We start from the raw sequence: 72089 nt of genomic DNA on the forward strand, positions 1-72089 counted from the left end.
AATCACAAGACAGTTTGCTCAGGCTTGCAAGCATCCCTGGCATTACATAGGTGTTGTATCTTTCACCCAGGGCTTCAGCTGAATGCTTTCAGAGGGTTGTATAATGGTACAACCCAGGAAAATAGTTCCCAAACCATAACCATGCATTAATACCACACATTTTTTTACAATGTGTATGTTTTTACAATGGATACTATTACAACACATTATTTATTCATTTAAAAACAATAAAGCTATATATTTGTTGGGGGGAGACCTCACAACTTAACCTTAAATGTGTGGTAAAGGCATCCGATGTAAAAACATACATGCTGTAAAAAATGTGTGCTTATCAATGCGTGGCAATGTCCCAACATGTTTAAAACCTCATTGTAAAGATTGTTTTCCTTCCAGAGGTATTCCTTTGTTGATTTTCAGTACAAGACCATTGGATGCCCCTCATTACTCCTCATCTAGGAATACTGAATGGCAGCCGACCAAAGGAAAGCCTCCAATATATGCCAATGGAGAATTCTTGATCCCAAGGCATCACCTTGCCCACCAAATATCCTTTAACTCCTTTACTGCTTCGAACGTTCTGCGCCAGTGCGGAACATTTAAAGAAACGGGTGCGGCTGCGACGGCCTACGGTCGTTCGCAGCACCAGCCAGGTAGTGCTCCCGTCGTGTTAATGTGTACATTGTCTAGGTTGCCTCTTAGAAAGCCAAAACCTCTGCTACCAAGGAATTTCAACAAGCAAGCCGGCATGCAATAAGTAGGCTAAGTGTGGGATGGTGTAGGGGTAAAAATTGCGTTTCTAACACCAGTGAGTGCAACAGTAGGGTAAGTTTCGGATAGTGTAAGGGTACTATGCGTTGTATTGGTATGCGCTGTAATTACTTGCGATGTAATGCCTGCATTGTAGTGACATGCATTGTAATGACATATGTTGTACTGACATGCAATGTAAAGGATGTTGTGATGTAATGACTGCTATGTAAAGGTAGTGCGATGTAATGACTGTGTTGTAAAGGTTGTTTCCCACGAGAGAGTATTTAGGTCCATCTTTGTGTATTTAGCTAGTATTGCATGGTAAGGCACCCCTGTGCCATACCCAATAATACTTCCACCTTGCAACACAGTGTACAAATATAAATCCAAAATAATGTCCCCTGAAGTAAAACACTGACATTAATACCACCACCAAAAAGGTATAGAGAAGTAAGACCCCCATCCATTGCATTTACACTTTAAAATATAAGCATGCAAAAGGCAATTTTAGAAAAACAGACAGTCCAAGAATTGGTTCTATGAAATGGTAAATGCCATACATCCTGCAATTTTTCCATTAAACAATTTAGGTGAAATGGTTTCTTAGTAATCATATTCCATGAAATCATTTATCTGTGACATCACATGCATCCAGCCTTACATTGCCACTCCGCCATGAGCTGGGACAAATAATCAACAATATTCTCTCATCTGAACCCTCACCTAAAACATCCAATAAAAGATTATGCAAGTGTTTCCAGGTACAATAGCATTTTTAAACAACCATTGGCTAAGCCAACAATTCTGGTGCTGACTGTCAGCATTTTGGCTTTGTCAATGCTAGTTTTGTTTTTTCATGGGTTTTGCAAAGCTTCAGTGTTGGGGAAGCTGCTGAGCCCTCACCAACCAAAAAATATATATATATATATGTAAAATCAAACATACTTTTTGGTCTCACATTGCACACATTGTCATAGTAATCCCTGTCCTTGAAGGGAAGTAATTGTGTGTGAAGATGCCCCTTGTGTAAGGGCAGAATGCCACCACTCACAGTGAAGTTAGTAAATGCCTGAAGTGGACTGACTCATTGCCCCATGCTGTATGTCGTAATGGGCGGAAGAAAAAAGTAAGTGACACAATAATTCACCAATGGGTGAAGAGAACTGGCTGAAAGTCCCTATAGGTAATCATACCATACATACAATTTCTGTAAAAACACAAAGTCTTGGCTAATGTCAGACCTAAAAATTGGACATTTGGGCAGAAAAAAATTATTTAGGTTTGTGGTTCCCTTACCTTACATGGGTTGCTGAACTTTGCATAATAGTGCAGAAGAAAGGGACTACACAATTTATCAATAATGTACGTGCCAGTCAAAAAAACCTTCTTGACTGACAAGTACATGGTGAAACACAATCTTGTTGGGAAGGATTCTTGGTGTACGAGTTCAAAACTCACCTGTTGTCATTGGCCTAGGGCATAAATTACAAATGTTATCCTAATGCAGAAAAATATACGGCTGCATTAACTTTTTTTTTTAAAGACAGATAGATAGATCTTTATTGTTTGATTAATTAAAATCTTTACAAAAAGCAGAATTCATAAAATACACCATTATTTACATTTAAGATAGCAGTAAATCCCTAAAATTATGCATCCTTAGTACAAAATGTTTATAATAAAATTCATATATTTAAGACTTTAAAAGAAAAGTAATCATTCTTAGTTTACGGTTTCATGCTGTTCTAATTTTTCCCATACTTTTGTTAAAAATGTTGTCAAAGCAGAGTTGATGAGTATATCATCTGGACAGAGACATCGAATCAATGCCTGTCTGCATGTCCTTATCCCTCTTTCGTTAAATAGTCTTTTTAATATATTTAGTCTTTCTTTTTCTAGTTCAGGACAGAGACACAAGAGATGGATAATAGCTGCATTAACTTGGTTGTGGTATCTGAGGACATGGCATGAGCCACTTAAATCCCGTTCTGATAGCTCAGAGAAGAGCGCTTTTTTATGGAAAAGATATTACGCTAGAACAAGATTAAGATTAAGATAAGCAACATATAGGTGCACATGGCTTTTCGTTTCCCATGGCGTTTTCTGTAGTGCCTGCAGATGATTTAGGTAATATTGCTGGTTGAACCTAGTGCTAAACACAATGTACAAGAGAGTCAAAGCACTCTGGAAGTAGAAAAATCCAGCGCAGCCACAACCACACCAACCACATTCACCCCAAAAAATGTATGGGCACCGCATAAAATCGGCTAGTGTTTCCCATGACACTGCTTCCACAGCAGAACACAGCATGGTGTCTCAGACATCACTGATAACTTCAACGAACTGTAACTCTAATCCCACCAGACTAGAGCTGCATTTGCGGAAGAATACCTGTCGCCTCACACTACTTTGTGTTACTGGGATAGGCCAGTTTATTTTACCAATAAGCACTGGTCAGTTGATTGACCACATCATATAAATATTAGCGGTGATTCTCCCAAAGATCCAAGTCTGACATCTTTGTAGACATAGAAAAACCAAAGGTGGTGATGGACGGAGCGTTGACAATACAAACACTCACCCCCAGTCAACTGATCTGGGTTTAATCCATCACCGTTCTTTAGCTCACTGCGCCACCCCAGTTCAGACATGGCCATATGCAAATGAGTCTGACCCTGTGCCTCATGGGAACAGTCCAGCCCAAACTGCCAAGCCATGTCTTCCCTGGACCGGAATCAAGCTTCCCAGGACCGGTTTCTGGAATTACAGCCGTCTTCAGCCTGGCTTGCTTGGCTCCAGTGGCAAAGTGAGCAAGGGACTCACGTCTGAGCATACCCTGCCAACTTAGGGCGAACAAAGAAAAACCAAAGGTGGTGATGGACGTAGCGTTGACAATACAAACACTCTGCCCCAGTTTCCGGTCCAGGGAAAGCATTGCTTGGCAGTTCGGGCTGGACTTTTCCCATGAGGCACAGGGTCGGTGATGGATTAAACCCAGATCTTTTGACTGGGTGTGAGTGTTTGATTGGTTCAGATGCTCCGTCCATCACCACCCCCTTTTGTACCGCTTTGTTCGCCATAACTGTGGCAGGGTATGCTCAGACGTGAGTCCCTTGCTCACTTTGCCACTGGATTCAAGCAAGCCGGGCTGAAGACAGTTGTAATGCCAGAAACCGGTCCTCGGAAGCTTGTTTCCGGTCCAGGGAAGGCATTGCTTGGCAGTTCGGGCTGGACTGTTCCCATGAGGCACTGGGTCAGACTGATTTGCATATGGCCATGTCTGAACTGGGGTGGCAGAGTGGGCTAAAGAACGGTGATGGATTAAACCCAGATCTTTTGACTGGGTGTGAGTGTTTGATTGGTTCAGATGCTCCGTCCATCCCCACCCCGTTTTGTACCACTTTGTTTGCCATAACTGTGGCAGGGTATGCTCAGACGTGAGTCCCTTGCTCACTTTGCCACTGGATTCAAGCAAGTCGGGCTGAAGACGGCTGTAATGTCAGAAACCGGTCCTCGGAAGCTTTTTTACGGTCCAGGGAAGGCATTGCTTGGCAGTTCGGGCTAGACTGTTCCCATGAGGCACAGGGTCAGACTGATTTGCATATGGCCATGTCTGAACTGGGGTGGCAGAGTGGGCTAAAGAACGGTGATGGATTAAACCCAGATCTTTTGACTGGGTGTGAGTGTTTGATTGGTTCAGATGCTCCGTCCATCACCACCCCCTTTTGTACCGCTTTGTTCGCCATAACTGTGGCAGAGTATGCTCAGACGTGAGTTCCTTGCTCACTTTGCCACTGGATTCAAGCAAGCCGGGCTGAAGATGGCTGTAATGCCAGAAACTGGTCCTCGGAAGCTTGTTTCTGGTCTTGGGAAGGCATTGCTTGGCATTTCGGGCTGGACTGTTCTCATGAGGCACAGGGTCGGACTGATTTGCATATGGCCATGTCTGAACTGGGGTGGCAGAGTGGGCTAAAGAACGGTGATGGATTAAACCCAGATCTTTTGTCTGGGTGTGAGTGTTTGATTGGTTCAGATGCTCCGTCCATCACCACCCCCTTTTGTACCGCTTTGTTCCCCATAAATGTGGCAGGGTATGCTCTGACGTGAGTCCCTTGCTCACTTTGTCACTGGATTCATGCTAGGGCTGAAGACGGCTGAAATGCCAGAAACCGGTCCTCGGAAGCTTGTTTCCGGTCCAGGGAAGGCATTCCTTGGCAGTTCGGGCTGGACTGTTCCCATGAGGCACAGGGTCAGACTGATTTGCTTATGGTCATGTCTGAACTGGGGTGGCAGAGTGGACTAAAGAGCGGTGATGGATTAAACACAGATCTCTTGACTGGGTTTGAGTGTTTGATTGGTTCAGATGCTATGTCCATCACCACCCCCTTTTGTACCACTTTGTTAGCCATAAGTTGGCAGGGTATGCTCAGACGTGGGTCCCTTGCTCACTTTGCCACTGGATTCAAGCAAGCCGGGCTGAAGACGGCTGAAATGCCAGAAGCCGGTCCTCGGAAGCTTGTTTCCGGTCCAGGGAAGGTATGGCTTGGCAGTTCGGGCTGGACTGTTCCCATGAGGCACAGGGTCAGACTGATTTGCATATGGCCATGTCTGAACTGGAGTGGCAGAGTGGGCTAAAGAACGGTGATGGATTAAACCCAGATCTCTTGAGTGGTTGTGAGTGTCTGATTGGTTCAGATGCTCCGTCCATCACCACCCCCTTTTGTACCGCTTTGTTCGCCTTAAGTTGGCAGGGTATGCTCGGACGTGAGTCCCTTGCTCACTTTGCCACTGGATTCACCAAACCGGGCTGAAGACAGTTGAAATGCCAGAAACCGGTCCTCGGAAGCTTGTTTCTGGTCCAGGGAAGGCATGGCTTGGCAGTTCGGGCTGGACTGTTCCCATGAGGCACTGGGTCAGACTGATTTGAATATGGCCATGTCTGAACTGGGGTGGCAGAGTAGGCTAAAGAACAGTGATGGATTAAACCCAGATCTTTTGACTGGGTGTGAGTGTTTGATTGGTTCAGATGCTCCGTCCATCACCACCCCCTTTTGTACCGCTATGTTCGCCATGACTGTGGCAGGGTATGCTCAGACGTGAGTCCCTTGCTCACTTAGCCATTGGATTCAAGCAAGCCGGGCTGAAGACGGCTGTAATGCCAGAAACCGGTCCTCTGAAGTTTGTTTCCGGTCCAGGGAAGGCATTGCTTGGCAGTTTGGGCTGGACTGTTCCCATGAGGCACTGGGTCAGACTGATTTGAATATGGCCAGGTCTGAACTGGGGTGGCAGAGTGGGATAAAGAACGGTGATGGATTAAGCCCAGATTTTTTGACTGGGTGAGAGTGTTTGATTGGTTCAGATGCTCCGTCCATCACCACCCCCTTTTGTACATCTTTGTAGACATCACAGACCAAACACAATTTCCATTCTACAGGAAGTTTGATAAATAGTAGCCGCCATTTTAGTTAAGCTATGTAAGCCTGTCATAAAACTATTTAAGAACATAACATGGGAGTTAATGGCAAACGTTGCCAGGATCGGATGTACAGAAGCTTTGCTAAATAAAATATCTAAATGGGACTGAAATTAATTCAGTTGGACAGAGTAGTAGGGTAGAGAGCTGATGGTACTGTCTGTTTTGTGAACATGTAAAAATTGTTTGGTTGACAGGATTATGGCCATAACCAATAAATTACGTCATCCAACGGAACTGGAGGACTTTACCGCTTATATTGCCAAATAAAATTGTGTAGGACCAAAACTAAACTGATCATAACACTGGAATTTCTCTTTTAGAGCATCTGACGAGAATATGTACTTACAATAAAATCAAATGATTTAAGAGAAGGTAGAAGAAGAAGAAACGACAGAGAAGCCACTATAACACTGGGAGGTAAAAAAAATTCAGTTTGCTTCAATGTGCACTATGACTAATGCATCATTTACTCACAGATTGCCCCTTTGACTGCTGTTGGGGTAATCAACACAGCCAGCGCTTTAAATGGGCAGGTACTCTCCGGTGCTGAGTACCTGCTCTTATTTAATTTGAATAAGAGAGTACCTGCACTTCTCAGCACTGCTACATTAGGTACTCTAAAGAGCGTGTACCTGCACTTCTATATTTCTATTTAAAGCGCTCAACACAGCAATTATCAGCCTTGAATGGGCCAATGCACCTCCTGCCCCAACGGTAGCTACGCCCCTGCTTACTCAAATCCAGCATAATTTACAACAAGGGGTGGTGATGGACAGAGTCTCTAAATTAAGCAGAAAACTCTCACCCAGTCAAGAGATCAGGGCTAGATCCAACACCGTTTTTTAGCTCACTGCATCATCCCAGTTTCAGAACCTGGCTGTATGCAAATTAGTCTGTTCCTGTCCCAGTGCATGATGGGAACAGGGCAAACCAAACTACAAAGCCAATTCTTACACTGGAAAGGAAACAAGCTACCGGGGACCGGTTTCTGGCATAGCAGCCTCTTCGGCCCGGCTTGCTTGAATCCTGATGGTGCAGTGAGCAAGGGACTCATGTCTGAGCATACCCTTCCACGCTTAGGGTGGACAAAATAATTTACAACAAGGGGTGGTGATGGACAGACTAATTTGCATACAGCCAGGTTCTGAAACTGGGATGGTGCAATGAGCTAAAAAACGGTGTTGGATCTAGCCCTGATCTCTTGACTGGGTGAGAGTACTCTGCTTAATTCAGAGACTCTGTCCATCACCACCCCTTGTTGTTAATAATTTTGTCCACCCTAAGCGTGGAAGGGTATACTCAGATGTGAGTCCCTTGCTCATTGCACCATCAGGATTCAAGCAAGCCGGGCCGAAGACGGCTGAAATGCCAGAAACCGGTCCCCGGAAGCTTGTTTCCTTCCCAGTGTAAGAATTGGCTTTTGTAGTCTGGTCTGCCCTGTTCCCATGATGCACTGGGCCAGGGACAGACTAATTTGCATACAGCCAGGTTCTGAAACTGGGATGGTGCAATGAGCTAAAAAACGGTGTTGGATCTAGCCCTGATCTCTTGACTGGGTGAGAGTACTCTGCTTAATTCAGAGACTCTGTCCATCACCACCCCTTGTTGTTAATAATTTTGTCCACCCTAAGCGTGGAAGGGTATACTCAGATGTGAGTCCCTTGCTCATTGCACCATCAGGATTCAAGCAAGCCGGGCCGAAGACGGCTGAAATGCCAGAAACCGGTCCCCGGAAGCTTGTTTCCTTCCCAGTGTAAGAATTGGATTTTGTAGTCTGGTCTGCCCTGTTCCCATGATGCACTGGGCCAGGGACAGACTAATTTGCATACAGCCAGGTTCTGAAACTGGGATGGTGCAATGAGCTAAAAAACGGTGTTGGATCTAGCCCTGATCTCTTGACTGGGTGAGAGTACTCTGCTTAATTCAGAGACTCTGTCCATCACCACCCCTTGTTGTTAATAATTTTGTCCACCCTAAGCGTGGAAGGGTATACTCAGATGTGAGTCCCTTGCTCATTGCACCATCAGGATTCAAGCAAGCCGGGCCGAAGACGGCTGAAATGCCAGAAACCGGTCCCCGGAAGCTTGTTTCCTTCCCAGTGTAAGAATTGGCTTTTGTAGTCTGGTCTGCCCTGTTCCCATGATGCACTGGGCCAGGGACAGACTAATTTGCATACAGCCAGGTTCTGAAACTGGGATGGTGCAATGAGCTAAAAAACGGTGTTGGATCTAGCCCTGATCTCTTGACTGGGTGAGAGTACTCTGCTTAATTCAGAGACTCTGTCCATCACCACCCCTTGTTGTTAATAATTTTGTCCACCCTAAGCGTGGAAGGGTATACTCAGATGTGAGTCCCTTGCTCATTGCACCATCAGGATTCAAGCAAGCCGGGCCGAAGACGGCTGAAATGCCAGAAACCGGTCCCCGGAAGCTTGTTTCCTTCCCAGTGTAAGAATTGGCTTTTGTAGTCTGGTCTGCCCTGTTCCCATGATGCACTGGGCCAGGGACAGACTAATTTGCATACAGCCAGGTTCTGAAACTGGGATGGTGCAATGAGCTAAAAAACGGTGTTGGATCTAGCCCTGATCTCTTGACTGGGTGAGGGTACTCTGCTTAATTCAGAGACTCTGTCCATCACCACCCCCTGTTGTTAATAATTTTGTCCACCCTAAGCGTGGAAGGGTATACTCAGATGTGAGTCCCTTGCTCATTGCACCATCAGGATTCAAGCAAGCCGGGCCGAAGACGGCTGAAATGCCAGAAACCGGTCCCCGGAAGCTTGTTTCCTTCCCAGTGTAAGAATTGGCTTTTGTAGTCTGGTCTGCCCTGTTCCCATGATGCACTGGGCCAGGGACAGACTAATTTGCATACAGCCAGGTTCTGAAACTGGGATGGTGCAATGAGCTAAAAAACGGTGTTGGATCTAGCCCTGATCTCTTGACTGGGTGAGAGTACTCTGCTTAATTCAGAGACTCTGTCCATCACCACCCCTTGTTGTTAATACTCAAATCCAGCGGCAGCCGGCACAGGTAAGCACAGTGAGGCTGGGCTTGACACAGCAGGGGGGAAGCCAACAAACAACGGAATAGGTATTATTTATTTAGTTATACGTATCCCGTTGTCTGTTGACTCACTCCCTCCCATACCGCAGTGCCCACGGCCCTACTGAGTTTATCTGTGCCGGCCGCCGCTGCTCAAATCAATGGGCAAACCCATTAACCTTACTTATGACCTGCGCTATTCAAAACACCCAAGATTACACTAATCAGGCTTTAAAACTCATGTCCTCGTGAGAACACAAAAAGGAAAGTGTACTCAAAATCTTTGCTGTACCACAGACATTCCATCAGTAGTATTGAGGTCAAATGTATGCCCAGAAAGTATTAATGTGTGTAGAAATGACCAAATAGTAAAATAATACTTCTCAAGTATTTTAAGCATCATACCTAATAATTTTGTTTTTTCTTACCACATAATTATATCAACTCTGCCATATAATTTGGCCGTACGTTACCACATAATTTCAATAGCCCTGAATATAATGCACATCACTAAATGCAAGGCGCTGCAAAGTTGAGCAATAGTTATTACTGAGTGACAGGATTGTGTACTGGGTTCTCTGTAACCACCTCAGACTTGAAATATAATATTACCTATATTCATCCAATCCATTACTGGCGACGAATAAGAAAAGAAATACATTTTTAATAAAGAAAATGGTGGAATGCTGTGTGTTATTTTCATAGTCTTCTAAGAGCTTGGAAAAACGCGATCCAAGATTCTCAGAGGTTTTTCAATCTTTGGACACAGCTGGAAAGTTTCCAAAATTCTCTAGTTCACGAGCAAGAAGCGTTTATACTGCTGTGTTCTTGCCACGTTGCTGCGGTTTTTCATTTTGTTCAAAATTGCAGCGGCCGCATAAATCATGCAGACCTACAAGCACCGCCATCCCCTCTTCCCTCCCCTTTCCCTTTCCCCCATTAGTTGATAGTGAAATAATTTTAATTATATCCAATTTGTAGGAGCATTGATCTTTAATACTGTAGCACAGACAGGCCAGATAGTAATCTTTAGGTCCATTCAAACCGTGTGCACTTGTAGAAATCTTTTAATAAGGCTTACGGACTGGAAACATGGCTATAATGATTTTTTTGTCCGAGAACTATAATGGCTTTACGCATATTTGATCTTTATACCATAAAACCCTAATGAACCCTTTAAACAGAAGAGATGTAGCCCTTGTTATAGGACCAAGATAATAAGCATGGATTTCTGGAAACCTCTGTTGTAACGTGTGCTTGGATCCTCAGCTCATTCTTGGGCGTGACTGTGAATAAAATGCCTGCAATTGCAGGAAAAATAAAATTTGCTGTGGCTAGCATAAGAGTGGACGCAGCGATGGGCTTCAGCCAAAGCAAGCACTGGCAACGCAGAGCAGTCCAGCTTTGCGAAATCTCTCTGGTAGGCGCTGTTGGCTTTGTCAATACTTTCAGAATTGACATAGCCAAACCCAATGGCAGCGATAAGCCACTGTGAAAATGTATTTTTTATACTCACAAGATGGCTGCCACATTGCATTACGTAACATGGCATGACGCAGAGTGGTAGCTATCTTGAATATTTAAGATGGTGACATTGTAGCCATCTTGAAAGTATCGAACACAAATTGTTTTATACTTTCCAGATGGCTGCGACATTGCAACACACACGGTTGCTTCACATAACATGCCAACTGTAGGGGAGTATGGGGGTAACAATATGCAAGGGAGTCACCATTCACGAGGGAGCATGCAGAAATAATAGAGGCAACACACTGTGGACACTGGGATGGACCGGAAGCCACGAGCAGCCTCCCTCCGTTTATATATAGCCTCCTGGCCACGCCTGGCCAGAAGGTGTTCCAATGTGTGGGGGTGTTTTCGGGTCCCAGCCGAGACCCGCGAAACACTAGAGCGTCACATCCCTTCCCAACTTGGTATTTTAAATCAAACCTCAATAACAGTCAAAATGCAAAGTCTGCCAGCCTTTGGCTTGGCCGAGGGTTCGGCCTGATGTTGTGATGACTCCGTCCTCTGGCTATGATGGGCTCAGGTTCTCTTCGTGCCGGAGAAGGTGGCACGATGGCAGAGTCATTTTCTGATGCTTGGCCAGTTGCCTCGTCAGGCTGATTAGCAACTCCGACTGTTGACTCGTCAACAGCCACCGGGTTTTCGGGCACTGACGGGATGCGCTTGAACCACGATATATTCCGGGTTACTTCTTCTCCATTCCGTTGTGCCGTCACAGCAGTGCCCTTTGTCGTTTTGATTGTCCATGGTTCTGCTTCATATGGAGTACGGAATTTTCCTCCAGGTCGTCACACCCGAATCAGTACTGCATCTCCTGGGGCTAGCGCCCTCTCTCGTGCCCGCCTCTTCCGGCAGGCCCTCTCATTGGTCTTCATCCTTCTCTCCTGGGTAGCTGCGGGTATGTACGGGTCAGGCGTCCAGTTATCGGCAATGGGTAGCAGATCTCGTCGGGGTCCCGCAAACATCAATGACCACGGGGATCTTTGGGTGGCACTGTGGGGTGTACTGCGATATTCCCTCAGGAAGTGTTGTAGGGCTCCTTCCGGGTCTGCGCCCTCTACCATGGCTATTCTCAGGGTCTTATTCACTGTCCTCATAAATCTTTCAGCCTCGCCATTAGCCTGAGGCCACTGAGGTGTGATCTGATGGTGTTTCACTCCCAGAGCTTGTAAAAATTCTTTAAATTCACTTCCTTGAAACGGTGGCCCATTATCCGTCTTAATCATTTGGGGGATGCCAAACATTGCAAAGGTTTTGCTGAAGATCGGCTGTACATTTGCGAAACTGGTGGAGGGGGCCACTTCGACCACTGGGTATTTTGTGTAACTGTCTATCATTACCACTGTCACTCTCCCATCAGGAAAACTGCCAAAATCCAGACTGACCCAGGCCCAGGGTGATGGACCAGGCTCTTCTGTAATGACCGGTGCTGGGGTCTCCGGCAAACTGGTCAGCTGGCATGCTCGGCAGTTCCGGACGACATTGTCCACTTTGTCTTCCATGTTGGGAAACCACACCTTTTCCCTCATTCTGGCCTTCATCCTTCTCGTTCCTTGATGCCCCTCATGAGCTAGTATGGTTGCTTGATCTTGAAGAGTCACAGGAATTACCACTCGGGACCCTCGAAGTATGAGACCATTGTCCGCTCTGCGAAGTTCATTGTGTACTTTCCAGAATTGCGCTAGTCGCCCACGATCTGCCTCATTCCATCCACTGACATTGCACAGGAAATTCTCCCAAGATCCCGCTTCTATCGATTCCCTGACCCTTTTCATCACGGCATCGTTATCATACTGGTCTACAATATATTTTGCTGCTAGCGCTTGGGGACAGGATAGCTGGGACATCATGTTCACAAACTATTCTGTCTGCATTTCCTGATCTAGTGCTGCATTTTCCTCCATGTCGTGACAAGAAATCCGCCGGGTTCTTTGCTCCTGGTCTCTATACTAGATCCATTTGGTAGTGCTGGATCTGGATGGCCCATCTTTCAATCCGAGGCGGTGGATGTGGTGCGGTGCCTTTAAATAAGGGTATCAACGGCTGATGATCCGTCACCATCCGGAATGGGTGACCAGTAATGTAGAGGTGAAAGTGATTGCAGGCCCATTTCACCGCTAATGCCTCTCTCTCTATCTGCGAATACATCGCTTCCGTCGCTGTAAGGGCCTTGCTTGCGAAGGCTAGGGGAACCCACACTCCTGGCTCTGCTTCCTGTGTGAGTAGTGCGCCTAGACCAACCGGACTGGCATCTACCAATATCTCCGTCTGTCGTGCGGTGTCAAAGGTGTGCAGTCATAATATCGAGTCTTTTATTTCGACTGGACAGAATATCGAGTAAAAAATATAGAATGGACATAATATCGACTAGACATAATATAGACAACAAAAATATCGACTAGAGAAAATTAATATCGAATAGAATGGACATAATATCGAATCAAAAATATAGAATGGACATAATATCGACTAGACATAATATAGACAACAAAAATATCGAATTTAAGGTAAGTTAATAATAATTTTTATTTTTTGTGTAATATAAGTCTGTAGCGGGTTGTGGGTTTATAGGGGAATAGTGTGGGAAGTAATTTAATTCTAATTAATTAAATATGTTAATTTATTTATTTAGAATTAATTGTTAATTAATTATTAATTGGTAATTAATTAAAATATAATTGGTAATTAATTATAATTGATTAATTGGTAAATATTTTAATTTTAGTAATTTATTTTCTGTAGCGGGTTGTGGGTTTATAGGGGAATAGGGTGGGAAGTAATTTAATTATAATTAATTAAATATGTTAATTTATTTATTGATATTTATTTAGAATTAATTGTTAATTAATTATTAATTGGTAATTAATTAAAATATAATTGGTAATTAATTATAATTGATTAATTGATAAATATTTTAATTTTAGTAATTTATTTTCTGTAGCGGGTTGTGGGTTTATAGGGGAATAGGGTGGGAAGTAATTTAATTATAATTTATTAAATATGTTAATTTATTTATTGATATTTATTTAGAATTAATCGTTAATTAATTATTAATTGGTAATTAATTAAAATATAATTGGTAATTAATTATAATCGATTAATTGATAAATATTTTAATTTTAGTAATTTATTTTCTGTAGCGGGTTGTGGGTTTATAGGGGAATAGGGTGGGAAGTAATTTAATTATAATTAATTAAATATGTTAATTTATTTATTCTTATTTATTTGGAATACATTGTTAATTAAATAATAATTGGTAATTAATAAAAATATGATTGGTAAATAATTTTAATTGATTAATTGATAAATATGTTAATTTCATTCATTTAATTTCTGTAGCGGGTTGTGGGTTTATAGGGGAATAGGGTGGGAAATAATTTAATTCTCATTAATTAAATATGTCATTTAAATTATTGGTATGTATTTTGAATTAATTGTTAATTAATTTTTAATAGGTAATTAAGTAAAATATAATTGGTAATTAAAATTAATTTATTAATTTTTAAATTGTAAATTAATTTATTGTTAATAGGTAATTAATTAGTATGAGTAGGCAATTTTTATAATTAAATCATTTTATTTTGTATTTATAAATAAATATTTAATATTTTTTATACACTTTTTTAATATTTTAATTATTTGTAATTGGTATTACTATTTATGTTATTTATATCTATTTGTGAAGTATTTACTTTCCCTACTATTGCACTCTCTGAAGTTGGAATAGTAATTTTAACCCCTACGCTATCCAACACTTTCCCTACTGTTGCACCCACTGGAGTGGGTATGCAACGTTTACAACGCTACTTTTACTATGCACTACCATTACAACAAAACTTTTAAATCGCAAAAACTTTTACAACGCATACATTTACAAAGCATGTTTTTAAAACGCAGATACCTTTACAACGCATACCATTACAATGTAAGTATTAGTAAGTATATAATTATTTTTAAAAGGTTATATGTTTGGGATTTTGGGTAAAGGGGTATTTTTAGGGTTCAGGGTCAGTTTTCAGTTTCTGGGGTAAAGGGGTATTTTTAGGGTTCAGGGTCAGTTTTCAGTTTTTGGGTAAAGGGGTATTTTTAGGGTTCGGGGTCAGTTTTCAGTTTTTAGGTAAAGGGGTATTTTTAGGGTTCAGGGTCAGTTTTCAGTTTTTGGGGTAAAGGGGTATTTTTAGGGATCAGGGCCAGTTTTCAGTTTTTGGGGTAAAGGGGTATTTTTAGGGTTCAGGGTCAGTTTTCAGTTTTTAGGGTAAAGGGGTATTTTTAGAGTTCAGGGTCAGTTTTCAGTTTTTGGGTAAAGGGGTATTTTTAGGGTTCAGGGTCAGTTTTCAGTTTTTGGGGTAAAGGGGTATTTTGAGGAATCAGGGTCAGTTTTCAGTTTTTGGGGTAAAGGGGTATTTTTAGGGTTCAGGGTCAGTTTTCAGTTTTTGGGGTAAAGGGGTATTTTTAGAGTTCAGGGTCAGTTTTCAGTTTTTGGGTAAAGGGGTATTTTTAGGGTTCAGGGTCAGTTTTCAGTTTTTGGGTAAAGGGGTATTTTTAGGGTTCAGGGCCAGTTTTCAGTTTTTGGGGTAAAGGGGTATTTTTAGGGATCAGGGTCAGTTTTCAGTTTTTGGGGTAAAGGGGTATTTTTAGGGTTCAGGGTCAGTTTTCAGTTTTTGGGGTAAAGGGGTATTTTTAGGGTTCAGGGTCAGTTTTCAGTTTTTGGGTAAAGGGGTATTTTTAGGGTTCAGGGTCAGTTTTCAGTTTTTGGGGTAAAGGGGTATTTTTAGGGTTCAGGGTCAGTTTTCGGGTAAAGGGGTATTTTTAGGGTTCAGGGTCAGTTTTCAGTTTATGGGTAAAGGGGTATTTTTAGGGTTCAGGGTCAGTTTTGGGTTTTTGGGGTACAGGGGTACTTTGTAAAAATAAAGTAAAATTACATTTAAATTAAATTTATTTAATAAAATTAAATAAAATTAAATTATATTATAATATTTTTTATTAATTTATATTCAAAAAATTATTATATACTTACCAATACTTACGTTGTAATGGTATGCGTTGTAAAGGTATATGCGTTGTAAAATCTTGCGTTGTAAATGTATGCGTTGTAAAAGTTTTTGCGTTGTAAAAGTTTTGTTGTAATGGTAGGCGTTGTAAAAGTATGCGTTGTAACGTCATACATCCCTGGAGTGGGAATAGTAATTTTAACCCCTACGCTATCCAGCGCTTTCCCTACTGTTGCACCCACTGGAGTGGGAATAGTAAATTTTACCTCTACGCTATCCAACACTTTTGCTAATGTTGAACTCACTATAGTTGTAACAATAAATTTTAACCATTTTCTAAAATGTTATATATGTTTATTTAATAATATGTTTATATATATATATATATATATATATATATATATATTCACTGAAAAAACCATAGGTTATAGACCATATATCGTTAGGAATTAGCATTTACAAAACCTTATTTTACTCACACAAAACCATTGAAATTCCATATATAGTTAGTTGCACTAACTATATATCGCGCACCCGCAATCCACTGCTGATGATGTCACATATTACATCATTCATGACATGGTCAGTGACATCACTGATGACATCACTGATGACATCTCAAATGACATCACTGATGACATCACTGATGACAACATCCAGTGACTGTATGTTTCTGTAAAGTTAAAATGTGTCTTACATATTGAAGTATGAGTGGAAGTATAAGTATCTGGACAAAGGATTTAGTAGGTGCATGACTGAATGTATGAGTGAGTGATTAAATGTGTCTCACTGAGTGCATGGGTTAGTGACTAAACTGTCTTAATTTGTGCATCATTATGTCTGTTGTTCTGTAAACTGCTGCATGTGTTGATCAGTAGCTATATGATTAACTATATGGGTTACTGATTGATTGTCCAAGTATTTGTATGGGAGACTGAGTGTGTGTGTGGCTGGCTGGGAGGAGTGTGACTCTGTGCAGATCAATGTGTACTTGTATCAGTGATTGTATAAGAAGGTAAGTATGTGTTAGTATATGTTTGAAAATGTAAGGTGCTCTATGTTTAACTGTATAGACAAGAAAATGGAAGTGTCATTGATTCTTTACAGGACTGACTAGGTGTGTGAGTAACTGCATGGATGAGTGGCAGACTGTGAGTGTCTGTATAGGTGTATGAGTGCATATGATAGTGTTGTAAAGATGAGTGATTGTATGTATGAATGATTGTATGGGTGAATGAGTGAAGGTGTGTGTAGACGTAGGAATCAGTGAGTGCGTATGTTGTAACTAGTATTGGTGTGTCAATGGTTTCAAAAATTATACTCTGTATTTAACACTGGGTGAAACAGAGGTTATATTAAAATGTGAGGAGATGCATTGTATTGTCACATGAATGATATCATCAGTGATGTGGTCATTGATGTCAAATGAGATGTCATCAGTGATGTCATCAGTGATGTCATTTGAGATGTCATCAGTGATGTCATCAGTGATGTCACTGACCATGTCATGAATGATGTAATATGTGACATCATCAGCAGTGGATTGCGGGTGCGCGATATATAGTTAGTGCAACTAACTATATATGGAATTTCAATGGTTTTGTGTGAGTAAAATAAGGTTTTGTAAATGCTAATTCCTAACGATATATGGTCTATAACCTATGGTTTTTTCAGTGAATTTTCAAGGTTTTGTAAATGCTAATTCCTAACTATATATGGTCTATAACCTATGGTTTTTTCAGTGAATTTTCAAGGTTTTGTAAATGCTAATTCCTAACTATATATGGTCTATAACCTATGGTTTTTTCAGTGAATTTCAATGGTTTTTTAATAGCAAATATCATAAGCTGTCGAATGTCAAGTACGTGGTAAGTAAAAACATTTTCGTGTTTATGCACACTGATCTGCTTTGAATGCTGCCCCCCCCCTCATTTCTATTAGGAGTACTCTCTCTTTGCAGATAGTGAAAGATAGTTAACGCAGGCCTTTGCCCCCGTTGTAATACGTCGTGCCTGCTTCTCTCTCCATTTGATTGATTGTTATCCAAGCATTTACTGTTTTAGAATTAGTTCTCTTTGGTTCATTCTCTATTTACAAACAAACACAGAGTCGCAATACTCTGTTTAGTCTTTGCAGATAACGAAAAATCGTGTAAAAAAACAAAAGGAATCGAGCAAAATCAGTAGGCCACTAATGGGATCTCTTTTTGACCTCGCTAAAATAGAAACATTAGGAACAACCCCTCATGACAAATACGAAACTAGTGAGATGAACTGAACTCCACACAATGATGGCTGCAAAACAGCTCGGCTCCGCCACCCACCCCGCCCAAAATAACGATAAAGAGCGGCTGCCATGATTGGTTGCGGAATGGCCACGACGGAGCTACGAAATGGTGGTGCTCTCATGCTAACCCCAGCTTCAGTCTGAAACATCCAGAAACACTGTAGACTACCAATTCGATCAGTTCCGGTAGCGCCCCAATGTAACCCGGTAGAGAAGAACTAGCCCTCCCCTCTTTGACTGATGGTTCTTGTTGCCTGTCCCTTCTGTTGTCATTTAACAGAACTATTTAGCCTGCTGAAAGGGGTTGTGTTCCGACCGCTGGTTGGTGGAGACATTTTGACTATATTCTGGACCTGCGTTGTCGCGTAATGCGTCATATGACGTGCCGCGTTAGCGCATCCGGAAGTCCTCCGGGGCGCGACGCGCAGCGCGTAACATAAGCATAACAAGTCATGTGACTTGTTAATAAAACTTTTCATTGGTTCATTTTACTTTTCTTATTCTAATGATGAAAGGCTTGGTCATATGACCTAAAAATTACGCTTTTAATTACTTCCGAACATTATTTTTTCCTAAATATATGTTATAATGTTCCAGGCTAATGTACTTTCCCGGAAAATTTACAACTGTCCTGCAAGTAAAATATATTCTTTTTTCGAGAAAAAGAGCGTTTCTTCGTCCCCATGACGGAGCCGTTGAGCAAAAGAGGGTCGACCTGCTGTCTTAGTCGCCGATACGCCTGAATATGAGATTCTTATCGATCACTTTATGTTGCAGGAGTAGAAAACACAACAGCCCTTGACCATTTATCTTTACTGCGTTCCTGCGTATTATACCTTTTACCCTTCATGTAATTGGTCTGCTTTATTTCACTTGCCTTTTAATGATTCTAAAACAGTGACTATTATTAAAAACTTTACCAATGTATATACTACTACCATGTTTTATTTTAAAAACCTTTATTGTGAAAATTTCATTATACAAATACGAACCTATAACCACGTGGGCCGGCCACGGAGCAAACTGTAATCGTATATGATGAGTAGACATTTACACTGTAGAGGAACGTAACGGGCGGGCCATTAGGTTGCAAGAACTAAGGTGTCTAACAGTTGCGGAATTGGTGGACGTACATTTTATAATTAAAATACGACAGGGCCAGTTACAATAAAATTATCTAGATATACATTTGCGGGCAAGTACCATGGGTGACGTTAATTCGAACTTTCAATAGTAAAGTAATCAATAACACATCAGAACTTAATATCAATAGGGATGTCGAAATATTCAATCAATTCTCGTCCCCGCCCGCCATGTGCTTCAAAACTGCATACGTATCTCGTGATTTCAAGGTTCTGCAACCAGTACACAACAAGGAGTTACGAGTCCCATTTATTTCGGCGCCATTTTGGGCGAGGACGGGCAGGTCCAGGATATAGTCAAAATGTCTCTAGCAACCATCGACTATGATGATGTTCATATGCTGTATTTATTAGAGTAACACTCATCTGTCCACATGAAATTAATTTGCCACAATCTAAACATGTCATTTTAATCTTTCCAAAGTTCTTCTAAATATTTGGGACCGTTTCCCTTGCCTCTGATGCTGTCAGTGCCACTTCTTTGATGAATGTACTGGCAGGTCGGGGGTTCTCCTCCAAATCTCTCTTTTATGCAGCACTATAATTAATTGGTGCCACCTCTCCATATGACGATGCATGGTATAGTTACCATAACTATATTTTTTTTCGGTTCCTCTGGAGAGTACATCGTGGCAGATGAAGCGTGTAACGTACCGGGCATTTACCTTTTTTTGCATGTACAGGAAAGGAAAAAAAAATCGAGCGTCCGAGTTCTAAGGTGTCCCAGGGCCATTTTAGTGGACCAGGCCCAAATCCAAAGAACAGGCCGCCATTTTGAGAGTCCTGTTGCAGCCGCCTGTCGCTGTAGCATCAAGAGCAGCCGAAACTCAGCTGAATGGCAACTGAAACGATAAAGGGGCGCCCCACTACAGCAGACGAGCCTCCACCTAGGAAGGCCCGTTCACGCCGCCTCCCCCCCCCTTCGGGCACCCCACGCCGTTATTCGGAGCAGTATTGTAGGATGGCCACACCAGTGCGGCAACTTGCTAGACATCACCTCGGTGGTAACCGAATCTCAGCGCCTTGGTGTCTTCTCTTCAGAAAATATTGTTGCGCTGCCTTTGGCCCCATTCGCACATCGGTCCGCTACTGACGCCATCTCACAGGCTAATGGGGCGCCCCACGCCGAGTTTCAGCATTGTAGGATGGCCACACCAGTACAGCAACTTGCTAGACATCACCTCGGTGCCATCCGGATCTTGGCATCTCAGCGCCTTGTGGTGTCTTCTAGTCAGAAAATATTGTTGCGCTGCCTTTGGCCCCATTCGCACATCGGTCCGCTACTGACACCATCTCACAGGCCAACAGGGCGCCCCACGCCGACTTTTACCATTGTAGGATGGCCACACCAGTGCCACAACTTGCTAGACACCACCTCGGTGCCATCCGGATCTTGGCATCTCAGCGCCTTGTGGTGTCTTCTATTCAGAAAATATTGTTGCGCTGCCTTTGGCCCCATTCGCACATCGGTCCGCTACTGACGCCATCTCACAGGCCAACGGGGCGCCCCACGCCGACTTTCAACATTGTAGGATGGCCACACCAGTGCGGCAACTTACTAGACACCATCTCGGTGCCATCCGGATCTTGGCGCGTTGTGCTGCCTTCGGCCTATTCGCACATCGGTCCGCTACTGACGCAAACTCACAGGCCAACGGGGCGCCCCACGGCGACTTTCAGCATTGTAGGATGGCCACACCAGTGCTGCAACTTGCTGGACACCACCTCGGTGCCATCCGGATCTTGGCGCGTTGTGTTGCCTTCGGCCTATTCGCACATCGGTCCGCTACTGACGCCGCCTCATGTGCCAACGTATTTTCTCCGCATTTTATACCCTATGCCGCATAACAGGTCATGTGACTTGTTTATAAAACTTTTCATTGGTTCATTTTACTTTTGGTTTCCTAATGATGGAAAGCTTGATCATATGACCTAAAAATAACACTTTTCATTGGATGAAAACTTTTTTTTTGTTCCCAAACGATGAAAGCCCCACCTTGTTTCTGGATGTTTCAGACTGAAGCTGGAGTCACCATGAAAGCACCACCATCTCGTGGCTCCGTCGTGGTCATTCCGCGAGCAATCATGGCAGCCGCTCCCCACCAGAAGCCTGCAGGAGTCGGGGGCCCCCAAAACTTTTGATGAATCCTCAAGGCGGAGGGGACGCTTTCGAGAATGGGGTCCAAGACCTAGCAGACAAGCGTCCGATTTCCAAGGTGTCCCAGGGCCATTTCAGTGGACCAGGCCCAAAAAGGAAACAGCCTGCCGCCATTTTGAGAGTCCTGTGACAGCCGCCTATCGCTGCACCGCAAGAGTGGGCGCAACTCAGCTGAATTGCGGCTTTTGACACAGTGGACCAAAAGCGGACGGAATGGCAACTGAAACGGTAAAGGGGCGCCCCACTACAACAGACGAGACTCCACCTGGAGAGGCCCGTTCACGCCGCCCCCCCGGGGCGCCCCACGCCGTTATTCGGAGCAGCATTGTAGGATACCAAAACCAGTGCGGCAACTTACTGGACATCACCTTGGTGCCATCGTTCTGCTGCTTTGGAACTATTCGCACAACAGTTTGCTACTGATGACCCACCCCCCGCGACGCCCCACGCCGGATGCCGAAATCAGTGCGGCACCCAGGCAACATCACCTGGGTGCCGTCCAGAAATCTGGACGTTGTGCTGCGTTGGGACTATTCGCACAGCCGACCGCTACTTCGTTGTTTTTCCCTAAAATTTTTTATATGTTATTACTGTTTTTGTTTTGTTGTATATATTTATAAGTTATTAAAGTTTTATAATCTTACTACTTTGTTGGAGTGCTATATATTTTTAATGTGACACATAATTGTAAAAACTTTGATGTGCAAAGAGTCATCCCTGGAATCTTCCGCTTCAGGCTCGGTCCCCTCCCCAATCACAATACAGGATGGTTTTCAGATAATAGGAACGCGTCTGCTGTGACGGATCTCATCGAGTGTGGACCTTGATCTACTATAACTCCTTTGAAGAGGGGTGATTCTTTACAGCTGGGGCCATAAACTACATCTGCAGGGCTAGCTGATAGCCTAGGACCGGCCTGGACAATCGGACACAGAGGAAAAGAAGTGTCAGAGGGTGCGGTAGTGAATAGGGCGAAAGGGAGGTGTCGGGCGGGCACAGGGTGTGATTCTCAGGGAAGAGCAGCGCAGATGGGGGGAGGTTTATTACCCATGCATAAGACAGAGAGCGGGGGTGACCACTGCCTGGGGGAGATGCTTGCGAGGGTGGGGAGCCATGCTAAGGATCTACAGCGTGCAGAGAGTGGGTCTGGTCAAGGCATCTAAAATGACTGCCGTGCACGACAAAAGTGTGGCATTTGAAAAAATGCAAGATGGCGCAGACAATGTTTTTCAACACTTCCTGATTTCCTTCGAATCTAACGTTAACAGACGTTGGGGCATATTACCAAAGTTAAGCGATATTTATCCCTAACGATGCTTAGCAACGAATTTTTTACCGCTAAGCATTGTCAGAAATTATCGCAGATAAACCTTGCTATTATCAAGGTTTATCGCAAATACGATAAAAAACGACCGCAATGCATTAATATCGCTGAAAACTCAGCGATATTCATGCATTACCGAGCTAATGCTCTTAGCCATGTTATCCACCTCCCATTGGAGAACATGGCTAAGAACTGCTCAGGGCAGGTGGTAGCTTTTGGAGATATTCGCGCTTATCGCGAATATTTCCAAAAGTTGGTAATAGGAGATAGCGATGTTAGCGACTGTTTCCAGTCGCTAACATCTTGGCATGCCCACTTTGCATGTCATTAGTGATAAATATCACTCACATGCAAAGTGGGGCCCAAGATGGTCGCTATCTCCTACTAGCGGTCGCTAACTGGTGTTAGCAACAGCTAGGTAATACAGAGATAATTTTATCTCCGGGAAGCGGAGCGCTGTTACAGATATATATCTTTTTTTGAACGTTAATTTCTCAAAATCCACTGAAGCACATATATTGAGACCTAGCAAAGGCACATCGGGCTACCAGTCCCTACAATTTTGCCAAGTTTCGTGCAAATCCATTCAGCCGTTCGATTATTATTATTATTATTTTTTTTGCCCCGCGGGGCCCTTTTAAAACCTCCACATCAAACCTAAGAGGTCAAGGAGGATCTACTATGCCCCCTTATGGTCATTTGCCCCTTCGCTTTGGCCTCCTCTTGTCTCTCGATCCTACCGAGAGACAAGATGGCGGCCGCTACGGACTGTTTGGAATGTTTACAGACGCCGGAGAACCAATCAGCTTCGCTTCACAAAGCTCCGTAAAACGTAAAAACCGCGAACCGGAGCGCTGCCCGGTCTGCTGTTACAGATATATATCTTTTTTTGAACGTTAATTTCTCAAAATCCACTGAAGCACATATATTGAGACCTAGCAAAGGCACATCGGGCTACCAGTCCCTACAATTTTGCCAAGTTTCGTGCAAATCCATTCAGCCGTTCGGGCTAAAAGTGAGGCCAACCGCCCTATGGAAAACTCAATGTTAAAAACACGTTTTGGGACCCCCCTTTTTTCTCGGCCCCCCCTTGACGAACCCCCCCCAAATTTTCAAGGGCTGCTCAGAAACAAAATGTGCCATTTTCCTGAAAATTTCAGCCAATTCCGTCCACAAACGCCAAAGTTATTAGACATAAAATTTTCAAAAATCCCATAGAGAAAAAATCCTAACTATATATACCTACTGGCGACCGCCAGTAGGTAATATATATATATATATATATATATATATATATATATATATATATATATATATATATATGTGTAATTTTTGGTGATATAATTTTTTTAATTATATAAATTATTTATTAAAATTACATTTTTTTATTAATTATTTCTAAGTTTATATTAAATATATTTATTACTATATTAGTTTTAACTTAATTTTAAGACATTTAAAAAAATCGATATTTTGACAGTCTATATTTTTGTAAGTCGATATTTTGGAGTCGATATTTTGGTACTTACCTGTTTGAAGATAGGGAGTCGATATTTTGTCAATCGATATTTTTGACTCGATATTTGTGTATCTCGATATTTGTGTCGTCGATATTATGTCAGTGATCCGTGTCAAAATAGGCCATCGTCGTTCCATCTAATAAAGCTGTTTTCACTTTGTCAAATGCTTCGGCTTCCGTCTTGGACCACTTCCAGGGATTTTCTTTTTTTGTCAGGTTTCGCAGCGGCTCCGCAATAGTGGCTAGCTGAGGGATAAATCGGGCACAGTACTGTGCCATGCCCATGAAACTTCTCACTTCCGACGCGGTTGTTGGGGCTGGAGCACACTTGATGGCTGATGACTTCCTGGGGTCCACTTTGACTCCTTTTGAGTCAAATACATATCCAAATAAATCTATTGACTGCTTAAAGAACTGGCACTTCTCTTTGTGTAGCGTGACTCCAAAATCCGTCAGCCTCCGAAGCCTAGCTTTCAGCCTCCGATGGTGTTCTTCAATGGTTTTCGCATGTATGAGAATGTCATCACTGACATTTAGCACCCCGTGCAATCCTGACAAGATCTCCTTAATTGTGTTTTGAAATATTTCTGCGGCCGATGTTATACAAAAATGTAGTCTCTTATACCTTCTCTGACCCAGGTGCGTTGAAAACGTAGTGATGTAGCGACTTTCTTCAGCCAACTTTAGCTGATGGTAGCCTGCATTTAAATCCAATTTGGAGACCCACTGTGCTCCATACAGGTCTGTCAATATATCATCTACAGTGGGCGTGAGGTGCCTCTCTCTTTATATCGCTATGTTGGGCATCCGCATTTCAATACAGATCCGTATTTTGCCTGGCTGTCGGGGCTTCTCGGCAATCACCATCGGAGAAACCCAAGGAGTCGGCCCGTCACCTTCTCTATTACCCCTTGTTTTTCTAGTTTCATCAGATCTTGCTCGACTGCCGCTCGGAGATGAAACGGAATCCTTCGATACCTCAGTGCTATGGGCTGTATCACCTTGTTGATATGCAGTTTACCTGGCGGTCTTTTGATGGTGCCCAGACCTTGAAATAGAGATGGAAACATCTGAAGAATTTCCTCCGTGAGTAGCGCTTTGACTGCGTTCGCAAAAGCAATTAGCTTAAGATCTTCAGCCGTGTGGCTTCCTACAAGCAGATCTGCCTCTTTGTCGATCACATGAAACGTTGTTGTCACCTCCTGATCTTCTGCTTTAACTTGTATAGTCATTTTCCCCCTCAGGGGTAACAGTGTTTTGCTACCGTATGTCAGAATCCGAACTTTGGAGGGTACCAGTTGCGGTCTTGGTTTAAGTTTCTTGTAGTGTTGAATTCCCATCACATTGATCGTGGCTCCCGTGTCTATGACTCCAGTTGCTGTCGATCCTTCAATTTGAATTTGACACTTCAGTTGCGGTCTCCGTCTTCTCTTGAGTTCACTCGTAAACGAGACGTAGTAGCACTCCTCCTCGTCCTCCGTTGATGAGTCATCTACCCGCTGTTGATAGCAGGACTGTGCTTTGTCTCCTCTTGACGATTGTGTGTCATCTAAGGCAAGTTGCCTGATGGCTTTGGTCGCTGTCTTCCTTCCGGCCGCCCCTTGTCCTCGAAAGCTTCCTCGGGCACCGCCCCTGCAAACGCTGTCAAAATGGTTTTGTCCTCCGCATTTGGCACACGCCTTGCCACGTGCTGGGCAGCCATCTTGATTGTGCTCTTGATATCCACAGTAACCACATGGTGTGCGATGGGGCATTCTGGTCGGCCATCTTCCTCGTCCTCATCGGCCACTGCTACACACTGCATCTACCCTCTCATTTTTCACTGTGACTCCCGCATTCGCAGTCGGATTGAGGGCAGTCTCCATCGCTGTGGCTCGCGCATCTGACAACTCATGTGACCTTGCTAATATTAGTATTTCCTCCAACGTGATGCGGGGTTGCCTCAATATCAGTGTTCTTAGATGTTTGCTTCGGCACCCTTGAATCAACTGCGCCGTTACCTCCTTGGTTTGGTCATCATCCGGGCAGGTGCTTATTAGCTCCCTTAGGCGCGCATGGAAGGCATCCATCGTCTCCCCTTCTCTTTGTCTTAACTGCCTAAATTTGAAGCGCTCATAATGAGGATTCAATTGCGGATCAAAATGCGCATTTAATGCTCGCACCGCAGCATCATAGTCCGTCGCCGCTCCAGTGTTTGGTAGGTGTGCGAATAATTTGTAGAGCTCATCACCACCGAAATGTAATAGCAGGGACCTTTTTACCTCATTGTCCTTTTCTCTTGTTGCGGTGAAGTAGTTGTTCAGCCGGCCCAACCACACTGTCCATCTTGGTGCTGCTGTCCCCGGGTAAATCAGCTCACTAAAAGGCGGTATTGGGTGAATTTGTGAGTGGGGCGACTGCTGTACTACAGGCCCTGCTGCTTGCTGTATCACCGGCCCTGCTTGCGCCGCTGGGGCTGCTGCCTGCTGTGCCCCTCCTGTCGCTGCATTGTTTGGTTGGTTCGACATTGCTATCCTTGCTCACTTGTCGTGTCAGAGTCTTCTTATAGCTCTCACTTGCTGGTGCCAATGCTTGTTTATGTGTTTGTGCTTTTGGTTATTCGTGTAGCTTTCACTCCTGAGACTGTCTGGAGTATTGTATGTGCCAGTGGTTGTTTGCCCTTCTACTCGGCTGCGCTGGTCCCCTGCTGTTTTCTTGCACTCAGCTGGCCCCACTTATCACATCCCGGGGCTCTCCTTTACCTCCTCGCTGGTTTCTCTGCCTCCGCGCTGTGGGGAGGCTTCTTCGCGCGTCTCTGACGCTGGGGCTGGGCTCGCACTCCACTGCGCATGCGCGCGCCTTGCCTCTCGTCGGCCGGGCCTCTTCAGCGCTCGGCCTGCTCCTTGCTTCGTCTTCTTCTGTTCTGGACCTCACACTCGCCGGTCCCTCCCGCAGCGTTCTACACGCTGCTTACCTTCGATGACGCGACGGCTTCCGTTGGGGCGGTCGGCAGCTTCACTCTCTCGTCGGCCCTCTCACCGATCGGCGGCCGCGCTGCAGACAGCTCCGGTAAGGTTCTCCCACGTCTCCTTCAGGGCTCACAATCAACATCCCACCCTCGTCGCCAGTGTAGGGGAGTATGGAGGTAACAATATGCAAGGGAGGCACCATTCACGAGGGAGCATGCAGAAATAATAGAGGCAACACACTGTGGACAGTGGGATGGACCGGAAGCCACGAGCAGCCTCCCTCCGTTTATTCATAGCCTCCTGGCCACGCCTGGCCAGAAGGTGTTACAATGTGTGGGGTTGTTTCCGGGTCCCAGCCGAGACCCGCGAAACACTAGAGCGTCACACCAACCATCTTTAAAGTACAGAAAATCTTTCAAGACAACTGGTAGCTGCTATTGGCTTTGCCAATGCCAGTGCAACGTTAAAATCATCCAGCATTTTTAAAGCCTATAGTGATTGGTAGTAGTGGGTGGCAGAAGAGTGGTGGTGAGAAAGGGGCAGAAGGAGGAGTCAGTGTATGGGATAGAAAGCTGGGAGATGGAAGAGAGAGGAGGAGGAGGGGAAAAAGAGAGCAGAGCAACAACTGAAGAAGTACTCAGGTCAGAGAGTCAAAAATGCAGGAGGGGAAAAGACGGGGTGGATGGATGGAGCAATGTATAAGGTATATAGAGTGAGAGGAAGGAATAGGGTATGCACTCTCAGAGTACTAAATGACAAATGAAGCAACCATTGTCTTTTTCAACGTCAGTGCTGCTTTAAAAACTTCCAGTATTGACAAAACCATTAGTGTAGCAGTGGGCAGTGGTAGGGGGCCAGCAGGAGAGAGTCAACGGGTGAAAAGATGAGGACAGAAAGCCAGAAAAAGGGAAAGAGCGAAACAAAGCCAGGGAAGGCAAAGCCGGACCCAATGGGGACGCGGGACAAACACCGCCCAAAGGAAGGGGAAGAAGCCACGGCAGGTATCCCCTTCTGCACAATTCTTAAAGTTACCAGGAAGCATGGGGCATGAAGCTAAAACGATGGCCCCCAAGAAAATCACCAAGGCAGGAGCAAAGGATGCTGCTGCTTAAAAGGCAGGGAGCAACACGGACAAGGCCAGAAACAAAAGGGCGGCAACCCCCGAGATGCTGTCCAGCTTGGATACCGAGGAGAGCAGCTGTGATGATTGGCCCCGCAAGAGTCATGCAGAGGGCAGAACAGTAGTGACATCGGTAAACACTGCACAAAGGGCACAAGGGGAAGGCACCAGGAGGGGCAGCGAGCTGATGCAGCGGATGGGGGACCAGGCAAATTGTGAACTTGGGAGCGCAGCTAGGAGTAAACAATATAGCAATGCGGGGCCAATGGCCGCTACAACCTCCCTGGCAGGCAGGGCAAGGAAGGGACCAACAGGGTCTTGAGGGAGAATCATGGGGACAGGGACCAGGTCACCCGATGGCATGGATGCTCTGGTGGCAATGGCATAGGGTGATATCCTGTTTTGGAGGGGGGCCCCAGTGTAATACTGAGAAGAGTGGGGGGAGCCAGGGACCAGAGCAGAGAGCAAAGAAAGGAAGGGACATGAGGGGACATCGGATAAGGGACAGGAGAACCCCCAATGGGCAAACCAGGTCGGGAGAGAAGGCCCGATGAAACCACACACGTGGGGGGTTGAGGAAAAAACGGAGCGGGGAAGGCCCGGACTCAAAGGGGAAGCCGGCAAGCAAATTCCTACTCCCCCCCCACTTCAACGAAACTCCTAGGGCTGGCCAGTCTCATCCCGGTGACAGTGAAGGAAAGGATCTGGAGGAAGGAATTTATAGATATTTTCTCACTGCTAGAGGTGCGCCAAGCAGGCTTAGACCTAACGACGCAGTACAAAAAAGAGAATGATAGGAGGGATAGGCACAAGCCTTGGGTAGAAAGGTCACTGGAGAATTGGCTAAGGGCATTCCGAACTTTAGCATGTGTATTTATTGATAAATTCCCCCAGAGTGCAGCAGCACTAATTTTATATGAGCAGAAGGCGCATGATGCACCACAAAAATACCAGGGGGATGCATGGCTGAAATATGATGAGGGCTTCAGGGAAAAGATGCAGACATGGTCAGGAGTTGAGTGGGATTGCCAGGACATGAACGGGTTCACAACGCACATGGTAGCTGCCAGAGAAGTGGTCAGCGTGAAGGAACCCAATCTTCAGCAGCACTAGGAAGGAGGGGTCTCCTCGAAAAAATGCAGGAAGGCCTTACAGCCATAGCAGGACTGGTGCGCCTATTCAAAGTATTTTTTTTCAGAGATAATAGTGAGCAGAGTATGGAGAGGGGCCTTGGATCTGGGGGCAGTGGAGAAGGTCAGACGTAAACTGAATATCACCATGGCAAAAATATGTAGGGCCAATGGTTGGGGGTTTGTGAGACACGGTTTCATCAACTTGAGATCTCTGGGTTATCATCTGGAGGACGGGGTTCACCTAACGGAGGTGGGGATGGATATGTTCCTGCTAAACATCGTGGGGTGCTAGAGCAGATGTGTTTCTCATAAAACGGGAAGGAAATGGAGAGAAAGGGGAGCTCCCTCCGATCGTGAAACCAAAGGTAGCGTGACTGAAGAAACCCAGGTACGATATACATAAGAGAGAAAATTACTAGAGGTAGCTGGAAGGCTCACACAGGGCCCTTGGGATGCCCCATGGCAGGGGTACTGAGGGAGCAAAAAGTCAGGACGCAACCACAGGCAGAATAGATGAAATGCTCACATAGGGTCCTTGGGATGCCACACTGCAGGGGCCCTGAGGAGCAGGCGAGGGGCCAACAAGGGGTCCAGGGCAAGCGGAACGGCACTTGCAACCAGGGCAGGTACTGATGGACACCCACCAAATTTGGTAGCAAGTTGAAGCCTGGATCCGCTGACACAGAAGCCCAGACGATGCCCCACCCCCCCCCCCACACACACACACACAAATACACAATATAGACTGTCTGGGAGCGCATAACAGCTAAGAATGCAAATAGATAATTACAAAGACAATGAAAATATGCATTAACATGGATTTTTTGAATGACCAATACAACTGCGAAATGTACAACCATGTTATGATTGAATAAACTGCGATCATTTAGGCACCAAGACACGCAGTCAGTGGCGTAAATTATAGGTAAAGAGACGCAGTGACAGTTGAGGGAGGGGGGAGTAGGACTCGCCCACTGGGTGGGTTTGAAGCTCGGGCCAGGGAAGGCAAAGCTGGACCCGATAGGGCCCAGGACAAATGCCACCCGGGGTTGGGGACCCCCCCCCCATCACGGAAGCCCAGGAGGAAAGGGCATCCAGGATTGGTTGCCCCAGGGTAGGCCACGGCGCCATCCAATCCGGGGGCGAGGTGGCAAGCAGCCGGGAGGGAATAAAGGGGCTCAGGGACCAAACTAAACACATAACCCCCGCTAGAAGACAGGAAGGAATCACACCCACCCACACCAAAAGGACGCGGGTGTTGCAGCCGCAAAGATAGAGCTGAAGCAAAAAAAAAACAGGAAAGATATACATAAGAGAGAAAATTACTAGATGTAGATAGAAGGCACACACAGTGTCCTTTGGATGCCTCATGGCAGGGGCACTGAGGGACCTCAGGACGACACACAGCCACAGACAGAGTAGATGTGATGCTCCCACAGGGCCCTTGGGATGCCTCATGGCAGGGTTACTGACGGAGCGAAATGTCAGGACGATGCCACAAGCAGAATAGATGAAATGCACACATAGGGTCTTTGGGATGTCACACTGCAGGGGCCCTGAGGAGCAGGCGAAGGGCCAACAAGGGGTCCAGCGCAAGCGGAACAGCACTTGCAGCCTGGGCAGGTCCTAACGGACACCCACCAAATGTGGTAGCAAGTTGAAGCCTGGAATGGCAGCCACAGAAGCCCGGATGATGGCCCCCTCCCTCCGCAATATAATCAAATGTCTGGGAGTGCATACCGGCAAGGAATGTACAGAGATAATTACAAGGACAACGAAAGTATGCGTTAACATGGATGTTTATGAATGACCAATACAATTGTGAAATGTACAACCATGTTATGTTTGAGTAAACAGCAACCTTTTTAGGCACCAAAACACACGGTCAGTGGTGTAATTTAAAGGTAAAGGGATGCAGTGAAAGAAGAGGGAGAGGGGAGGAGGATTCGTCTCCTGGGTGGGGATGCAACACTGAGCTGTAAGAGTGCCCTGTTTCAGAGGGATTCAAAAACACTGGGGATTGAGACAAAGGGGTGGGTGAAGAAGAAAGTCAAAGGTTATGTGGTGCACATGGGAAGCATTTGAAACAGTACTTTGATTGACGACTTGTTTTCCCGTCACTTTACCTTGTAATTTCCTTTTGCCCTTGAGAGGAAGATGACGAGCATACTTTTACTGATGTTGATGTGAAGAAATTGTGAGATTGGTGCTTCATTCTAGGAGTACATCAAGGCCTAATGTACCATTTTAAATGTGCTTCATAGTATTAACCCCTTCCATGCTTGTGACGGAACGGTTCCGTCATGAGCGCCCGTTGGGCTGTGCTTATTTTATTTTATTTATTTTATTGAATTTATATTGCGCACAGCTACCCACAATGCGTTTCCCGGCGCCAGGGACAGACTGAAGAGAGAAATCAGGTAGGCGCAAAAGAAATCATGAGAGAAAGCGAATCAGAACAGAAAAGTCTTCAGCTTTTTACGAAAGGCCAGAAGATTAGTTTCTGTTTTTAACGCCAGCGGGAGAGCATTCCACATCTTTGGTCCAAGATATGCAAATGAACGGCCTCCCATTTTTGTCAGTCGGATTCTTGGAATCAGGAAATTGCCATTATTAGATGACCTTAAGGAACGGCCAGGTAAATAAGGCTGGGCGAGGTTATGCAGGTAGGTAGGGGCAGAACCCTGGCGGATCTTGAACAAAAAACACAGTGTTTTGAAGGTCACGCGATCTGAAATTCTCAACCAGTGTAGGTCACGTAAGGCTTGCATTGCGGACGTTCTCCGGGGAACATTACGCAAGAGGCGAGCAGCTGAATTCTGTACCACTTGAAGTTTATAGATTGTTGCTTTATCCGCTCCAAGATAAAGCACGTTGCCATAGTCGATGCGAGACATCACAAGAGCCTGTACGACGGTTCTTCGGGTGGATTCGGGCAGCATCCATAAGATCTTCTGCAGCCATCGTAAGGTGTTGAAACAGACTGCAGCGACCTTGGTCACCTGCTGCCTCATCGAAAGTTTGTCGTCAAGCAGGACTCCGAGGTTACGAGCGACAGGCACAGGGGTAGGCAGAGGACCCATGTCACATGGCCAATGTCTAGAGCCCATAGATCTTTATGCTTGCCTAATATGATAACCTCCGTCTTCTCGCCGTTTAGCTTCAGCAGATGGTCTTGCATCCAAGCTGCAACGCGAGATAGGCCAACTTTAAGGGCAGAAACTTCCTGAACCCTGCTGCTAGAAAGAGAGAACACGATCTGCGTGTCGTCAGCATATGAATATATGGACAGACCGGCGTCCTCTACGATGGAGGCAAGAGGTCGGATGTAAATATTAAACAACAATGGGCTTAATATGGACCCTTGAGGGACGCCGTAAGTTGAAGAATGAATCGCAGATTCAGCCTTGTTTGAGAAAACCTGAAAGGTGCGCTCATTTAGAAATGAAGCCACCCAGGCAAGCGCAGATCCAACAACACCAAGGGAGCGGAGGGACTCCAAAAGAATGGGATGGGACACGGTATCGAATGCAGCGCTTAAATCAAGAAGAATAAGCGCAAAGGTCTCACCGCAATCGATACCGTGTCGGAGTCGCTCAGTCACCCCAAGGAGTGCGGATTCGGTGGAATAGTTAGTGCGAAAGCCTGATTGGGATGGATGGAGATATCCCACGTTTTCAACAAACTCATTAAGCTGGGTGTTGACATGGCGTTCCAGTATTTTGGAACAAGCTGGCTGCAGGGATATAGGCCTGAAGTTGGCAAGGTTTGTGATGTCGGCACCAGATTTTTTGAGCAGAGGAACAACCATGGCATGTTTCCAATCCTGTGCCACTCGAGATTCAATAAGAGAGATGTTTAGTAGCCTCATTAGGAATCTCCGTGGTTCAAGGTCTAGTTGTTTTAGTATCTTCATAGGAACTGGGTCTCGAGGGGAGCCAGACCTGATACTATTTAGACAGGAAAGGAAAGAGGAGTCATCAAATGGTAACCAGTTGTGAATAAATACAGTGGGAGAGAAAAAAACACTGCAAGGAGAGTCGGGTTGAGGGGACTCAATTGGCCGTGAAAGGAGGGCCAGAGATTGATGGATACCCTCAACCTTGGATACGTTCCGTCACGGCCCCACCCGTTTTTTAGAACCTTCAGCACAGCGCGAAAATTCGCGCCGAGCTGAAGGTGTTAATAGCTGTAGGAGTAGTTCCTGGATTCAAATCAAACAAATGGAGGGAGGAAGAAGCGGAGGTTCAATCGGCTTCCAAGCGATACTCATCATCAATCAAAAGGGGGAGAGAATGAACCACAAAGATCTCAATTCCTGGGTCTCAGGAATATAAACCACCTTCAAAGATGATATACACCGCCGACTGTGAACGTGTGATTGAGGATCTCCGAAACAGTAGTTCCTGGGTTAACATGAGTGTTGCCTGCTAATACAAGAATCCATTTTCATGGTTTTTAGGTTTCAGGAACCTCATGAGTTGTTATAGACACTCTCTTTGAAAACACAATTTTTATTTGCTTGGAGTCCTAGAGAATAGGAGAGCAAAGATGCAGTTTTTGCTATTACGAAGAGTTTGGTGTGAGTAATCTGAACATCAACTACCGCAGAAATAGTCTTCGCTTCCCAGGACAATAAAATCCTTCTTTGTAACTTTTACCGAATCTTGGATGACAGGACATATGGAAATTATGAATTCTCACTTTCCTGCTTCTGCATATTGGGCAGGTGGAGAAGAGCCAAATAATGGGGAATTACTGAAGAGTGTACAGACTCCAGCTTCTTAGCAGACCTTTGATGCAAGTTGGAATACTGTTGTATTACAGCACCCCAGAGTTACCGGTCCTGATATTCCTGGTAATTCTGGGCTCAGGAATACCACATCGGTGTTCTCGCACCCCTTTGAATAATGGCCCAAGTCTGAGAGAAGGTTTTCTCACTCATGTTTGTGAACAATTAACTTCTGTTTGCTTGAGGTTTCACAACAAGACATGTAGATGGCTTGCCCAACAAATGAATGGATGGTTTTCTGAACATAGTTGGACTTTAATTGGCATCCTAACAGATTTGACAGCTAACATGGCAGATGGTGGTATGATAAATACTTACCCTACGTATTGCTTGTCTTTTGGGAAACATCCTTAGAGACCACAGAACCCAGAGTGAAATATGAGTAGCTGGAACCATGTATAATTTTACAGAAGCCTAGAGGAGCTTCCATGAGAATCAGCAGACCTCAATAGTTTTATATGTCCAATAAATAATTTTAAAAAGTTCTCAAATAAATAAACTTGATCATGATCATCTGTCTACAATCAAGGGCCTGATTACGATGTCGGTCAGAAACTAAACTGCCCAACTCCTCTGGATTAGTTTCTGATGAACTCGTGGTCGGCAGTTCCCACTGACCAATTATGATACTTCTGAACACCGTTCGGAAGGACTCCCATTGACTTCAATGGGAGCCTATGTTCCAACTTCCAACCGAGAGCACAGGCTCCTATGGGGAAAATGGGTGTCTGCAGAAAACCTTGCACCCTGTTGGGGCAACCCATGGTGCCTGACACACTGTGCATGGTTTTACAGGGGGGGTCCCTTTGGTACCCCCTCGACCCCAAACTGTAGGCCTCAGGATAAAAGGGGGCCTGCTAGTGGCCCCCCCAGTCAGAGTCCAACAGCCTTTTCTGAAAGACAGAGTCGGAAAGGCTGTTGGAATCCTACATTGTTATCGGTCGGTCGGAGGGAAATGCTGTCCGGAGAGCTGTGCGAATGGCCTCCGACCGACTTTGATTCTCAGAGTGCCGTTCAGAACTGATTCTGAATGATCGAATGGCTCCCCTTTTGACCGCGAGCATCGTAATCGGTCGGAAACAATTCCAACCGACCGATTACAATGGGTTCCGACACAGTCTAGAGGAATCCGACTGTCGGTCGGAGGCTTTCCGACCGACATAATAATCGAGCCTATAATATCATCCAAGTTTGCAGTATACATGTGGCCACTAGGATTATGTGGGTTACGGACTACAGTGTTTTGAGCATCAATATGGTTTTAATTTAACACACTTCCATCATAGCTTGTGATCCTGGGAATAATCTGCACATTTCAATCAAAAAGTGTCTTGCTGTAATGAATCAAAGTTTACTAAGAATGGTGCATAATGTTTACATTGCAGCTTCTGATACTTTGCAGCCTTTAATTAGTCGCCTTTCACCTGTTGACTACTGTACGTAGGCAATGAGGGGGTTAGGAATTTCACCCTACCCTGACAGCCTAACTAATCCTGATTCATGAGCAGTGGTGATCATTTTTTTCTCCCAGAAAATATTCGGCAGATGATGAAAATAATGCATCATCATTTGTCTAGTGAGAATGTTTTCCCTATTTGCTGCCCAATTATGTTTACATCACGGAGTTATCAAAGCTGCGGGTATTTTAAGATGGCACTTAGAGCTTAGGAGAATAGCATTCACACAGTACAAAGACAAGCCCAACAAAGAGCTACAAACAGCAGTTTAAAAACCACATCTACCAATGGATAATAAAGAAGAAAAGAAGCACACCATTTATTACAACAGTTTATGTTCTGCTGAGTGCAGCATTGTGTATACTTCACATAAACTAATTTATTCTGGGAGTTAGAGAGAGCACTATTGATAAAATGATGTTCCTTCCGTGGAAGACAGCATCATTAACTTTTAGTGCGAGGTCGGGGGACCCCTGCTTAGGCACGCATCTGTATTTTCTGCTGTATTTTTCAGTAACTCAGCGCTCGCTGTTTCTTCTATATAGAGACTTCTTTTAATAATGTGTTATTGAAGAGAGAAAAAAAATTCATGGTCCATAAAACCAGTTTTAACATTTCAATTGTAAGTTAAGATCAGATCTGTGAGATAACACAGTGTACTAGTTCCCCCTCTATGTTTTCCCTACCTTTTCCACTTCCTCCCTCCTTGCCCCCTCAAAAAGATTTTATTTCCAGATTAATGTAGTGGAGATTACACACATCATTCCTAAACAGAGTTCATCTGAGGCCGAATTAGGTGCAGATTGTTTGGGAACATTTCAGTGGTGCACTGTTAAGCATAAACCTTAACCCCTCCCATTCGTCTTGAGCCACGGTTCTCGTGTTCTCATGACGAGCTGAGCTCGTCATGACCTTTAGAACGCTCGCACGCTGGGCAAATTCCCCTGCTGTGTGAGCGTTCTAGAGAAACGGGTGTGGTCATGACGAGCTGAGCTCGTCATGAGCACACGAGAACTGTGCTGCATTACGAGCTGAGCTCGTCATGAGCATGGGGGCGCTGTGCGCGTTCCCCCTCCCCCAGCACAGCGGGGGAATGTGCCTAGCAGGGAAGGGGTTAAGGAGGTCCGACCATTCCATCGGTACTGTCGTCACTGGTCGAGTACTGTCAATTGAAATGAGACGTTGCGGGATGTACCCCACTACCACCAACATGGGCTTCTTGTCTGCAAAGGGTCGAGCCATATTTATTAAAGTTTTGTGTCGTCCTTGTACCACGCAGGGAAACGCAAGAGTGACGCAAAACCTAGATGAGATTTACAAAACTACACAAGGTCACTTTCCATGGCCCTGCGTGGCTTGGTAAATCTGGAGTAATGCAAGGCAGCGCAAGTCACTGCCTTGCATTATTCTGCCCCAGGGAGCCATTCCATGGGTGGAGTGTTGGTGTTCACACACTCATGGGTTCTGAAGCATTCCCAGATTTAACAAGACTGGTAGACCTGGACATGCATCAGAATGCTACGTCTTCTAGGGCGAAGCAAAACGAGGGAAATATGTTTATTTATTCTCTTTTTTTCCTCTTTCTATGTGTGCTGCTGATTGCAGAATGCAGCATACATAGTAAGAGGAAAAAGCCTCGAAGTATTGTTTTTGAGCAGGAAGGTAGCCTTTCCTGCACAAAATCAATCCTACCTGTAACGCAGGCACTCTTGTACCATGGTGCATGGGTTCCTGTATTGGCGCTAGGCAGCATTTTTTGCACCACCGTAGACAGAGAACAGGAATGCACCATATCTTGATAGATATGGGGCATTCTTACCCTCTCTGTTTCACGCAGGGCAGTGCAGCGCAGCAAGGTTTCTTGCTGCGTTGCGTGAAATGATGATAAATATGGCTCTCAATTTCCTCCTAGAACCTAAGGAAAATACCCCAAATTTCTCAAACTTAGGCATCTGATCAGACAAATAATATATAGCTTTTTCGTAGGAGGCCATCTGGACCATTTTCTGCATCCAAATATCTACCAAAAGACCTACCAAAGGACATTGCACAGTTCTCCACAATCTTAGTACACAAAACCTGGCTACAGCCATTGCTGTGGCAAACCATCGTCCATAGAGAGGCATGATCTTCGGGTACATGAAGGTGTCATAGAGCAGCACTGTTAAGTTTCAGGAAATGTCCGAGGAACCATTACCTATTTTTAAAATCCCCAGACTTCTTCTCTATATTCTATCTTGATTGTGTGTGACCACCAGTCCCTAAGTTTACATGCCACTGGGTGTAAGACTGTGTTATCCGTCATAATTTAGAATTGTCCCAAAACGACTCCTTTGGGGGTCCCCGATGCCTCCAAGTGAGACTAAAGTTTCGAGTTCGATACCGGTATCAGTGGAGTTCCTAGCATTGAAGCAAGACAGCTTGAAAATTGTCGGTGGTGCCAGTGATGCTTTTTTTCGCAGACCAAATTCAGCTTGGGGGATTACAAATGGCTTACTTAGGCACCTGCTATTAATTGATCTATGATGCTCACCCCCTTACTGATAAAGGCTGGGCAGCTAGGTTCTTTAAGCCCTATAATATAACATGTGTATTTGTAAAGTGCACGTTTACCCCTAGGCATCTTGGCACTGAATAGCATACGGTTATTGTTACCTAACACAATGGTACACATTTTATCAACCTCAGATGAATGAAAGGCTGAGGGGACCCACCAGGATTTAAACCTGTGATCATGAGGTTGAACACCAGCACCCGCAGTGGACACATTAGTCCACTGAGCCACTGGACCTACTTCTTACCATTGCTCGAAAGTGGAGCCCTTACGTGTGTCCAACTCCCTTTTTTCAACAAATGGGGTGCTCTTTGCCAACCAAAGGACATTGCCTGTAAGACCGGTGATCACAAACTTTTCCTTTTGTCCCAAGTATAATGAAGCCCAAGGCTTCCAATCACCCCTATTAGTGCATTTTACATCTTAAACCCCCACAGTGCGTCTTAGGTTACCAGGCAGCACCCCCAACAAAAACATTCATCCTATTAAGTATTTCCACCAGATTTTTTTTTTTTTATCTTCAAGGGTAGCATAGTAAAAATTTCATTAAGATGGCGTGCTATGTTCATTTTTGTCATTTGTGTTCTCCGCAATAATGGTAAATTAAGAGGAGAATAGCTTTCTATCTCATTGTTAATCCTAACCAGTAATAGGTGCAGGTTCCCTTCAACTACAACTACATAACTGAGTCTTCCATTTAATACCATCTTTCAACCTTGACGTTTCCATCAAAAGGTGTGTGGTGCTATCGCAGCCGCTGTGGGGGATTTGTGAGAGGTATGGCCTCACACTTGCTCCAGTTAATCCAATATCCTGAGAGTTCAGAAAACCTACAAATAAGGGCCAGGAGGCGCGTGATAGAGTGCGCGGTGTCAGCCAGTGTTACTAGAATAACGTTGGTGTAGAATAGGGTTTTGTGCTGGTGTAGAAATGCCCTTAATGTCTGATTGTTTAATGGTATTCCCTAGTGGGTCGAGTGCTAAGACAACAAGCATAGCCAATAGGTCTCGCATTTGGGACCTTATAAGTGTTCAGCTATACAGCACGTACATCCATGGCATGGCCAATCAGAAAATGACACTCATTTCAATAGGCCAACATTGAGCAGTGTAGAACTGGGGAGAAAAGGCGTCAAGAGTGACTGGTACCAGGTGTATTACGAGAGAGCGTTTGCTGCAAAATGATGATGATGCAAGAGGAATCGTAATGGGCAGGAGAAGGACCCTTTAAAAATACGTCCCCATTAATATATATGGCTTGTTTAAAAAAAATATATATGATATACCTGGACTTCCGTTAGGACCATCATAGCCTCAGGCAGATGTTGCTGGGCATCTGTAAATAATAAAAAATAGGAGCTTAATTGTAATTGCAATTATATAGCACTTACTACCCCTGACAAATCGTCAAGGTGCATTTTGGCGAGTAGCACGCTACTCCGGAACCCAAAAAGGATTAGTGGTGAAACAGTATAAGGAATTATGAGTTGATTTTAGCAGTGGACAAGATGGGAGGCAGGAGTCCTGACCAGAAGTTGTTGAAGAAGGTGTAGATGCAGGCCACACATATAGATAATCACCCACAGAGAGTCTGCTTAGTCCTTTTAAAAGATAAAACATAGATATCTAGCCCACTAATTTACCCAAACCCTAATCATCAAATCTGGTAAAGAAATAACAGCCACAATGAGTACTTTGCCTGATCAGGTCACATCTCACAAAGTTCTAAACAAAACTCAGGTTTACTCTATAGGAGAACAAAAGCAGAATAAACTCTGTACAAAAGATCCAGAATGGCACCCCAATTTTAAGCAAAACTGTTGGAAAGAACGAGGCAAGTTCCAGCATCTATTAGGTCTCCTCTCTCCACAGCACCAACTCAATAACTGCCTTCTCGCCACCCTCAACGTTCTACTGCCAACTCCTTACCACATTCCGACACATTCCAATTCCCCAACATTCTAAGGTAACCTCTGGGCTAACTGTAGGGCGGTACCAAATAATGAAGGGGAGTAGAGGGAAAAGGAATAGTCAATAATGCATGTAAAGTGAACCTGTACTTCAAAGGTCAGCACAACTAAGGAAAGGGAAGGGGGAAGAGAGGAAAAATATAACAAAAACCCAAGCCCCAATCCTCTGGTTTTATAGGTGCCTTTCTTTAGCCAATCACACCATACTGTTTTTCCACACTCTTTCAAAAAAGAAACAAAATGAGCTCTGTGTGATTCACTGAAATTTGTCATTAGTCGATAATGCATTTAGTAATCGTGTAATATAAATTACAATTAGTATGTATATCTAGTTGTATAGTTTCCTTCATTCTCTTTCCTTTAATTTGGGCTCCTCTGGATTAATATATATTTAATATTGCTATTTTGTAATGAATGGTGGAGGTGTGTGGTATTGTCATGGAATGAAGGTGATCTGGAATGTAGAATGTTAGCAGATGTACAAGGAGATGCAACTAGCATTGGTCAGTTAGACCTCTGAAGCAGGCGTTGGTAGATAAGGCAGTACTTACCTGATACCACCTTGATATTTTGATACCACCTCTTTGTGAACTATCTGCTTATCACACTCCATTACTTGTCTCCAGTAGTTGGTGGGATCCTTTCTTTAAGGTAGATTCAAGACAGATCTTTCTAGCAGGAAGAAGTTGTTCCAGGTTACAGTTCCTGAATCTGGCAAGGTGAGATGGCAGTCAGTGACCCTAGCCTTGAGGCTGAAAGGACTGTCAAATACTCCACTTGAGTGGGATCCCGGCACTGGAAGACAAGAAACTATGGCGTAAATGCTGGTGGTTTCTGCCCCACACTTATGCCAAGTTTGCAGGCAGAGTTTGTGCATTTCAAAGGTCTGGCACCGGCACCGGTTTCAAGCACTTCCTTAATTTTGTATTTTACATATTCCTCCTATACTGGTCAAGCCAAAGTCCTTCTACTCTTGTGTGAGACCCAAAGCAAAAATCACAAAAGAGTGAGACGCTTTCCCATGCTGCTACCTCTCGATCTTTTGGGGGTAACACTTCTGGGAAACTGTAGAGCAGGAAGGGGACAGGGGGGTTTCTGTCTCCGACCCAGGAAGGAGTTTGAGAAGAAGCCCTACATTCACACCACTCTATGACAAGTGTGTTCCTTCCTCTACTGTATGTACCATTAGAGCATGGATTCTGGATATCCAGAGTAGATTCCTGTGCTGCAACAATCGGCCATGGCAAATGTCCCACTTGAGTGGATGCAGGACCCAGTTGTAGGACATTGGCAGACAATTTAAAACTGGAGAGGCCAGTAAGCAACTATCCCTGGACAGGCAAAAATGGGAAAACATCTTGTTCAGCATTTACAAATTTGTGCTGCCACCACTTCCAGTCCATCACAGGCTTGAGATGAGTGTATTCAACGCAGTAATGAGGTGCAACTGGTGTATCCCCCCCCCACCACCACCACAGAGTTCAACATCTGGCCCACATTCCCACTCACATTGCTACAGTGATTGCTGTTTGCAACAAGATCAAATGTAAAGTCAATAATAACCAGAAATTTGCTATGGGGGATGGAGGGCAGGGGTGCACACTACCTAGGGCCTTTTTGATCCAAACAGGGTATCTTTTAAAAGGATCTCCTTTGTAAACAAAAAGCTTTAAGCCAATGGTTAACATGGGACTATGTAATGCATTTTGTGGTTTCCATGGAAAAGCAGTAGTGATAACCCTCTGTGTAGACTGCAGCCAGACAATGCTACTCCACACCCCATGTTTTAATTGCAACTGAGTAAAATGAAAAAAACAAAAACAGTGTTTATGTTAGTGGTGGTGTTGGTGCAAGTGACTTGAGTAATTCTTGAACCAGCCAGTACCACATCGGAAATTACACAAGTTTTGATCTGGACATTTTGCCTGTTCAAAGCAGGAGACATGTGTTGGGTCAAATGGCGTACAAATGAGGAATTGTAAGGAGGAAATTGGCGCAGAAACGATAATTCATGTATGTTAGCCCTCATTTCTCAGTGGTGATCTTGTATTGTGCTGGTATTCTCAACGGTGAGTAGCAGCGTTGATACTTCAAGGGCCTGGAATACTGACGTTACTTCTGCATAAGTTGTAAATGAGACATAGGATCCAATCCAATATTGGACCAAGACCAAGATCGGCTTCAATGCTTGCCTCTGCCTTACACATAGGGTAATATGTTTTATCCATCTAAGCAGCAAATCATTATTGTGCACTGGAAGTGGTGGCTCAGGAGACTAATGCAACCCCTGCGGGGATCGGAATTTGACCTCTGTCATAGGATCACATCCCAAAGCATCCACTCAGCTTTTCATCCTCCTACAGTAAATAATATGAGCTCCATATTTTGGCAACTATAAGAGAAATCTGTCCACCGCCTTTCTGGTTCACCCGATTGCATAGGAGAGTTAGAAAAAAGCGCCTTGGCAACTCCTTTCTCTAAGCCTAGATGCTGTCGCTACAAACGTTTTTTTTCATACGTAGGAGGGCACCAATATAATCTTATTTTATGTTTTTATTTTTTTAATGGTCTAATTTAGTAGCTGTAATCACTCTTCTTTCTCCTTTTCCAATTGTGTACAAAAAGTCTTTTATCTTTACTTCAAAGCAAATCATCATTCATTGTCCGTCATCTTAAGGTCCCTTATTCAATTCACAAACATCACTTTTCCTAGGCAGACCCAGCCAACACGTTTCATCCCTTATACTAGGACTTCATCAGTGCAATTATCTGAGGTTTTGTTTCCTGTATGGCCTTTATTTCAATCACGGTCACCATCCTTCCTTGCTCTCGTTATTTTTGTATTTGTACTTTTTTTTAATGCACTTGTGTATTCAGTTGCCTTTTGAGGATGAATCTGGCTCAGTGGTTAAGCTTGTGAAAGCAGTGCTCCTGCCTTTTTCTTCTTGTGTGCGAAGCTGATATTGATAAATGATTTGACCTTTGGTTGTCCAGGTTTTGGTGTGTAAGTCATCCGCAAGAGCGGACTGCAGTGTGGGTTCAGCGTTCTCGAGTCGTTCCACGTGACATCACTGTCCTCGCTATCTCTTATTTCAGGGACTCCTAAAGGCCCATCCCTTTAGAAAAATGTGTGTTGTGCTAACACTGAACAACCTTCAAGATCATGTTCCATTCACTTTTCAATTTATCGTGCACTCTTAAAAAGCACAGTGGGCCATAAAACTCTTTGGGAAAAAAAGTGTCAATAAATAGTGGTAACATTAGATGAACAACTAGGACATGACATGACAAGGTAACACAACAATACTTAAAGCAGGGTGACAAGTATAATGCATTGTGAGTAGTAAGTGAGGTACTATGGCAAGTACATGAAGTGGAGTTACAAGTGAATGCGTAAAATGATTAATTAAAGAGGATTGCGACCATATTCATGAGATTCATTATAGAAACCCAGGGCCAGATGTATGTAAATTCAATTTTGCGAGTCCTTAATAGTGATTTTTACTGAATCGCTATTAAGGACTCTCACAATTGAATGTAGGTAGGAATCACAAAAATATTTGCGATTCCTTAATATTCCTTGAATGCGAATCACAAATTGAGATTCGCAATCAAGGAATACCATTCCATTCATTCCTATGGGCCAAGAGGCCCATAGGAATGAATAGGATTTGCGTACGCAATTTGCGAGTAACCAAGAGGGACTCGCAAATTGCGGGTGCAATTTCCAGGGTGCAAGGGTTCCAAAAGGACACCCTGTTGCACCCCTGAAATGTGCATGTGTGCACATGTGGCGCACATACATGCCCTGATGGCATGAATGTGTGCCACATGGTTGTTTCAGAAAAGCAAAATAGTACTTTTTTTAAAGGAAATCTCTAATTACCACCTACTTGAAGTTGGTGGTAATCAGTGATTCCTTAAGGCTTAAGTGCACTTTCTTTTGTGCCACTTACATTGCATTTAAGGAATCGCAATTTGCAATTCCTTAAATGCAATATAAGGAATGGCAAAATGTTTGATTCCTTATTTTGTGAGTAGGTTTAATCTTACCTACATTGCTCACAGCCAAATTGCAATCGCAAAGGCTGTATTTCTGCAAATGTTGGCGTTTATGGTCGCTATTTGGCTTCCTACATCTGGCCCCAAGTCACTTGGGGCCAACCAATTTATGAAGCTGTAACAACAAGTAATGAGATGTAGTAATCTGTGAGTGAAGCGAAGTGATTTGAAAATTGGACATGATGAACACTAAATGAGCCAGCTTGAACCTTTGAAGCACTGGGACAAGTTAATGAGACGACGCAACAAACTACTGACACATGGTGCTAGCTAAAACGGCAGTGTGACAAACTAACGTAGCATTGCAACCAGTTAATGAGACAGTGCAATAAACCGATGGGACATGAAAGCTAGTTAGTAAGGCAGGGTGACCTGGTGTTTAAAGGTCACATAGCTCGACAGGTCCCCTGCCTGATGTATTATGTTTCTAAAGCTCTCTTATAGGAGCCATATAGTGTTACATACATGCAACAACTGTTCTTTCTTAGATCAAAAGAGACTAGTGCGATCTTTATACTCTATAGGATGCAACCTTTGTATAAGAGACCGACTACCGCATCATGAATACAAATTGAATCCTTGAAGAGCTCAGGGGTAAAATTGGTGCAAGCGACACACGCCAGCCGATATTCCTCAACTCAGATGCTTAGATTCACGAGAGTCTCATTGGGATACGTCAAATTGTAAAATATATGTTTAAATACATAATGGTGTAAGGTATTTATTCATTAAATCAGGAGATACGAGTGCAGGCTGTCTGCTACAGACCATCATGTTTCCACATGCCTGGTCAGGAGCATCAGGTCTAGTAAAATCACCGCACCTCCCACCTGGCTTTTCACATCCTCAAACAACAACCAAGCGGTTCTGACCTATCGGATGAATACAGGCCCTCATCACCACTGCAGTGATGCTGCGAGATCTTGCCCCTAGTTGACAACGGTTAAGACTGAAGTGAAGTGATTAATTGTTTGATGGTCAGTTTCCTTTTCCCTATGTCTACACTGCCGCTGGCCGCGCGACACGAAGGGGAGATAACGCGAGACAGCGTCTTAGTGACACATGCCTCGCGAGCAAAACGTCACCAGCGCGACAAGCAGGGCGCCGCCCCCCCCTTCTGGGTGGCCAATGCAGGCGTTAGCATGTAGGTGGTGGGCGGGCCTAGGGCCTTTATCTAGGCCAGCCCGGTTCAGTACTTCCTCTTTCCGCCGCGTGTTAGCTGGACTACTCTGCGCTGTTGTCGTCGAGGGTTTTCTTCTCCGAGGTATGCGTGCTACCGGTCTCCCCCCGGCCCCGTCCCTGGGCATGACCAGGTTGATAGGGCCCAGTGGCTTGTCCACGGGGGGGGTTGCGTAGCACCTTGACGGCCGGGTTCGGGTATTTTTAAGGGAGCGCGGGGATATGGCGGCGGGTTGAGCATCGGAGGTTCGTGTAGTGTTTGGGCGGGCAATGGCGAGAGCGTTTGGTTCAGCCGCGTGTAGGCCGGGGCCCGGCCGACGGGTGAGAACTGGTGGGGAGAGCGGGTTACGGTGGGTGAGCGCGGGGCTGTTTAGCGGACGGGTGCGGAGTCGGCCCCTCTGAGATCGGAGTTAACGGTCACCACCTCCGTATCTTGCTTGGAAGCACCTTGTGCCGGCGTATGGCGAGCCGTGCACTGAAGCCTAGGTAGCTACTTCGATTTTCATCAATGTGATCTGATGCTAGATAGCACCTCCGTGTAATTGACCACCACACAGGAAGTTGATGTTAAACACTTCCTGGTTGGAAGGAATGGGCGCTCTTTTCACCATCTTCCGATTGAGTTTAAGTGCCCTCAGATTACCACTTGCAGGGGACTGATAGCGTTATTTGACATTCCTTCAACGGTGGACGCCCTGAGCCAAGAAACCCAGTAGGAGCGCATTACATACATTCGGCATTGCGGTAAATAAAGGTCAAACTCTTTTGCCTTGCTTTGCTGCTTGCATGATACGGATCGGAGTAATCACATGTTGTCCCAAAGGATATATATATTACAGAAAGGTTTTTGTATCACGGCAGAACATATGAAAATACAGTTCCGAAGCACTACTTAATATGTGCAATGTAAGTGCGTGTGCTTATAAATCATTTTATTCTGCCAGGGATAATAGATCAAATGCTGTCCACGAGAGCTGAGTGGAGCCGGGTTAGATCCAGAAAGACGTGTAAGGCCAGGTTGAGTCAGTCACACCCCACGCGGCTGGAGAGCTTCCTCAGCCGAAAATGCCATGTTCGGAGAAACCCACCTACTGGGAAAACGGTCGAATGTCCGGGGGAATTCAGACATACGCCAGTATTTATTTGGTGCGATATAATTTGGATGTTCCCCTACCTGCACCGCAGAATGATGTCTAACCCCGGAATACCGGGTTGGCTGTTCCGAGATCCACGAGCAAGCAAAGCTGTGCTTTCTCTGTGGATTTTCACTAAGTTATTCCGGGCAAAAAATCGAGTTTGGGAAGCGAGGCGTCTGTGTTTCATCATGCGAGGGTCAAGCAAGGGGCGCACGTAGGTGACGTGCTTTGAATGGTTGCAAGGCGGGGATTAAGGGATTTCTCCCTGCGCGTCGCGGGTGTCAAGTCCATTACCAGACGGCAAGTAGGGGATGGCTCTCTGCTCCTCGTTGGTGTCGCGTTTCCATCCATGTGACAATGTGCCTTCCAGATAGATTAGGGAGCCTTCGAAACGGGATATTAATTAGCCAGGCTTTCATACGGCCGTGCGTGGCTACTGCAATAATTTAGTTGTGCACTTGAAATCTTATAGTCGATAAAACATATACCTCATCAAAAATTACAACGGTGTTCTATAATTAATCACGGGAACAGAAGCAACCCGTGAAGCCACAAACATATGCTTTAGTGAAACGCACTTTTGTAGGCTGAATAAAGGGGCAGTGGCGGTTACATCGGGTTACAACGTGTCCTGCGGCCTGGGGGTCGGAAAGGTGTTGGCCAGACAGTGCGCTGCCGGCGGGGTAACACGTGGCTTGCGGCCTGCATCGGTCCGGGTAACTGGAAACTAGTGGTGCATGTTTTCACGCAGGCCCGGGCGTTGACAAAACACTGCAATAGACTGTGCAACTGTTCAGCACATTCAGGGCATCCCATTACGGCCCCCATACTAGTGCACCGCTGCACTACCGTGTCTATGCTGGTGCACACGCTGCACTATCATGTCGGTGCGGATGCACACGCTTTTCTGCTATCGACTATGCACACATGCAAATGGTTTCTCTCCTTTGCAAGCAGACGCGCGATATCAAAGGTTTAAAATATGATGGTCGATTTCAGGTTCGCGTGTTTGAATTCCCCCATGTCGTACCTCAAAGCATTATTTAAGAGCGGAGAACGGAAGCGTAAATAGTACGGGTTTGATGTGGGTTTGTTTTGCACACATTTCATTACTGGTGCCATGCCAGTCAGAGCTTAAAATGCCGAACAGCAACCCCGTAAGTGGCACACCCGGGTAGTTCGTCGGAGACCGCATGCACAACATTAGGATAAGGAAAGGCTGAAAAATAAAAAAATAAAATAATAAAAAAAAAAAAATAAATAAAAGAAAAAAAATCACTACGATCTAATCTATACTTTAAGTCTGCATTTCAGCCTCTGATGACAGTTAAAAGCTCACTGTTTTATATTAGGTCTTTAGTGCGAGCTTCCTTTAGGCATTGCAAATCTTATTACAGTAGTACTTCTAACAAAGGATCAAGACCAATCTTGTCTGAAAGATTTATAGAGGGCTCCAACAATAGGGGGTGGCGGTGATTTAAGTTTTCATTCATGGGTTTCGTTTGCAGTGTAGTGTGAATGTTACAGGGTCGCGGTGCCATTCAACGTTGCGAGAACGCTTGTCGCGAGCCCTTATGTTATGTTCTAACCACCTGTCGCCATTTTCCTACATCTTGTCCGCTTTGCTAGGAGGACCAAGTGGCGAGTTTAGCCCCGGCGAGCGCGTTGGCATAATCGGCAGCATCAACTGCACAGGGCATTCAGGTGTTACAAGGTACGCTGGGATTGCAGGAAGTGATCGGGGGCCATATTCAAGGACGCCAGGTAATACATTTGGCCATAGTGCCATGAGACGTGGCAGTGGGAACGCGGTATCATGTGTGGTGCCTGCCGTCGGGCACATTATCGTTTTATTTCCGCTGTTCTCATCTGCTGTTTTCGGTGTTTGTGCGTAACCGCCAGTTGTAATTGTTCAACATGCCGAAATGTTTGTTTTATTATTACTTACTCGGTGATATGGATTCTGTGGTTGCGGTAGTAGGTTGTTATGCTTGTGTGGGACCGCAGTGTATCTAGCATAGCGTTACTGTGACGCCTTGAGTAGAGTGTATTTAGCAAACGATCCCCGTGATTTATGCTGCTGTGTTATTGCCTCGTGTTGGGGGATGTCGCCATTTTGGGGTGCCGCCATGTCTGGGGGTCGCCATGTCGGGTTTGCATGCCGTTGTATCAAGACTCGGCGGGGGGGGGAGGTTAGCTCCCTGGGGACACGTGGCCAGCAGCATCGGTGCTCTCCTCGATTCCCCCCCCCCATCGGTGCCATTTTGGGGATCCGGCAGCGCCCGGTTGACGGTTCGGCGAGGCTCCGGTGTTTTAATCTTGTGGGAGCGCAGCCATTTTGGGGATCCGGCAGCGCCCGGTTGACGGTTCGGCGAGGCTCCGGTGTTTTAATCTTGTGGGAGCGCAGCCGCAGCGGGATCTCTGGCGAAGTGGTCCGCCGTGGCTGGGGGTAGGGCAAGCTGTACGAAGGTCGGGGTATCCCGCAGTGAGCCGAGTCCCGGCTTGGTGTACACTTTTCATGCTCTGTCCTTACTCGTGTCTGAGCATTTCGAGGCGACATACTTAGCATGGGCCGCATGATATTGAAGCGCCTGATTCGGGCGGTGTCCGTAGTCCTTCCGTGACTCGCGGCCGGGTGTTGCACGTTGCTGAGCAAGCGGGGCCCCATTGCTAATTGTGTAATTTTCCTCCCGTTGTAGGCACGACTCGCATCCCCACCCCCGTTGAGTATTGTTGCGATCCTTAGTCCACACCTAGTCTTTGACAGATGGGGAACGATCAGACTCCTGGTCGTGAGTTATTCTTGGAGGTCTGCCCTTTAGGTCACCTCTCCTCCACTGCTTCCCCCGCTCAAACCCAAGGTTTACCGCCGATCATTCCTTATTTTGCAGATTTGCACGTGGTGTATAGGGCAAGCTGTTTCTGAGTGTGGGGGTAATACATTGTGTGTAGAGCCACGGTAAGTGCCAATCTTTGAACACCGTGGGTGTCGGTTCTGGGGGGTACTTACGTTGCGGTGTTTGCTGGACTGGGGAAGGCGGGGATGTTTTCAACCCGCGTTTATATACTTATAATCGCGGGCATGATATGTGTGTGGCCTTTTCACGGTCACCCTCTGGATGCCGAATTTCATGGGGCGGAGGGTCCTTGCTAGGTGGAACAGCCCTAGTTACCGCACAACGGTGATAAAGCGTTCAGTTCATGACGGAGAAGTATGTCTCAATGGTTCGCGCCGCAGACCCTGATGCAGAGGTCTGGCCCGGGACCAGGGTTCAAATCCCGCCTCGGCGGTTCATTCAATTTGTCCACCTGGAATACTTTTAAGAGGAAAAGCTAGCGATTGTGTGGGCAGCACAGGCAAGAAGTGCGCGGGTTCCTACACATGCAACTAGGTACCATCCATCAGGTTTTCAATCGTTCGGTGGGCCTATGATTAATTAGGTTTTAATACGACCTCACAGGCGCCCATGTCTCCCTGCTGGGTGAAACGGTGCAATTAGCTTGCACGTCTTTTACCAAGGAGCTATAGCTCAAAGGTAAGTCTTGTACCTTTGGTGTGGACAGCCCTCACAGACCAGGGTTCGAATCCTGCCAATGCTGTAGAAGTATCCCTAGGTGGGAATTTTCAAACAGTGAATTTTTTCCATGCTCTTAGAAGAATAGGCGCCCCTGCCATCGCAATAAATTTTCGTTGTCGTAATAAAGCCATTAGGGGGGGGGCAGGTAGATGCACGTGTTAATGTTATGAGGGGCAGCTGAGTGCTGGCCGCGCAAAGAGAAAAAAAAAAAAAAAAAACCTTCCCAGCGAGTTATCGTTCCCTAGCACGTTGACAGGTTGGACTCGGTTCGAGGGCATTTAATTGTTGCAAGAAAGACCTCGAACAGGTGGATTCACCCCCTTTTCACCATATCCATGTTTCAGTAACAATGACTGTTTAGCTAATAGTAATTTGGCATTCTGCAACTTGTAGATTTGCTCATTGATGCACATAAAAAAGAAAAAATCCCAGCATTGGACACGCTGGATAGTTACCTAGGATTGAATAAATATAGCCACACACGACATTGAGTCACGGGGCAGCAATGCATATTTAGAGTATCAAGGTAACTATAAATTATTTCAAAATGGTTTGTAACTCCCAGCAGTACGGCCTGCTGGCATTTTACGAAATCGGTAGTGGACATGATTTGTTTGTGTTTCCCCATTCTGTGAATACAGTTCATCTTCCAAGTAGAGTCGTCACTCCCATAACAGCAGGGTTTCCATACTATTGTAAAAACGAAGATTGTACAGGTAGGCAGGATGAACAACTCACAAGTTCGTTCTTCGCCAAAGGGTCGAGCATTGCATTGGTGCCTTGAGCTAGTCAGGCCACCTGGTGGCAGTGCAGCACAGTTTTACCATTACTAGGCCTGACAGAACACTGCGGTACAGTGTTTTCGGAGATTAGGACCTAGGCCAGGTGAGCGGTGAGCCCTCACCGAGGTACAGCAGTAAGAAGCAACTGTGACATGGCACTTAGAGTAGGGGGACTGCGGGTTAAGGCCCGGCTGCTAGATAGGAGTTCGCCTAACGGCTAGGGTGCTCGACCTCGGACCTGGGGATCTGGGTTCGAGTCTCGGTTACGTCGCCAAAACATCCTGTGAGTCTGGGCAAATCACTTAATCTCCCCGTGCCCAAAATGAGTGTGCGTCCCCATGTAAGGTAACTGGTGATATGTAAAGCGCTCTGATACCTGAGTCGAGTCTAGTTCGCGCTATATAAAACTCGGCAAATAAATAAAAATAAAATACCAGAAACAAAGACATTATGCCCCAGGCGCCAATCCGGTGAAGGAGGGACCCCCCAAGTATTCCACCCTGCTACAACGCAGTCCAGGATACTCACTGCCATTATTTTACCCAGGCATACACTTTGGCCTCCCAGATAGCACAAACCTGCCTCAGAGGCGCTGGGGGGGGCTTCACAAGATGTCAAGGGGAAGGGTACCGGGGGAACAGTTTCAACAATTACGTGGCAGTCCAGGGTAGATAGCCAGGTGTGTCCATTCTTCTTTCAGTAGGACCAGTCACTAATACAGTCACTCCAAATGGTGCCCCACAGGGGAAAAACACTGCATAGGGTGCATGAGTCTACAAAGTACAAGTAGAGGGTAAGACTGCGATAGGTGGTAGACAATCATACGCAAGAACAAATGTTAAGTAAGTAAGCGTGGCACTTGTCCAGGTACCAGAAGCAAACACGAGGAAGGGGTAGCAAACAGTGTGTGTTGAGAAAAGGTGACATACAGGTACAAAGAGTTTCAAGAACAGGTAGACAGATAATACTGTTTAAATGGCAGACTCTCTAACCAAGAACTCTATGGGAAGTCACCCCCACGGTCATGGTGAATAGAACTTGCTATAAGGATAAGGCCTTCCGCAGATATTGGGAAGAGCATCATTGTATTGGTAATGCCCCTTAAAGGAGGGGAACATGGAGTTCAGTTGGGAGGCCTGGGATGAGGGGTTCCTGGGTAGAACGGTAAGGATCGAGCTAGGATGTGAGACTAAATGACACACCCAAAGTGCAATGGTCATTATCAGACTTAAGCATCTGAATAATGGGCTTAATTTAAATGGTTACAACGGTAGTGCTGGGTTCAAGGTGAACGGTGCCTCTGCAATGGATCCCGAATGTGATGTGCAGGGGTAAGTAACGCCACTGGGTCAGATCGCCAAGTTTTCTCACCGGGGAAATACACCCTGCCATGGGGGAGGTGAGAGTAATAGAAATTTATTTCAGGAATGGGGGAGACGAGTGCGGCATTGTACATAGACAATAGTGAGTAAACCAGTGGTACTCCCGATAAATTCCTTAGACCTCCCTGTGTCAATCGGGGTGGAGACACATGTAACAGCAATGCGAAGATGTGAACGGCAGTACTATCGGGTTCCTGGGGAGAACGAAGGGTCACAGCTTGTCAGCTTGTTCACTCCATATATAAGTGCAGGCACCGTAAGAAATCCAGTTGTCTTGCCTGCCCCGGTACTTACTTAAAATATCAAACTAATAGCATTCATTAATACAGGACAGGGCTGTGGGTTACTATGAAAAGGATGGGGTTCACTTGTCTGAGATGGGGATGGATGTGTTTCTCCTTGACTTACAAGAAACGTTAGCGGCAGCAGGCTGCGTTTGAGATACGGGTGCTGGGTCTAAGTACAAGGTGCTAGGTGGTGGGGGACTCTGTCATCGGCGGAGGCCTCATCCAGAGCTGTGGCGGAGTACAGGGCGATCTGGAAGCAGATGGACAGTAAGGGTACCTCTGCGGCAGAAGGAGACAGCAATACCTCTGCCTGGCACAGTTGGGGTGCCCGAGCCAAGAACCTGGAGCCGAGGGGGTTCCAGGAAGCAACGTCGGCGCCCCGTTAGTCCTTCGGGCGGTCGGGGGGCCTAAACCGACCGGGGGTGTGCCTCATCGCTCCGCCCCGACAGGGGGGGCGGGAGTAAACGAGATAACTATTAAAGGTATTGCACCGTCAAGAGCATCGACTTACCGTGCAAATTGGCTAATTAGGCAGGCGGGTCAGCGAGGGGCTGCCGTCTTGGATCGCCTGTAAGATGACCCACATATCTGCTGTAGTATGCAAATAAACCTGCACCACCGTTTTCCCACAAGTATGTCTCATGAGTCTTCTTGGTGTGAATGTAGTGGGTACAAGTGGAGCGAGTGATGGCGGTGTGGGCACTATGCCGCTGGCCGCGCGACACGAAGGGGAGATAACGCGAGACAGCGTCTTAGTGACACATGCCTCGCGAGCAAAACGTCACCAGCGCGACAAGCAGGGCGCCGCCCCCCCCCTTCTGGGTGGCCAATGCAGGCGTTAGCATGTAGGTGGTGGGCGGGCCTAGGGCCTTTATCTAGGCCAGCCCGGTTCAGTACTTCCTCTTTCCGCCGCGTGTTAGCTGGACTACTCTGCGCTGTTCCCGCCCTGGCCCAGACCCAGCGGCAGAGCAGCAGGTTGGTGTGAACAAATAATGGTCTTTTTTGTGTTGCAGGCGGAGTCACAGGGCGATCTGGAAGCAGATGGACAGTAAGGGTACCTCTGCGGCAGAAGGAGACAGCAATACCTCTGCCTGGCACAGTAGGGGTGCCCGAGCCAAGAACCTGGAGCCGAGGGGGTTCCAGGAAGCAACGTCGGCGCCCCGTTAGTCCTTCGGGCGGTCGGGGGGCCTAAACCGACCGGGGGTGTGCCTCATCGCTCCGCCCCGACAGGGGGGGCGGGAGTAAACGAGATAACTATTAAAGGTATTGCACCGTCAAGAGCATCGACTTACCGTGCAAATTGGCTAATTAGGCAGGCGGGTCAGCGAGGGGCTGCCGTCTTGGATCGCCTGTAAGATGACCCACATATCTGCTGTAGTATGCAAATAAACCTGCACCACCGTTTTCCCACAAGTATGTCTCATGAGTCTTCTTGGTGTGAATGTAGTGGGTACAAGTGGAGCGAGTGATGGCGGTGTGGGCACTATGTGATTCTGGGCAACCATTGCAGCGATGCTAGAGTACTCAACGTACACGGTCCATTTAAAAAGGTGAGTCAAGGACAAGGGAAAAAGATTCTTGGTGGCATCTCACCACCTCTGCTGGCTGCAGCTGCTTGGACAGTCATTTATGAGGCTTGAACCGAAACTTGAGCTTATTTTCATTGCAGAACATGTCTCTCCGGTTGCAGATGCGGGGATCAGCCCAGACCACCACTATTGCACGAAACGACTCATACATGTGCATGCTTCAGAAGTTAATTGGGTTTTTTCAAAACAAGATTGCTTTTTTTTTCATTTTCAGCAGCAAAACACATCATCAAGAACGCAAATAGATGTGAAGTACATTTCCATGCAGTCGACCGAAGTCTTGGTTCCCTATGGCTGGCACAATGTCATCAATATTAATATCATGGCAGATGCATAATTCCACTAGGTTGGCACCGTTGAAATGTATATAACAAACGCTATAAATGCATATGCCTCTATACAAACTTGCAAACGCTGGCATCAACAGCCCAGTATTCTTCCAAACTCCCCTCTATCTCACGGCAGACAACAGATAAGTTCAATTTGTTTAGTTTCTTGATGAATTTGCATTGGCATCCCCTGCTCTCGTGTGCCTTCCTTTCAGTTGGCGCCATGCACCAATGGATATTGGTACATCAATCTTGGAATTTAGGATGCAATCTACTTCCTCATAGTCTAGTGATACACGCCTGGTCATCACCAATCCAATATCATAGAGAAGCTGGCAGTATTTCCGTGTTGGATTGTCACTCTCCTCTTCCACCCACACTCTACATGCCCAGCAGTATATGTTTAGCATGCATCCCAAGCATTGCTGGCAGGAATATCTCCTACCTTCTGCTAGAACTTAGGCAAAATTGGGACCTCTCATAGTCTCTTAGGGATAGGTTCAAATTTGTCATATAAAAATATTTCAGTTGGGTCCCTGTAATGTTTACCAGATGCAATCATGTGAGCTGTAATAGTTGGAAACCTGCACTTATGATCACCTTTCTGGGACCCAAGTTTGCCGTCTCCCAGTCAGCAGAAATTACTGTCAGCCCACTAGAAATGTATTAACTGGTCAGAATTGGACAATCAGAACTCTTACAGGTACATGAATCAAGGTAGGATTACGCAAGTCCTTAATTGCGATTATTAAGGAATCGCAATTAAGGAATTGCAAAAGCCTATGCATGTAGGAATCGCTAAAAAAATATCGATTCCTAAACATTCCTTGATTGCGACTCGCAAATTACGAGTCGCAATTAAGGATTGGCTTCCCAATATTCCTCTGGGCCTACATGCCCATAGGAATGAATTGGAAGTGCATGTGCAATTTGCGAGTACCCAGTATGTACTCGCAAATTGTGCATGCAATTCCAAGGGTGCAAGTGTGCCAAAAGGACACCCTGTTGCACCCCTGAAATTGATATGTGAACACATGTTGCGCACACACATGCCTCAAGGGCATGTCTGTGTGCAACATGAATCTTTGAAAAATGCACTTTAATGCATTTTTCAAAGTTTTTGCAAATTACCGACCAGTTTCATTGCTCGGTAATTTGCGGCCCCAAATAGCGAAATTGCTATTTAAAAGTGGTTCTTGCATTGCATTTAAGGAATCGCAAATTGCAATTCCTTAAATGCAATCGCAAGCGGCCGATTTGTGCAAATCGTACCGTTTGCACTCGCAAAAACCTTTGATGCGTGTGCCCCTTATAGAATTGCATTTTGCGAGTTTGGTCGGAGTGGGATGTTTCTTAAGAGTAAAGGTGACACCCAGCTCATCTAAGGGCTCAAAAAGCATCTAGCAAGAGGATTAGGACATTTACTAAATCCTCGTCCATCATGCGATGGCGAACGGTCAACCTCCTTGTGAGTTTAAGCCCCACAATAACTGAAACAGAGATACTTCTTGCATTTTCAGCAGGGTAAGCCGAAAAGAATAATCTGAATCAAGAGTCAGGAGCTTACGAGAGGCCATGTGTGGGTCAAAGAGGAAGGAAGACCTTCATGTTTGCACGCAGTGAGTTCTGAGATGCGCTGCGCGGTGTCCATTGGCTTTGGTCCTCTCTAAGGTCTCTGCTTTCGCAGTGACTCAGAGGGGAGTTCCACAAGAAGTCTGTGCCATGGGGGGTGGGACGTGGATTGTGGTGATGAGTCTGCCCTGCCCTATCAACAAGGTTCTGATCATCCTCGTGCTGTTATCGCTGGGTTTCCAGCAATAATCGCACACTTTCGCCGCTATCGCTGGATTTCCTATCGCATTGGAGATAGTCGGTGCTGATAGCGTGCTATCTCTACGAAAGAATCCAGTGATAGCCGGCATTAAGTTGAAATGCACTAAGCACACTTAGCGATGTTTATCTCTACTTGCCCCATAGTTGTGAAACAGGCGTAAATAAAGCTGCGATAAGCGCGGTTAGCGATATTATTACCGTCGCTACGCGGGTTTGCGGCCTGCCTCCTGATAGGAGTAGCTTGTGTTAGCGACTTTTCTCTGGTTATTTTAGTGCGGAACGCCTACTATGCATCTTATTAGCGGTGAAATGCTGGGCATTGAGGATACAGGCGCTGAGGCATGGATTTACACAATAGCGTGACCTTGCTGATCATGCGATAAAATTATCGCCACTGTTCGCCTGAAAACGGATGCTAAAGCGGTGATAATTTTATCGCGGCGCCTTGTTGATATGCCCCTGTATTTTTAACTAGTAACTTCACCTAGGTTTTATTCAGCTACTTCGTGTGCTATGTGTCTCTCAGTGCCAAGCAACTTTCTGTTAAACACTTCATAAATAACATCACATAACATAACACCACATAACATAACCACATACATTCAGGACACTAACTCCCTCCCTTACAACCCCTACCTAAAAATGCCAGGCCCAAAACTCCTACTATGCTTCCCTCTTAAGTTGAAAGCTATCTGCTGTCCCACCCATCATCAGTGGTTTGCAACAAGCAAAAGAACCAGTTGAAGAATCAGTGCTAGAGAAAAGTAACTTAACTGTGGAACAGTTTGCCAGCTTTGCATTTTGTCATAGAGTCACATATGGCCTCCATTGCTGACAATGAGCTCCCATCAATCCTTCCACCAAACTAAGATTCTGCCAGAGATCTGCTGTTTTTAATTATCTTTACTAAGGGGTCAATTAGGATGGCGGTGTAGGCGGTGGTGATCCGTCCGCCATCTTTGCCCGTCCGCCACCTATTTCCCCCCACCAGATTACAATGGCGGGGGGGACCGTGGAGGACGGGAAGACCGTCTGCCGCATTTCCGCTGCGGTCGCCTTGCGACCGCGGCGGAAAAGCTCTAATATGGTGGCGGTGTCTATCAGACAACACCAGTCATATTAGGATGTGCAGGGGGATATGCATTTCCGTGGCGGCACTGCCGCCACGAAAAGGCATACGGTCGTTGCATTGGGGCCCGTTGCGGGCCCCCAGGGTGAAGGGGGCGGTGGGGGGTACCTATGGTACCCCCCTGCAGTTGCATGCCCAATGCGGCAGGCACCGCGCGGAGTCTGCCGCTTTGTGCATGCAAATGCACAGCATGCATTTTTAACTTTGCGGCGGGTGCTGCTTAAAGCAGCACCCGCCACAATGTTAAATGTACGGGATGTGACCACCAGGGTGGCGGTCACATCCTAATTTCAACGGAGGGACCACCGCTGCCCCTGCGGACGGTCCCTCCACCTCGGGGGTGGCGGACAGACGCAGGTCCGTCCGCCATCATAATCGACCCCTATGTTCATTTGGACCGACAGAATAGATATACGCAGAAAGAGCTTGGGATACTCAAAACATTGGACTCACTATTGCAGGATTCTGCTGACACCAGTGGATATGTAATGCAGCTTAGCAATATATAGGAGATAATAAGGACCTTAATAACAGTGGAGCAATTTCACCCAGAGTTATAACTCTTCGTGGAATTACACCATCCACAATTACAAGTGTTTCCGGGCCGGGAATGCTCTGGTCTCCAATTGCTCGGGGTCCTGGAAACACCAAGGGTCGTATCATAATGGGCTTTGCTGACTCAGTGCAGTTGTTATATGCCTGCAGTGTTTAATATCAATTCATTTAACCCAATAGTCTCTGTAAGCTCACTTTATACACTGGAGCTGAGATTTCAAAAGATTTTGCGCCAGGTTTGCGTTACTTTTTTAATGCAGACCCAACACAAAATCGAAGTTGAAATGTACAAACCAACATAAATGGTGATTTGCATGAGTTTGTAAGCAAAATTAACCCAATGCAGTGCAATGTGCTACCTTGCGTTACATTGCATTCCATGGCTGAGGCACGGGTTTTCTCATGCATTCACCCACACAGTTTGATGCAAATCCACAGCTACAAAAAACTATTGACTTGGGTTTGCACCAAGCTCCTCTACCTCCCTGAGGCTGGCATAAAGAGTAGAAATACTTTTATACCTCTTCGCTTTTCTTTTTCACATGTGTGCAGTACTCTGCACCACACATACAATGAGGGCTTCACTTATAAACTTGGAGGCCCATTTATGAGGCCCTTGGCTTTGCCTCTTGAAAAGTGCAACGTGGTACAAGAGCGACGCAAATTAAAAATGAGATTTATGAAGCCACGTAAGGCCACCTTGCATGGCCCTGAGTGGCTTCTTACTTCTTGATTATTGCAGCACTGTGCAATATACTGCGCCAGGTATACATTTCAATGGGCGTTGCATGAGTGTTCCCACGCAACATCCATGGATTTTGACACATTCCTATATTTACCAGAAGAAGTAGACCTGTGAATGCTCTGAAAACCTATGCCTCCCCAGGTGAGGTGTAACGAGGAGAAACATGTTCATATCTCCTCATTTTTACCTCTTTGTAAAGCTGGGCTTGCAAGACCATAAAAACAGATGTTCGGTTTTGCACTGAGCCATCAAAGCCCATCATGATATGGCTCCAGCTTTGTTTTCACTGCTGGGGCAGGAGAAGCAGCATCACAGCCAGCTCCTTGCAGGAGCATGTGGGAGCAAACAATGCTCTCCCTGACAGACAGAAGCCTGGCCTGATGACCCTCTTCCACCCCTTCACCCCCACTGGTCACATCAAGTACCGGTCATCTCGTAATGAGACCCTAAGGCTAGAAAATCAATGTCACAGGTAAGCAACTTTTTCTTATTCACTTCAGGTTTTTTCCATTAGGATTGTCTTTTGTGCAGTAAAGAGTTTTTGTAGTATCTCTACAGCTTCAGAATCAGTGAGAATATTAAATTGCACAGGAGCAGCTTTTTTTCACATTAATATGGATTTGCCGTATTTTCCACAAAACACACCATCTGCTACATCAGGAGCAGATTTCAACATAAAATGTGCCTGTGCAAATTAAACGTATTAGGGCTGTTGCATATTTAAAGTTCTGACCTTCTGAAAGTCTGCAACTGTTAAGAGGTCACCGTTCATCTGTTAATTGTTTTATACAGTCATAAATGGTGAGAATCTCTGCCAGAATATGTTGCAGCTCTTTGTGGATTATTGTGAAACAATCATTTCTATAACTTTAAACATAGTTCATGCAAGGTGGAAATAATGATCAATTGTTTGTCCAAAATATTTTTTGTTGATGCCAATTTAAAGCTCATCACAATGTTCATAAAATAGCAGTGATTTCAAGAGGGTACCTAGTCAGAACCTAGTAGAGATCCAAACGTTTTGCTCTCTTTTTACCGAATTTTGGGGCATATTAGGAAGAACCTCGTTAGAATTATCGCAGTTTTAGCGGCAGGAAACTGCGATAAAACAGTGATAATGGGCTTGCTAGTATGCGTTATAGAATTCCAATAGAAGCCCAGGTTAGATGTGTAGGACATCTAACCTGGGCTTCTATTAGAATTCTATAACGCATATTAGCAAGCCCATTATCGCCGTTTTAGCGGCAGTTTCCTGCTGCTAAAACAGCGATAATTTTAACGAGGTTCTTGCTAATATGCCCCTTTATCTCGAAATTGAGGGAACCTCCCTAGTGAGACTCTTACATAATGCTTCTTTTTGGAAAGGGGTTTTAAAGAAACCCCACGGTAATAACGTGCAAAATGTCTGCCAATGAGGCATAGGAGAGAGACCTTAAATGTTTATTTGCATTTAGTGAAACAAAACACTGTACAGTAATGTAGGTGAGCAGAGTGATAGGCAAAACCAATTCACATTGCATAGAAGCGACCAGTGACATAGGGACTGACTACTTTCCGCCCAACACGGAATCAGGACCAACCGACTCGTGGTCGGCGGTTCCGCCAGCTCAATTACGATGCGACCGAACACTGTTCGGCTGGATTGCCCTTGCTTCCTATGGGTGCTTGTTTTCTGCCTAGGCTCCTGTGGGGAAATGAAATGTGTGTGTAAAATCCTGCACCCTGTCGCGGGCACCCCATGGTGCCAGCCACACAGTTCAGGGTTTTACAGATGGGTTCCTTAGATACCCCCTCAGCCCCCAACCGGAGGCTGCAGAATAAAGGGGGCCCTGCCAGGGGCCCCCAAAGTCATTTTCCGACAGCCTTTTCATGTCAGATAGGTCGACAAGGAAAAGCTGTTGGAAATCAGCATTGTATTCCTGCGGTCGGAAAAGCTGTCCATAGGGGTGTACAATGCGGTTACGACCAACACGGATACTCTGAGAGCTGGTCGGAACCGATTCGGATTGACCGCACGCTTTACGTTCCGACCAGGAACATCGTAATCAGTCGGACGGATTGTAAACCAACCAAGTCGGTCAGAAGGGCTCTGACACGTGTGAGGAGAATCCGACTGGCGGGAGGAGGCTTTCTGCCCGACATCGTAATCGACCCCATAGTGTCCAACAAACCAACAGTGTAGAAGAGGGCCAACAGGGGGTCCCAGTACACAGATCCCAATCATGGAAGTAGTGTGCAAAATCATCCCCATTCCTGCATTCCAGGGTACCACACACCCATCATTGCATCTATACTCACCCGGGATCCCAGAGTCAGTCATACCATCACCCTCCAAACAGTTCAGGGGGATGCTGCGGGGTCAAGATCGCTTCCTGCATCTCGGTAGTCGGGGAGGAAGCCCCTGAATTCACCCACCAACGTGGAGCCTGGGAAAATCCACCAGTATGGCCTCTCAAGCAGGCAAGATCAGCACTTTACATACACCCCTATTCTCTCTTTCCGGATCGCCTCCCTCTTGCACTCTGCCCATTTCACCTACCCCCATCTATACACATCAGTGCCACAGGCTGAAATCCTGCTCATCGTCGGTTGTCTGCAAGCAAGAATAAGAGGCAAGTCTGTAAATGTTCCGTCACCTTCTGACATGCACTATGTTCATGTAGGCTCAAAAAACACAGTTGGGGAGTGAGCTCAAAGTTCCGATCAGTAGCCCGCCAAATGTCCTCGAGGACAGTGGCCCAGTACAGTATCAATGCTGGGCAAGTCCAGACCATGTGGAAGAAACCTGCATCATCCACACAGCATTGAGAACAGGCCGGTGGCCCACCAGGGAAAATGGTATGCAGATTCCAAGGAGCGAGATTAACCTTATGTAAGTAGTAGAAATGAATACGTTTTTAGAAAGCATTCCTGGACACCTTGGGGGTGATCACCAGCACCTTCTTCCAAGCTGTGTCAGACAATGGTGTCCCCAAGTCCTCTTTCCAGCGGTGTTGCAGACACGCCAGGTTCAGCTGCACCCCCTTCAACAGGGCCTGCACAGCAATGTGACCACCCTCATCCAGCCCGTTATGAGAAATAGATAATGCAGGCACTCTTGTTCCAGCGGTTCTGCAATGCTACAGCCTCACCACTTCTGCAACCCATGTAACAGAGCCCCATGGAAGAAAAAGTGCCCAATGGGGAGGTCATATGTCTACTATGGAGTCAGGAAAGGACAGGTCTCCGCCCCCACAAATAAATCACACATTATAGAGATCCCCACCTCGGCCCACTGGTGCAACCCCGACCAATCCGGAATCTGCCCCCAACAACGGGTAACCAGCAACTGCAGCTCACTTGTGTATAGAGATTTAGTTTGCGTCCTCTGTAGTGCCCAAGCCCAAATGTCACACGCCGTTTTAATCAGTACATTTGTATCACGAACTATGGAAGCCGAAATGAGCTTTAGCAAAATACTAGTCAAAAAGTCCTAGGAGGGCAGGCTATGCTCTAGCATTGTAGAATTCTATGGGAAGGCCATCCAACCTGCGGGCCTTCCCCTTCTCCATCTCCTTAAATGCACCCAGTACCTCCTGCTCAGTGACATCCGCATCCAGTTGATCCGCTACTGCGGATAAAGGACTACCGGAGAGGAGTCTGCAATGTAGTTCAGCATATCCATCTCGCTGACCCAAGTTCTCGGGGTGTATAGATCTCTATAATAATGGAGGAATGCAGCATTAATCCACTCCTGTGTAAAGATGTCATTTCACGAAGCATCACGCACCTGGAGAATAGTATGCCCTCTCACCTCTTTCTGTAGGAACCACGCTAGCATTCTGCCCAACTTGTCTCTCTCAGTATGGGCCCTGGCCACATAGGTCCTATAATTAAATTGCTGCAAGTGTTCCACCAGTGTGAGCCGTTTCTCCCGTTCATCCTGCGTGCACCCCGGATCCTCCAGGATTCCCTCCAGCTCACGGGGAAGGCCATCAAGTATTGCTTCTTGCGGCTAAATATCGGAGTGCAACTGATCGTGTACCCCAATTTTTTTTTAGAAATGCTGAACCCTTGAATCACCATCTTCATAGCCTCCCACTCCATCCTCACTGATGAGACCGAGCCTGTGTTGTCAGGCCAATAGTGGGCAACTTGCTCACCGAAAGAAGCCCGGAAGGCCTGATCCTCCAGCATTGTGGGGTCTAAGCATGCAGTCTATGTGAGGACCATTTACAGGATCACAGCAACGGGGAATGGTCGGAATATGTTCTCATCAATTACTCTATGTCAATCACTGTACTATACATCATCTCACAGCTATAAACTCCAACTAGCCATACTTCTAAGTCATGTAAACCAGAGTGATAGGAATTTACTCAGGCCTCCCAGTTCCGCTCCCTCCAGCATTCTATAAGGCCCCACTGTGTAGCCCAGGTGCTGGCAGCCTTCGTCAGCCTATGCGCTGCTGCGGTACTCAAGGGGGCCCAATCTGTCCAAGCCTAGGTCTGCTTCACAATTAAAGTCATCCCTCACTATCCGCAAATAGGGAAGCATCAAAGGAAGGAGAGGGGCCAAGCTAGTCATAAACATAGACTGGTCAGCATTCATGGCATAAACATTCAGGAGGGCTACATCTCTACCGGCCATTTGACCCAGCACCAACACATGTCTAACCTCTGGGTCAATAACTGCTGCAAGTAAATGAAAGGGCACCCCAGGCCTGATCCAAACAAGGGCTCTTCATGCAAAAGCAGATTGAGAAGTGTTTTATATCTGACCCCTCCATCGCCTACGGAGGGTCTGGCCCTCATGTTCCGTAAGATGTGTCTCCTCCTAAAACACAGTCTGCACCCCTCTACGCCTCAAGCAAGCCAGCATATTATAACATTCAGAGGGGGTGGAGAGGATCCAGACATTCCATGTGATCAATCTAATCTGGTCTACCATACAGTACAGGGTTCCCATTTCAGCACCCACCAGTTGGTTCGGGCCACACACACCCATCGCACAACACCACTTCCGCTGCCATACATACCCCACTGAGAAAAAACAATACAGAAAATGAACAAACAAACCTGAACAACAAACCCCAAATGCCCCCCCACCCAGGACATAACATAACAGGTGTATTTGTAAAGCGCATGTTCACCCCAGCAACAGGGTATCTTGGCGCTGAAATAACAGATGTATATTGTTACCCAACTCAATGGTACTCATTTTATCAACCTCAAATGGATGAAAGGCTGAGTGGACCCACCGGGATTTGAACCTGTGACCATGAGGTCGAACACAGGCCCCTGCAGTGGATGCATTAGTCCACTGAGCCGCCAGTGGCCAGAAACATCCTGTCCAAACAATGTGTAACACAAGGCCCACCAATGATCCATCTAAGGCTCAACAATAGGACCAACTGGTTCCGTAATGGAGTGTTGTATTCAGGAGAGAGGGGCGGCCAGTCAAAATTGGAGTAAAAGAAAAGGCGAAGGCAAACCAATATACCGGGGCAGATTACGCAAGCACCACCACCCCTACAGCTCCCCTCCAGACCACAAAGATTATAAAACTGGAGTAATCGACAACGTTAAAAGAACTCTATCCACCACACTACCACAGCAGTCAAGATAACAGTTTCATCCTTAGCTATCGCCATTGAGTCAATCATCAAACAAGATCCTCAGCCATGCCCGGGGTAACACCTGGAAGTATGTTCTTCAGGCCCATCACTTCTGAGTCCTTTGAGTCAGTGGTCGAACTTTGACTGGTTGGGGAAGCATGCTGTGGGGAGTCATTGTTTGCCCCGAGAGATGCATCAGTCTCCACCTTCCTTGTCTGTTCCAGGGCCACCTGCGACTAAGTAGGCTAATTCACTCCCTTACGGCAAGATCACTGCCGCCGTGGGCATGATGGTTGCCATTGTTCTGTCAATTTGCGTTTGTACAGTTCCTTTGCCGTACAACTCCAACCAGTCCCATGCCGCAGCTTGTTCAGTGAAGATGTGCACCCGATCCTCCATCTGGACTCTCAGCTGGGCCAGAAACAGTAATGAGTAGACCAGGCCCAGTTCTCACAGTTTTCTCTTAACAGCAGTGAACGTTGCCCCCTGGGCTGGACATTGAGGGTGAAGTCAGGGTTTAAAGACACATTGGCATTTTACAACACAAAGGGGCAATGACTGAGCACAGGCCTGCTGCAGATGGCCTCTGTCACAAAAGTTCAGAAGGCGGGGCTCCCGACAAGGTGACTGCACAGTCATCCGGTGACCAAGGCATAGAATTTAGATATGCCCTGTGTAGTCATCACCTCCTGAAGCCAATCTTCCGGGAAAGATCAGCATGGAGTCACCGGCAATTCATTCAGGGAGACCCACAACTCTGATATTGTTCAGGAAAGCACTCCCCTTCTGGGCTTCTAGCCGAGCAGCCAATCACCGTGTTTGGGCTTCCAATTCCGTAAGACAGAGATTCGTAAATTGAACTGCTGGTGCCAATTTCTGCTCAATGACCTCCAAAGTAGTGACCCTCTCAGATAGTTTCCTGGAGTCCTCTTGGCTGAGGGTGAGTTCCACTGCAATGGAATCTATCTTCCCCTCCAGAAATTCCCCAGAGGCATCAATCACAGCCAGGAGTTTATCAAAATTACTGTCACTATGTGAAGTGTCACCACCACTCTCACCCTGCTTTTTGGGAGGCACTTATGGACGCATCGTCATTGGACCGTTGTATGCAACCCTTGTAAGCCCCAAACACACAAAGATTGAAGGCAGATGAAAGAGAGCCACCATAGGGCTCAGAGATAAAGACCAGTCAGTTACAACCGCCCATCAGTGGTGCTAAATGGGTAAAAGCCGCAGGGGGGGGGGGCAACATCAGTCAGGGAGGTCTTAGGCAACTGCTGTGTCAGCCACTAACCAGGACCTCATGGCTCCAGGGGACTGAAGTAGCCTTATCACCCCTGGCACCAGTCACACCAGCCGTAGATGTGGACTATAGGACATAACAAACAAGTATGCACATCAGAGCAGTAGTCATAGGCACAGTGGAGGAGATCATCAACAAATCCAGTCCCGGCCCCCAACAACAAGAACATGAGCGGCTGTCCTCGGGTAGTGCAGGCAATAAACTGAAGCCACTAATAAGCACAGCTGTGGAGAATGAACAGAAGAAGCGCGTTTGGGGTAGTCCTGCCACGGCAACCCGCGCCCCAAATTCATGTGCCAGCCCTACCCTGCTGGGGGCCCTCCAGACACCCCCCCAGAGTCAAAACACGTGTATAGGTTATCCATGCAATCCCGAGCAACTCTAGTTGGTGTCAATGGGCTGGGGCTGAAAGAGTGGCTCCAAGCAGCATGTGGGTGAAACACACTGTGAGAGGGCACCCAGTGTCCTATACAATGTCCTCAGGAGTAGTGGAGCCTCCCCTCCACAAGGGCAGTCATGGTTGCTTCCTTACTGGGACACCCATTCAGGGGCAGACTCCGCAATCAGGGCCGGACTGAGAACAAAAACCGGCCCTGGCAACAGGGCCGGCCTTAGGCATGTGCAAGCTCTGCACCTGCGCTGGGCCGCCAAACCCCAGGGGCCGCCACGCCAATATATATCCTTAATATAATAATCCTCTGAGGATGGATACATATTTGCGTGGCGGCCCCAGTGGCAGGGATTTGGCGGCCTCTGTTCCACTTCCAAACACCCTGACCCCCTTCCTGAGCTCCGGGGGGCTCTTCCGGGGCCCCCTACCTACGCTCCCTGCCCGGGGCCGCCATGAGCCTAGAGCCGCCCCTGCTGGCAAAGTACTCGGTCGGGGGGTTGGGGTTGGGGGTGCCGCCAAGCTCTTTGCCGGGGCCGGTTTTAGGCCGATTTTGTTACAGGGCCGATTTTGCAGCTATGCTGCCAAAACGGCCCTGTAACAAAAACGGCACCCAGGGGCCCAAAACCGGCCCCCACCCTGGTGCCCACTACGGCCAGTTCGGGCCTGTCCGCAATCTTCGCGGTCCTCACAACTCCATCGGAGCCATCATCTTGGTTTTGTCAGGCTTTTTGCCCGAACGTGCTCCGTCGCCGCCGGCTATTGTGGTCAGGCCCCCATTCATTTATAGGACCCCACCGGGGTTTAGGGCCCAGAAACACTCCGTTTGTACCCAGGGAGGTGTGCGACCCAGGAAGGTGTGAGTGTGAGGCATACCCGCAATGGGGCCTGTCAGGCAGCTGCACAGCCCTCAGTTACTACGCAGGCCGCCATCTTGATGGGTGCCAGTCACTGCCTCCGATCTGGCCCGTCATCCATTGCCGCTATCAGGCCATCCTGAGAACACCCAGGGGCCCCATTGGGCCCATGGTAGCCTGAAAGTGTGTCGCAGGGGCGAGCGAGGTGTGTGCAATGGCTGCAAGGGGCAGAGGGTTTGTGGTCGGTGAGGAGCTTGTGCGCATTCGTGTTATCACGCATGGTCGGCTAGCGCCCCCTCAGTGAGTGATCTAAAAACATAACTGGCCTTTGAAGTCTGGAAACAGGGCACATTTTATTACAAATGAGTATATGTACGTTTGTTCTCTTTTGAGTGTAAGATTCTATATATTTTACACAAGCTCTTTAACTCTGGAAGGGAACGTATCAATACAATGGACATACGTTCCAGGCGCAACCATTTGCTGGCTTTGGTTCAGGGCTCGAGTCGGGGTACCACGTGGGTGGACAGCGTCCCCCCACTTATTTTACCTGGGGGACGCCGTCCCCCCTGCCAAACAGCTGGACTTCACTCTATGGCCTCTCTGGGACGAGGAGCTCGGCACCTTTCGAGACGTCACTTCCTGTCGTGACGTCACGAAAGGTGACATCGCCCCCCCCACTTCTTTTTTTACGACTTGTGCCCTGCTTTGGTTATAGTAAGGGGCACTAGAATTATGAGGTAGGGGTGGCCCAAATTATGGGCAAGAAAAGGCAAATTATGCAGCATAATGTTACACATTTTGTGATAGTATTACTTAACTATTTTGTAGTTTTTAGCACATCGTAACACTACCTGGGCAATGACTGCCTCATAAGTACTGGTTTAACAACCACATACAGCAAAGAAAGATGACCAGTTAACCTTTGCGAAGAGCCTTCTACTGTGCAGGAACAAATATTGCCACATTTTAGCAACTTTTTTTGATCTATTTGAGCTAATCTCAAAATCTGCAGATTATACACAAATGATGATTTATGTGGCAAATCCATAATTATGCGGAAAACGCTATGGTTTGTACACTTCACTGCTGTCTGCCAACCTGCTATTTCTCCAGCTCTATCAGTCTGTCTGTGGCAGACTCAAGCATCGGAGCATACCTAATTCGAACTCAGTTTTATAGCATCTATATTTATATTCAATTGACGCATTAATCCGGAAGTTTGCAACCCCTGGTGATGTTTTTTAAAAAATTGAGTCTTTTAAATTAACCTGGTCTGATAGCATATTTCAGTAATTAGGTTTGAAGCTTTTGAAGTGCATCTTGCGGAATTTCGACCACACCGCGGTCTCTTGACAACGGTCCCTACGGGATACCGTAGCCTGAACTCCCCTTTAGCTGTACGTGTCTCTTTCACAACCCTTCAACGAAAACCTACAGGTGTGGGGAGAGAAGCGAGGTTAGAATTTAATGAGGACATTGGCATGGCCGCTCCTGTCAGGGAAAAGTGATTAATAGCACCATGGTAACCAAGAGACTGAAGAAAAAGTTCATTGGTGGGGACAGCTGTATTCGGCAGCCCTGGAGGAGACTAGAACCAAGGGACTAATGCAGGACAAATATGAGGCGCATTGGCCGCGTTGTGCGCTGCTTGAATGCTGGTCTACCATTGGTGCTGCATGCCTGTAATAACCATACCCTCTGGTTTATATAGTGCTTATAACCACAGTCTGCAGATTCCAAGCGCTGTTAACCCCTTGGTCCTCCGCGGCGCTGGGAGGGAGGGGGATACGCGCGGCGCCACCATGCTCGTGACTAAACCACTCCGTCACGAGCCACGGGCGCACTGTGCTTGTGACGGAGTGGTTCCATCACGGCCCCGCCCGCTCAATAGAAAGCCCGCGCAGGCGCGGAATTCCTGCAGCGTGGGCGGGGCGGCTGCGCCGTGACGGAACCACTCCGTCACCAGCACAGCGCGTCCGTGGCTCGTGACGGAGTGGTTCCGTCACGAGCACGGACGAGGTTAAATAGTAATAACCAATTTAATGCATCCAGTTTACGGACTTCAAACTCACTGCGTCATCCCAGGTTGTGTTTAGTGACCGCTGAACTCACACCTGAAAACAATGATTTGTAGGCGGAATGGCCAGGGCTGGAGACAGTGGGCCGCATTTATGAGGTTCCAGCTGCACTTTTGCGCCGCCAGAGCGCCACTTTTTTGATGCTCCAGTGGCGCAATGTGTCACAGCATATTTTCAAGGCCACACAAAGCCACTTTACGTGGCTTTTTCATGGCCCTGTAAATATGTGCTCCTTTAAGGCAGAACACTGCGTGTAAGGGACGTTCCATGGGCGTTGCTGTGGGTGTTCAGATGCAACACCCATGGAATCTGAAGCATTGCCAGATTAACGAGGAGAGTGGCACAACGAGGAGAAATACTTTAATTTCTCCTTGTTTTTCCCTCTTTCCATGCGTGAGTATGCATAGAAAGAGGACAATGCAATCAATGATTGCTTTTATGCAGGAAGGTATCCCTTCCTGCAAAAAAAACAATCATCCCCGGAACTCAGGCACCCTTGCAACATGACACAAGGGTGTCTGCATTGGCGGTGTGCTGTTTGTGCGCCTGCGCAGGGGAGAATGCCAGGGATGCGCCTTATCTTAAAGATAGGGCACATTCCTGCCCTTTTCTTTTGACACACAGCAGGAAGGCCAGAGGCACAGTGTCTGGAATGACCTGGAATGAGATGGTCGCTGTACATGAATCCCATTGCCTCATTGAATTTAGGATTGTTTGGGCTCCAGGCAGAAAGGAGGAGTTGTGAGGGTCCTCTAATTTGCATACAACCTGGTATCAGACAAAGTGATCTCACATCGACATCACATGACCTGCCAGACTTTTTGGTCACATTGTTTTATGTTTATGTTTGGGTGATTTGTATTGCGCACAACTACCCTAGGCTGTCTCGGCGACTAGGACTGTGGTTCCTGACAAGGAAGCGCTGGGAAGGACTTATTGATTAAAAAGCCAGGTCTTAAGTTGTTTCCTAAAAATTACGAGGGAGGGGCTGATTTTGATGGAGAGGGGAAGGGTGTTCCAGAGTCTGGTCGTGGCTACTAGGAAGCGTCTGTCCCCCCAAGAGGAAGTTTTTGTGCGTGGGACTGGTAGGCGGAAGGCAGTAGAAGAGTGGAGGGGCCTGGTAGGGTCGTAAATACAGAAAGCGTCTATGAGGAACTCAGGGCCTGATTTATGAATGGCTTTGTAAGCAATACAGAGAGCCTTACATTTGATCCGGTTTCTGACACGCAGCCAGTGAAGATGCCGTATGGCCGTGGTGATGGAGTTGTGTTTGGAGATACCGAGCCAGATCCTGGCTGCCGCGTTCTAAACGGACTGTAGCTTGTTCAGGACCTTCTCTTGTGCATTGAGAAGGAGGGCATTACAATAATCCATCTAGCAGAAAACTAAAGTGGTCACGAGGGTCTTTCCTGTTGGAGCCGGCAGGAGTGGCATTATCTTCTTGATTTTTTTGAGTGTGTAAAAGGAGGAAGATACCACATTGTTTACATGATAGTGAAATAGCAGTTTATCGTTGAACATTACTCCGAGGTTTCTGACCTTGGCCACCGGTTGAGGAGGGGGGCCCATTTTGTTGGGCCATCAGGTGGCAAACCAAGCGGGGGATAAGGTGCCCAAGGTCATGACTTCTGTTTTCTGAGAATTTAATTTAAAGCAATTCGATGACATCCAGGTGCTTATAGCTAGCATGCCCTCCTGAAATCTGGAGGCAACTGCTGCCCCATCTTTATGCACAGCCAGCAGTTACTTTCTGAGATGTAACTTCCCTGGGCATCAGTCAAATGTCTAACATAAATGAAAAAAAAAACAATTAAAAGAAATATCTTTAATCTACAGCTGCATTACGTGCAGATGCTCTCCATTAATTTCGATAGAATAAAAAGCTACTCCGTCCTTTTTCTGACAGCGCACTAGGGCTAGGACGAAGTATGTTGCATGTATGTCCAGTTCCAAAAGATAAGGGTGAGCTGAGAAACATTAATAGTAACTAATAATTTGTTTTTCTACCGCACTATACACCACAGTTATTCCATTGCTAAATGGTGTAAATAATAGATATCACTATTATCTAATAAACAGTGCTCAATTTACCGACCTGGGAAGGATGGAAGGCTAAGCCCGACTTGCATGATTCAAATATATACATTCTAGAACGTCGCATAATAACAACAGTGTGTTGTCAACTCACTGAGGCATCCACCTCGCAGCAGTCATGTGTCAGTCGCAGCCTGGCATTTGGCCGCCTCTTCCCATAGACACAGGGCATTTTTACAGATTTTTACCCAAAAAGGAACTGAGAACAGTATGCCTTGCCTCATCTTCTTTCACTGCTGTCCTACTTATATAACAAGGGGGCATATTACCAAGCTATAGCGATAATTATCGCTAAGCTTGGTTAGCGGGCATTTAAATATCGCAGTGCACCGACGATTTTCATCGCTTAGGAGCCTTGAAATTATCAAGGTTTATCTCCTAAGCGATAAAAATCGTCCTAAATGCATGAATATCGCTGATAAGTCAGCGATATTCATGCATTAGCGAGCAAATGCTCTTAGCCATGTTATCCACCTACCATTGGATAACATGGCTAAGAACTGCTCTGGGCAGGCGTTAGCTTTTGGAGATAATTATTTCCGAAAGTTAGTAATAGGAGATAGAGATGTTAGTGACTGTTTCCAGTCGCTAACATCTTGGCACGCCCACTCTGCATGTCATTAGCGATAATCATCGCTGACATGCAGAGTGGGCCCCTAAATACCCGCTATCGCCTATTAGCTGAGGCTAACTAGTGTTAGCGACAGCTAGGTAATAGGGCGTAAAAATTATCGCCGCTTTAGCGGGAAAAATTCCCGCTAAAGCGGCGATATTGCCCTTGGTAATGTGCCCCAAGGCCCTTTCCTAGCGGCCATGACAACTGCCTATCCCTTAGAATCTCTTTTGTCAATCCTCTCCTTCTGATGGTGTTATAATCGCACATCTTCTTTCTTCTCCCTCTTCGTATGTCTTGCCACTTTGCCAATCCTTTTTCTTTCCAATCTTAGTTTCATCTCCGCCTTCTTGCTATTTTGCCGCTCTTCTTATTTCTCTTCATT

The sequence above is a fragment of the Lissotriton helveticus genome, chromosome 9, assembly GCF_964261635.1.
Source record: "Lissotriton helveticus chromosome 9, aLisHel1.1, whole genome shotgun sequence".
Taxonomy (NCBI): Eukaryota; Metazoa; Chordata; class Amphibia; order Caudata; family Salamandridae; genus Lissotriton; species Lissotriton helveticus.